Below are 72089 nucleotides of genomic sequence, written 5' to 3' on the forward strand. Positions count from 1 at the left end.
ATTGCTTTTTTGAAATATTTGTATGCTGTCTTCCATTTACCTAATTAGAGATAGGCGACCTCAACTAATTTCCCTGGCAAATCACTTGTCAAAAAGTGTGGAAAATGGTCCTCCAGGCTGCCTCTTTTCTAAATGGAATATAAAAGGATAAAGAGATTCCCTTTTTTGTGTATAGAAAAACCATTAAGGGGTGACTTTAGTAAGCATCTTTGGACAGACCATGTCACCATCCTGATTGCTCCAAGTGTCAGAGCTGCAGAATGAAACCACATACCGGTGATTATGGCCCCATGACCTCAGCACAACCCCGAAGGTTGAGGTCATCCTGTCCCAGTATGCACCTTTTCTTCTATTCTAGGTCTCTATTTAAAAAAAAAAAAGATTTTATTTATTTATTTTACAGGTAGAGTTACAGACAGTGAGAGAGAGAGACAGAGAGAAAGGTCTTTCCTCCATTGGTTCACTCCCCAAATGGCTGCTACGGCCAGCGCTGCACAGATCCGAAGCCAGGAGCAGGGTGCTTCCTCCCAGTCTCCCACGCAGGTGCAGGGGCCCAAGCACCTGGGCCATCCTCCACTGCCTTCCCTGGCCGCAGGAGAGAGCTGGACTGGAAGAGGAGCAACCGGGACTAGAGCTGGCACCCATATGGGATGCCGGCACCACAGGCAGAGAATTAACCTAGTGTGCCATGGCGTCCACCCCTCTAGGTCTCTATTAATACCTTTCACCCTCCCGACTCCCAACATTTTATAAAAGAAATATTCAGGGCCAACACTGTGGCACAGCAGGTTAAAGCCCCGGCCTGAAGTGCCAGCATCCTGTAGGGGTGCTGGTTCTAGTCCGGGATGCTCCATTTCCAATCTAGCTCTCTGCTATGGCCTGGGAAAGCAACAGAAGATGGCCCAAGGCCTTGGGCCCCTGCACCCGCATGGGAAGACGTGGAGGAAGCTCCTGGCTCCTGACTTTGGATAGGCTCATCTCTGGCCATTGCGGCCATCTGGGGAGTGAACCAGCAGATGGAAGACATCTCTCTCTCTCTCTCTCTCTCTCTCTCTCTCTCTCTCTCTGTAACTCTTTAAAATAAATAAAAATAAATATTTTTTAAAAAGAAGCATTCATTTCAAAACATCAAGATCTTGAAAAATGTTGACTTTATGACCTGCGCTATCAGCCAGAACTCTGCGTTACAAGTGACATAAAATCCATCTTAAATAATGTAAAAAACAAAGGCAAATTGTTATGGCTCATGTAACTTGAAGGTCTTTGACTTTGAGAGAGGCTGGAACCTGCAGCACAAACCAAGTCAACAAAGACCAGGTTTCTTCTATCCCTCCACTCAGTCTCCACTCCAAGAGGAGTTACTAGAATTCTCTCATGATAACAACATGGCTACAGCAGTTCTGAATAGTCCATCACATTGCACCATCCAGCTGGATGCAAGTAGTTCCTGAAGAGCTGGGAAGCATCCCTAAAAGCTTTTCTCAAAAGCATTTCAAAATATTATGGTTTTTTTAAAGATTTATTTTATTTATTTGAAAGAGAGTTACAGAGAGAGGTAGAGAAAGAAAGAGAGGTCTTCCATCCAATGGCTCACTCCCCCATTGGCCGCAGCTGAGCTGATCTGAAGCCAGGAGCCAGGAGCCTCCTCCAGGTCTCCCACATGGGTGCAGGGCCCAAGCACTTGGGCCATCTTCCACTGCCTTCCCAGGCCACAGCAGAGAGCTGGATAGGAAGAGGAGCAGCCGGGACTAGAACTGGCAGCCATATGGGAGAGAGAGTGCCCAGTCACTTGGACTGGGGGAGAGCGAGGTTACATAGTTGAGTGGAGAGAATATACCTAGGCAAGCCAGGCAGGCGGCTCAGCAGAGAGCAGAGGGCTGAGCAGGCAGTCCATCTGGACTCCCTAGGTTTCCAAGAGAGTGTTTACCCACCTCCCGCTCTCCTTCAGGACAAAGGATGGAGAGTCCTGGCTGAAGAAGGGTTTGTTGGGTGAAAATTAGCAAACTCCTCCCCAGATTTGCTGGCACATGGGTAGAGTAGGGGGGACTTCCCTTAGGGCGTGTCTGAGAAGGTTTTATTACCCCATGTTGTCAGGTAACCCCTTTGGTCCTGAGGAGAGAGAATTTACCCACTATGCCACAGTGTCAGCCCCTGTTTGACACTTTTTTAAAGGCACCTCAACTTTAACATGTTTTTTAAAGTTAGGATGTAGACTCAGCCACAGAAAGAGAGATGTAGGGCCGGCGCTGTGGCTCACATGGTTAATCCTCTGCCTGTGGTGCCAGCATCCCATATGGGCACCGGGTTCTAGTCCCAGTTGCTCCTCTTCCAGTCCAGCTCTCTCCTGTGGCCTGGGAAGGCAGTGGAGGATGGCTGAGTGCTTGGGCTCCTGCACCTGCATAGGAGACCAGAAAGAAGCACCTAGCTCTTGGCTTCAGATCGGCACAGCGCTGGCAGTGGCGGCCATTTAGGGGTGAACCAACGGAAGGAAGACCTTTCTCTCTGTCTCTCTCTCTCACTGTCTATATCTCTACCTGTCAAATGAAAAAAAAAAGAAAGAGAGATGTAAAATAATACTAATTTAATAGGAGGAAAGATATAATAATTGAGCTCCTGCATGGGAGACTCAGGCTGACCCAGTCTGAGTTCAGCCAGACCCAGTCCTGCACTGTGAGCACTTGGTGGAGTGAACCAGCAACAGACAGGAGATTTCTCTCTCCATCTAGTTGTCTCTCTGATTCTCAAGTAAGTAAAATGTCAAAGGGAATGGTGGGACTACCATAGCATTCCAGAGCCACAGGCCCAAGTTCCTTCTATCTAGTTACTCCACTATTCCTATGGTATTTACTTGGTCTTCTGTCGTTCCCCCATTCGCAGAAGAACGACACTAGACCCTGCGCTGTTCTTTTGTCTGCTCGGCCCTTCCCGGGTTTGCTGCTGGTCCTTCCCGGGTTGGCTGCCGATCCTTCCACCTCCGTGGAAGGGCGGCTCCCCCTGCCACTTTCCCCACTTCCACGGGGGAGCGGCACACCACTGGCCGGCTCTCTCGGGGGCTGCTCAGATGTTATCCAGATGTTCCCCTTAGATGTTCCTGGTGCATGTTGTCTCTCTCCTCCTTTATAGTCCTCTTCCACCAATCCCAACTCTGCTACCCACACGCCGAGCACGCTGCTCTCCTGCAATCAGGAGCAGGATCAGCTCCTGCAGGTTATTGGCCGAACTGGAGGCAGCTGTGTAGAAGTTGTTTACTCCTCTCCCAGAGCCATATTGTGGGAGAGCAGATGCATAGAATAAGTCTTAATTCCAGTAACTTAGTCTAGTCCGAGTTGCTCCCCACAGTCTTCTTAGTCCCAGGTGGCTCAATATCATATCGTATTTTTACCAGTAAGATGGAAAAGAGGAGGGGGCTGTGCTACTTGCTTTACTTTTGGAGTGCAACCAGAAACATCACATCCATGCCGATGCCACTGCCTAGGACTTAACAGTGTGCATAACCCAGCCCAGGCAAGGCTGGGAAATGTATTATTTTTCTGCATAGCCAGGTGCAAGCTAATGACTTCTAACACCAAGAAAGAAGAGATATTGAAAGACCATTAACAGCTACTGACCCCTTTTGTTCCACTCACCCAAATATCCTTGCGTATCTTTATTCCTATATATTTGTTTCCCTTCTGGGGGCAGAAACCACCCTAATTCTATGCAGTTTTTGTATCTAGTTCAAGGTTGACAGCCTCTGGTTAATTCTGTCTTCTTTGTAACGTCCACATTGCTCACGAGCATCATCAGGTGGCCTAGAAACTAAAAGATGAGTTGCCTGCCTCTTACCTTTCTTTTGCAGATTGTGGAAGCAGAATGGGATAGCCACTATTTTCGTTCCTCTATTTGAAAAGAGAAGAATGGGAAACACATCGAGGCCTCTAATTCAAAGAAATCATCAAATGCTGCAGAGCGGCTATTGTGAAGACTCCCTGCCTTAGCAGTGGGATAAGTTCCCAGTTACCTCATCTAATGGGCGCTGGTTCTGCCCCCTGGGGAGTGGGCAAGTGCAGGAAGGGGAGATCCCTCCCTTCAACCCTCCTTCTCCATGGCCCCAGGATTTCTTCTATGGGAAGTTCTTCCTGTGCATTCTACTCCATGACCCACATCTGAAATAGGCTTTTTAGCATCTGCCCTTCTTGTGCAAGGAATCGCACGGCCAAATGTTTCCTATAGACATTCTTTAAATCCAAAGACGGATCCTGCGTGGGAAAGGCATGGAAACTTGTGCTCCCCTTAAAGCCTTTGCCAAAGCCCTGCCAACACTTTGATTTTAGCACACTGAGACCCATTTCAGACTTCTGTCCTTGGAACTATAAAACCACAAATCTGTGGGTTTTTAAACATTTATTTATTCATTTGAAAGGCAGGGGGATATCTTCTTTCTGCTGGTTCACATCACAAATTCCTGCAACAGCCAGGGCTGGGCCAAGCTCAATCAATCCAGGTCTCCCAGTGGGTGGCTAGGACCCAAGCATACGAGACATCACCTGCTGCCGCCCACGGTGCACGTCAGCAGGAACCTGGAATGTAAAGCAAAGCAAAGCTGGGACTCACCCCCAGGCGCTCCAATATGGCATGCAGGTGTCCCAAGTGGCATCTTTTTTTTTTTTTTTAAAGATTTATTTATTTATTTATTCAAAAGAGTTATACAGAGAGAAGAGAGGCAGAGAGAGAGAGAGAGAGAGAGAGAGAGAGAGAGAGGTGTCTTCCATCCGATGGCCGCAACAGCCAGAGCTGTGCCAATCCAAAGCCAGGAGCCAAGAGCTTCTTCCAGGTCCCCCACGCACATGCAGGGGCCCAAGCACTTGGGCCATCTTCTACTGCTTCCCCAAGCCATAGCAGAGAGCTGGATGGGAAGAGGAGCAGCCGGGACTAGAACCGACAGCCATATGGGATGCTGGCGCTTCAGGCCAGGGTTTTAACCTGCTGCGTCACAGTGTCGGCCCCCCAAGTGGCATCTTAACTGCTTCACCAAGTGCCCCCCCCCCCCGTGTTGTTTTAAGCCACTAGGTTTGTGTTACTTTGTCACAGCAGTAATAGCCAACTATTACAATAAGGGCCCTCTCTGGTCTGGGAGGCTGGGATACTACAGGTCACAAAGAAAGAGATAAGCTGGGGAGATGAGAGCTGTATTGGTGACAGCTCTGCCCTGACTGTTTGACCACACCTTCTGTGTCCTATGGAGGCAGCACACTAAAGTCAGCAATAGCAATTCCAACCAGGTGTTTGAGCACGCCCAGATTCTGGACTTTTCACCAAATCAATCTCTCTCTCTCTCTCTCTCTCTCTCTCTCTCTCTCTCTTTCCTCTCCACTTTTATGTCCCTGGTTTTTCAATTCTTGGCACAACTCTCTGGCTTCCTACTATCTGTCCCTGCCCCCGGCCCTCAGCCCACAGAGGTAGCATTCGCTTCTGCAGCTCACTGAGCCTTCTCCACAGAGTTCTGTGCTTGGCCTGCTCCCTGCTTCCTGTGACACTTACAGCTGCACACAGCAGACCTTCTTCATCATGATTCCTGCTATCACAGAACTCCCAAGAGGCTGGCTGGTTCCAACAAAGGGCTAAAGGAAACGGATCTTGAGGGGAGAACGAGGGACTGTATGATCAAGGAGTTTGTAGCAAGTAAATCACATGCAGTCCAGGAAATATCCAAAAAGCCAACAAACAACTATAAAATCTTTAGTAACTAAAAATTGTAATAAGCTCCCCAGGCCGCATAAAGTAGAAATAAATGTCTTTTTTTTTTTAATTTTCATTTATTTGAGAGGCAAAGAGACAGAGAAACATAGAGAAAAAGAAAGAGAACTGTCATCAGCTAGTTCGCTCCCCGAGTGCCCAGAAAGCAAGAACTCAATCCAGATCTCCCCAGGGGTGGCAGGGGCCCAGCAACTTGAATGATCACCTGCTACCTTCCAACATGCTATCAGTAGGAAGAGGAGCTGGGACTCAAACCCAGGCGTTCCAATGTGAGATGTGGGCATCCCAAGTAGCATCTTAACTCCTGTGACAAACTCCCACCCTTTGTCTTTTTAGTGATAAGAAATAAATGTGCTGTGGCACAGCGGCTAAAGCCAATACCTATGGCACCAGCATCCCACAAGGGCTCCTGTTCTAGTCCCAGCTGCTCTACTTCCAATCCAGCTCCTGCTAATGTGTCTGGAGAAGCAGCAGAAGATGGCCCAAGTGCTTGGGCCCCTGCATCTACGTGGGAGACCTGGAAGAAACTCCTGGCCCCTGGCTTCAGATTGGCCCAGCTCTGGCCATGGCATGCATTTGGGGAGTGAACCAGCAGATGGACAATCTCTCTCTTTATCTGCCCCCCACCCCGTAACTCTGCCTTTCAAATAAATAAATGTCTTAAAAAAAAAGAAATGTCTTATCTTAAATCTCCTAACAAGATCAACTGTATTATGAAGAATATAATCAGCATACTAGATTTAACATCATTAAACAAATTTTACATACCCAAGGCAAATATGTTAATCATTTAAATACTAATTACTAATTATATATTCAATTAATGCTTTACTGGAAACTTCCTTGTATGAATACTTAGAATAACTTTGAAAATCCAGGAGACCCCAGATTCACTAAAAAGCTATTCTGGGGGCTGGCTCTGTGGCATAGTGGGTAAAGCTGCTGCCTACAGTGCTGGCATCCCATATGGGTGCCACTTCAAGACCCAGCTGCTCCACTTCTGATCCAGCTCTCTTCTGTGGCCTGGGAAAGCAGCAGAAGATGGCCCAAGTCCTTGAGCCCCTGTACCCACGTGGGTGACCCAGAAGAAGCTCTTGGCTCCTGGCTTCGGATTGGCGTAGCTCCAGCCATTGCGGCCAACTGGGGAGTGAACCAGCAGATAGAAGACCTCTCTCTCTGTCTCTACCTCTCTCTGTGTAACTCTGATTTTCAAATAAATAAATAAATCTTTAAAAAGAAGTTATTCTGAAAAATGGTTATTGTCATAAATCTAGAAGTGAAAAATTATTGAACAATAGAGCAACAGCTAAGTAAAGTATGAATAAAGTTTATTTGATCATTCAAATTTAGCTTCAGTTTTCTTAATAACAGATCTTAATAACATGAGAAATTGCTTATTTTATAGTCAGTGAAAAAAGTAAAATGGAAAATGACACACAATATTATTTCAACTTTGTGAAGATGTGCATTGAGAAATATTAGGATAAATCACAGAGTAGATATATATATGCACTGAAGTGTAATAAATAATGTTTATTAATATTAAAAGACACATAGCTTTGGCTGGAAAAGGAATGTATGTTATGATGACATTTTTAAATATATATATATATATATTTATACACGTGCATTAAAGAAGGATAGAGACAAATGTTAGTAGAGTTATCTCTAGGTATAAAGCTAATTTTTATTTTTCCCTTTTTGCTTTCCATACTGTCTAAAGTTCTCATAATTGTTATATATGAGCATTTTCAATGGAATATTTAAAATATATAGTTTTCTTCAGTTGGGGGAAAAGCAAAAGAAAATACCTGGATACCCCACATGTTAACAGTTTTTCTCTGTGCAGTCATGTCTTGTGTATTACTTTATATATTCCAACTTCTTTACTTGAAAGGCAGAATTACAGACAGAGAGAGAGGCAGAGAGAGATAAATCTTCCATCTGCTGGTTCACTTCCCAAAAGGCCCCATGGCCAGAGCTGTGCCTATCCGAATCCAGGAGCCAGGAGCTTCTTCCAGGTCTCCCATGCAGGTGCAGGGGCCCAAGCACTTGGGCCATCTTCCACATTCCCAGGCCATTAGCAGAGCTGGATCAGAAGTGAAGCAGCCAGGACTTGAACCAGCATCCATATGGGATGCTAGCTCTATAGGCAGAAGTTTAACCTACTATACCATAGCGCCAACTCCCTAACATTTCTTTTAAAAAGACACATTTTTACCTTTATTTTTATTAATAGTTATTAAAAATAAATGCATTAATACATATTTTATTAATATTAGTATTTATCATTAATTCCCTTGAATTATTTTTCATGGCTGTGTTTGCTATACGTTTTTGTATCTCTATTTTTAGCCCAGTGTGAGCATGCATTTAGGTAGGTTTCTCAAATATGTTCAAGATCATACTGTTTCTGATCATTTCTGTCTTTTCATTGGTGAGTTCAGTCTGATACAAATTCGTTGTGCCTGATATGTTTAGACCTAAATCACCATCTTATTTTGCATTTCCTACTTATATTTCTGTTTTTCTTTCTGGCTTCATTTCCCAAAATGTTAGCAAAAGTTTCCATCATCCTATCTTTTTTTCCCTTAATGTGAAGGCTACACATTATGCCTCCCTGATTTTGTAGGCTGCCTTTAATTTTTTTTTTGGACAGGCAGAGTGGACAATGAGAGAGACAGAGAGAAAGGTCTTCCTTTTTCCTTTGGTTCACCCCTTAATGGCCGCTGCAGCAATGTGCTGCAGCCGGTGCACTGCACTGACGGGAAGCCAGGGGCTAGGTGCTTCTCCTGGTCTCCCATGCGGGTGCAGGGCCCAAGCACTTGGGCCATCCTCCACTGCACTCCCGGGTCAGAATCCAGCGTCCCGACTTGGACTAGAACCCGGGGTGCCAGCGCTGCAGGCGGAGGATTAGCCTATTGAGCTACCGCACTGGCCATGCCTTTAATTTTTGAATAACATATTTAACTTTTTTTTTTTTCTGACAATGTCTGAAACTATTCACCAGTTCTATCATACTCTAGTTAGTACTGTATTTCTACCTATTCCACTATCTTTAGCATGCTAGCTTTTACCTAAGTGTTTATTGCCTCATGGCTGCAACATGGTAGCCACAACTCCATTAGGTATCACATTTACATCCAAAGCAGGAAAATTGGGGTACAAGGATAAAAGTTATATCTGTCCTATTCATTGAGAAAACAAAAATGTTCTCATATGATACCAGCAGAATTCCAACGATACTGCATTGACCAAAACCAATTACATGGCTACCCAACTGCAAAGGAGGCTGGGAAAGGGAAGGCAGTAATGGTGTTTGCCAATGGATTAAAACTCCATTCCTCCTTTGGGCAAAACTTGAAAATGACTCATAAAGAGGGAAAAAAATGCATCCTTCTAAGATCTAGAGCAAGTCACTTTCCTCCATTGTAAGATTAACGTGTAAGATTAGGTGACCTCGGGCCGGAGCCGCGGCTCACTAGGCTAATCCTCCGCCTAGCGGCGCCGGCACACCGGGTTCTAGTCCCGGTCGGGGCGCCGGATTCTGTCCCGGTTGCCCCTCTTCCGGGCCAGCTCTCTGCTGTGGCCAGGGAGTGCAGTGGAGGATGGCCCAAGTGCTTGGGCCCTGCACCCCATGGGAGACCAGGAGAAGCACCTGGCTCCTGGCTCCTGCCATCGGATCAGCCCGGTGCGCCGGCCGCAGCGCGCTGGCCGCGGCGGCCATTGGAGGGTGAACCAATGGCAAAGGAAGACCTTTCTCTCTGTCTCTCTCTCTCACTGTCCACTCTGCCTGTCAAAAAAAAAAAAAAAAAAAAAAAGAAGATTAGGTGACCTCTGTTGATAATATATGGTGATGCAGGGCCTGGAACATATAAAATACAGCAGAATTAAAAAGTACCTGCAGAATATTTAAACGAAAACCCCACAGGTTTGAGACTGAACGAGTCTCGACTTTTCAACAATTTACGTTTTTCCCTTTTCTTTTCTTTTTTTCAACATCACGTAGTAAACCCCTATATCTTGGTTCCAATTGCTTGGATCTGTTTATTCCAAGGTTTACGTGATGAGACCAGCAATGTTGTACCACCACCCACTTTAGGGTTCAGTTTCCTCTTCTGTGGAAAAAAGGGGACTTGGATTTCACAAGTCATATATTTATATATACATATGTGTATATATATATTTAAAAGAAGTTTGTTGATTCTTTTTAATAATCAATTCAGCAAAAAGTCATTAAATATTCCATATAACTCAGGCATTCTTTCAGATGTTATGGGAATGTAAAAATAAATAAAATGTTTCCTGACTTCAAGGAGTTTATAATATAGTAAATGTGGTATTTATCATTGTCATTATCATCAAATCTTCGTCATCATCCTCCACGTTCTTTTCTTCAGGTCCACTTGCTTCCAGTGCACTGATATTAATATCACTGGAGCCAAGTTCAGAGGTTTGTAACTTCACCCTAGCCATCTCCACGCCTGGTACCATGCAATTGGGAGACAGCATACAGAAAAAGAAATGAACCTGGCAATGTTAAATTAAATTAAAAGATTTATTTATTTATTTGAAAGGCAGAGTTACAGAATGGCAGAGGCAGAAAGAGCGAGGGAGAGGGAGAGGGAGAGGGAGAGAGAGAGAGAGAGAGAGAATCCTCCATCCACTGGTTCATTCCCCAGGTGGCCATAGCAACCAGAGCAGCTGGGTCTTGAACCCGTGTCCATATGGGATGGCAGCACTGCAGGCAGTGGCTTTTACCTGCTACACCACAGCGCCCAATTTCTATAATTTTTTTAAGAAAGTTTTATTTATTTATTTATTTGAAAGGTAGAGCTACAGAGAGGCAGAGGCAGAGAGAGAGAGAGAGAGAGAGAGAGAGAGAGAGGTCTTCCATCCGCTGGTTCACTCCCCAGGTGGCCGCAATGACCAGAGCTGCACTGTCCCTCCAGACCTATTTCCTACCCTTCTCCATTGTGCTCTTGCTGTGTGTGTGTGTGACCTTTGTAGACTGTCGCTACTTATTTCCCTCTGACTTCCAGCTGGGTTCAACTACTGGGAGGCCCTTCCAGGACAGGTAAGGCCAGGAAGAGAGTAGTAACAGATATCTATTCTCGGGGCTCTCTGGGCACTGCATGCCTCTACTGCAGGCTCCAGGGGAGGCCGGTGGCCCTCTCCTAAAGTTACAGATCCCAGGAGTTAATAACGATTGCTTCCTCGACCCCTTCAGGCTTCCCTACAGAGGTTTTGTTGTTGTTGTTTTTTTAACTTTTATTTAGCAAATATAAATTTCCAAAGTACAGCTTATGGATTACAATGGCTTTCTCCCCCCCATAACTTCCCTCCCACCCGCAACCCTCCCCTCTCCCACTCCCTCTCCCCTTCCATTCACATCAAGATTCATTTTCAATTATCTTTATATACAGAAGATCAATTTAGCATATATTAAGTAAAGCTTTCAACAGTTTGTACCCACGCAGAAACACAAAGTGTAACATACTGTTTGAGTACTAGTTATAGCATTAAGTCACAGTGTACAGCACATTTAGGACAGAGATCCTACATGAGGAGTAAGTGCGCAGTGACTCCTGTTGTTGACTTAACAAATTGACACTCTTGTTTATGGCATCAGTAATCACCCTAGGCTCTTGTCATGAGTGGCCAAGGCTATGGAAGCCTTTTGAGTTCGCCGATTCTGATCTTATTTAGACAAGGTCATAGTCAAAGTGGAAGTTCTCTCCTCCCTTCAGAGAAAGGTACCTCCTTCTTTGATGACCTGTTCTTTCCACTGGGATCTCACAGAGATCTTTCATCTAGGTTTTGGTTGTTTGTTTGTTTGTTTGTTTTGTTTTGTTTTGTTTTTGCCAGAGTGTCTTGGCTTTCCATGCCTAAAATACTCTCATGGGCTTTTCAGCTAGATCTGAATGCCTTAAGGGCTGATTTTGTTGGCTTCTCTCAACATTACTCACACTCTCAGAAATGGATACACCATTGAACTCTTCCCCACTTCTCCTTTCCAGTGTGCCATCTGCTTCCTGTCGGGTTCTAACTGAGAGATCTGCCCGGGAATTTCAAATTAGCACATGTGCTTCTAAGGAAGCCTGGCTCCGAGACCTCCTACATTGCTCAGAGTTTGCAAATTGAGTTGGTGCTTGCCAAGCGGCTGTCCACAGGTACCGAGACCGGCACCTATTATTATGTCCTCAGTAATTGTTGGCTTCTTTTTAATCCTCTCATCCCCAACCCAATAATCCACTTGTGGTAGATATTATTTCCCCTATTGTTTTAAAACAGGTCACACTGAGGTTAAGTTACTCTTACCCAAAATGTCACAGTAAGGAAGTTGACAGATCTGGGTCTCAAACCAAGATCTATCACATTGCACCTTATACAACTGCTTCTCCCTACACCACAACAAGAGCTAATTTACATTTGTGTTCCTCAACATTGCTTTCTTTTTTATATTTTTAAAGATTTATTTATTTATTTGGAGTCAGAGTTACACAGAGAGCAAAGGAGAGGCAGAGAGAGAGAGGGAGAGTTTTTCTGTCTGATGGTTGACTCCCCATTTGGCCGCAACAGCTGGAGCTATGCCCATCCGAAGCCAGGAGCCAGAAGCTTCTTCCAGGTCTCCCACGCAGGTGCAGGGACCCAAGCACTTGGGCCATCTTCCACTGCTTTCCCAGCCCATAGCAGAGAGCTGGATCAGAAGTGGAGCAGCCAGGACTCAAACCAGTGCCCGTTGGGACGCTGGCATGGCAGGCAGTGACTTTACCCACTATGCCACAGTGCTAGCCCCCCACATTGCTTTCTATAGTTGACCCACACAGAGTAGTTGCATTGAAAAATATCTATTGAGTAGTGCAACAAATAAATTCTGTTATCAACTATACATTTATGTGATTTCTTTTTCCTTTTTTTTTTTTTTTTTTTTTTTTTTTAAACTTTTATTTAATGCATATAAATTTCCAAAGTACGACTTATGGATTACAATGGCTTTCCCCCCACACCGTCCCTCCCACCCACAACCCTCCCCTTTCCCACTCCCTCTCCCCTTCCATTCACATCAAGATTCATTTTCGATTATCTTAATATACAGAAGATCAGCTTAGTATACATTAAGTATGGATTTCAACAGTTTGCTCCCACACAGAAACATAAAGTGAAAAATAATAGATGATTTTTTAAAATGATGATGAAATCAGAGCAGACCTATTGTCATGTTTAATCCCAGTGAGAGTCAAGTTGGGAATTGATAATTTCTTTTTTTTTTTTTTTTTTTTTTTTTTACAGAGGATCAGTTTAGTATGCATTAAGTAAGGATTTCAACAGTTTGCACCCCCATAGAAACACAAAGTGAAATATATTGTTTGAGTACTCGTTATAGCATTAAATCTCAATGTACAGCACATTAAGGATAGAGATCCTACATGAGGAGTAAGTACACAGTGACTCCTGTTGTTGACTTTACCAATTGACACTCCTGTCTATGGCATCAGTAATCTCCCTATGCTCCAGTCATGAGTTTCCAAGGCTATGGAAGCCCTCTGAGTTCTCCGACTCTTATCTTGTTTAGACAAGCTCATAGTCAAAGTGGAGGTTCTCTCCTCCCTTCAGAGAAAGGTACCTCCTTCTTTGATGGCCTGTTCTTTCCACTGGGATCTCACTCGCAGAGATCTTTTGCCAGAGTGTCTTGGCTTTCCATGCCTGAAATACTCTCATGGGCTTTTCAGCCAGCTCCGAATGCCTTTAGGGCTGATTCTGAGGCCAGAGTGCTATTTAGGACATCTGCCATTCTATGAGTCTGCTGAGATTCTCACTTCCCATGTTGGATCACTCTCCCCTTTATTTACTCCATCAGTTAGCGTTAGCAGGTACTAGACTTGTCTATGTGCTCCCTTTGACTCCCAGTCCCTTCACCATGACCAGCTGTGAACTGAAACTGATCACCTGGAACAGTGAGATGGCATTGGTACATGCCACCTCGATGGGATTGAATTGGAATCCCCTGGTATGCTTCCAACTCCACCACTTGGGGCAAGTCAGCCTGAGCAGGGACATGGTTTTAAAAATTAAATGGAAAATATGTGCCAATCAACTAGCACAGGAACTAGAAGATGGTAGCTACACAATATTGACATCTGAGCTCATCATTTGGATATAATCATCATTGAAGTTATTTCATCTTAATTACCATCTTCATTATTTTTTTCATAAATAGTATTATTTTTAGTTTTTTTTTTTTTTGACAGGCAGAGTTAGACAGTGAGAGAGAGAGAGACAGAAAGGTTTTCCTTCCGCTGGTTCACCCCCCAAATGGCCACCGCAGCCAGATTGTTTTGTCATGCTAATCCATATTGGAGTTTATAACACTTTTCACTTCGATTTCCCAAATTATATGTTCTATGCTATCTCATAGCCTGATTTCTTTAAAATATCAATAAAGCAAATATTGAAATATATTTCAATATATTTCAATATATATATTTCACTTTGTGTTTCTATGGGGGTGCAAACTGTTGAAATCCTTACTTAATGCATACTAAACTGATCCTCTGTAAAAAAAAAAAAAAATTATCAATTCCCAACTTGACTCTCACTGGGATTAAACATGACAATAGGTCTGCTCTGATTTCATCATCATTTTAAAAAATCATCTATTATTTTTCACTTTATGTTTCTGTGTGGGAGCAAACTGTTGAAATGCATACTTAATGTATACTAAGCTGATCTTCTGTATATTAAGATAATCGAAAATGAATCTTGATGTGAATGGAAGGGGAGAGGGAGTGGGAAAGGGGAGGGTTGTGGGTGGGAGGGACGGTATGGGGGGAAAGCCATTGTAATCCATAAGTCGTACTTTGGAAATTTATATGCATTAAATAAAAGTTTAAAAAATAAATAAATAAATAAATAAAGTTAAAAAAAAAAAAAAGAAAGATATAGGGACAGGTGGGAAAGAAGGCATCTGAAAAGCTCCTATATGAAGATTTCAAATGAGTTGAGGAAAGTAAAAATAACATCAGGGCAAAGAAGCTGTTCTAAACAGGAACCACACTGAGGCAAACATCACTGAAACTTGTCTCCTTTGCTTTTCAATATTTGCTTTATTGATATTTTAAAGAAATCAGGCTATGAGATAGCATAGAACATATAATTCTTTTTCCTTTTTTTAAAGATTTATTTTATTTATTTGAAAGAGTTACAGAGAGGGGTAGAGACACAGAGAGAGAGAGAGGTCTTCCATCCACTGGTTCACTCCCCAAATGGCCACAATGGCTGGAGCTGCACTAATCAAAGCCAGGAGCCAGGAGCTTCCTCTGGATCTCCCACGTGGGTGTAGGGGCCCAAGGACTTGGGCCATCTTCTGCTTTCCCAGGCCATAGCAGAGAGCTGGATTGGAAGAGGAGCAGCCGGGACTAGAACCGGCACCCATATGGGATACCGGCACTGCAGGCCAGGGCTTTAACCCACTGCGCCACAGTGCCAGCCCCTATTTATGTGATTTCTATCCATGTTGAAGGAAAAAGGAAAGTGTTTGATTATTAATTTTGAGTCCCATTAGCTCATAGAAGGTAATGGCTGATGTTAAGCGCTCTGTTCACTCATATTAATGTGATTGTATTCTGCTGCTATCCGTCTAACCTTTCACTTGCACTTTGTGTTTCAACTTCACTTATAGTAATTTCCAGAAATAGATCATTAAAAACACAAAGACAAATACATTTTACCAAGCTCCAAATAACACCACTTGTAACAACACACTCCAAAATCATGGTGAGAACTCTTTATTTTCAAACACTTTTTCATACAAGTGCTGAGAAATGGTTTATGGCAAATTACAGTGTGCCCTTTAGATGTTTTTATTTTGTTTTTGTTGTTATTTATTTGTTTGAAAGTCAGAGTTACACAGAGAGAGGAGAGGCGGAGAGAGGAAAAGAGACAGAGAGAGAGAGAGAGAAAGAGAGAGAGAGAGAGAGAGAGAGAGGTCTTCCATCAGATGGTTTACCCCCCAATTGGCCACAACAGTCGGAGTTGCACCAGTCTGAAACCAGGAGCCAGGAGCTTCCTCTGGGTCACCCACGCAGGTGCAGGGGCCCAAGGACTTGGGCCATCTTCTACTGCTTTCCCAGGCCACAGCAGAGAGCTGGATTGGAAGTGGAGCAGCCAGGTCTCGAACTGGCACCCATATGGGATGCCGGCACTTGAGGCCAGGGCGGTAACCTGCTGTGCTACCGCACCCGGCCCCTAAATGTTTTTATTTTTTAATCATGTGTGTGACTCATAATTACAGGTGTCTAAATGCCAAGTTCCATTTTGAGCCCAACTATATGGCTATAATGCATAATAAAATATTAAGCCTATGGTTTTGTATTTTTAGAAACCTATGGTTTTCTACTTTTAGAAATAAAGTTGAAATTTTTTTCTTGATTCTGAAGTCAACCAATAGATGTTGTGACTATGTTGAAAACACAGAAATGTGTAAATGAGTGAGAAAATAGAATGTCCATAGTCACAGCATCCAAAAACAATATCTACATTAGCATGCATTTTTATTTATAATTTTTATTAGAATTTTGCAGTTGAGATGAAACTTTGGGGGGGTTGGGGAACATTATCTGATCACTCTGGTAGTGTCTACATGGGCATGTGATCAGCTTCAATGGTGAATCTTTTTTTAAAAAATATATTTAATTTGTTTACTTGAAAGTCAGAGTTACAGAGAGGCAGAGAAGGAGAGAGAGAGGGGTCTTTTATCTGCTGGTTCACTCCCCAAATGGTTGCAATGGCCAGACCTGAGCAGATCCGAAACCAGGAGCCCGGAGCTTATTCTGGATCTCCCATGAGGGTGCAGGGGCCCCAAGCACCTGGGCCAACTTCCACTGCTTTCCCAGGCCTTAGCAGAGAGCTGGATCAGAAGTGGAGTAGCTGGGACTAAAAACTGGTGCCCATATGGGATGCTGGCACCGCAGGGGGCGGCTTTACCTGCTATGCCACAGTGCGGGCTCCCTCGATGTTGAATCTTAAGGGAGTGTCCAAAGGAACAGAATTTAGTCTGTACCAGGTGGCTGCCGCTGTCACAGGTGCAGCAGCCCAGCAATGAATGACCACTAGCCAGAGAAATAGTGGAGTGACATCAAGTGTCTGGTGGCAGTGACAGTGAGGGTTTCCTACGCCTTTTATTCCCCGTGGCATGATCTGCACTGTAGTTTGCCTCCTTTGGTTTCTGCTGATTTTCCAAACTTGGTTCTCAGGCTGTTCAGTCCATTTCTGAGCTCACTGATGGCTTGACAGTTAAGTTTCCTAAGTTTTTTTCTGTCAATTTGAGTCTTGTTTCTCTTACTTGCAGCTGGATGTATGCTAGATGGTGTACTAGCACAAACTTCTGAATTTACCAATGGGAGCCCATCTTGACAGACAAAAACTGCAGTTTCATATGATTCAAACCTAACCGAATCTGGTACCAGGAAGTGTGGTGCTTGAAATGTGGGATTGACTGGTTGAAGGAAGGACAGCAGAGGGTGTGATGTACCACTTGGCTTGAGCTAAATCTTTTCCATGTAGTCATATCAAATAGTTTGCTTAACCAATTGTCTTTGAAGTCGAGTATACAATTCTATTCATTGGCATATGGAAAAACATTAAACTGTGTATTTTTCATCTTTTTATTTTGAAAATTGAAGAGTTTAAGGGTAGTGTTTGGCATAGCTGTTAAGCCACCACTTGGAATGACCACACTCCATTACAGAGAGCCTGGGTTCGAGTTCCGGCTCTGCCCTCCATTCCAGCTTCCTGCTAATGTGCCTGGGAGGCAGCAAGTGATGGTTCAAGTAGTGGAGTCCCTAACACACACAGGAGAGGCCTGCATTGAGTTCTAGGCTCCTGTCTTTAGCCTGTGTGGGGATTTGGGAAGTGAACCAACTGATGAGAAATTTCGGTGTGTTTCTTGCTGTCTCTCTGCCTTTCAAAACAAATAAATAAAACTATTTTAAAATGCCAGTTAAGCTTAATTTTTTCCATTTAAAATTTTGATTTATTTATTTACTTAATTTATTTAAAAGGCAGAGAGACCAACATGGAGAGACACATAGGGAGCTCCCATTTGCTGTTTCACTCTGAGAATGTCCACATGGGCAGGGCTCAACTAGCCTGAAGCTGGGAGCTGGAAACCTAATTCAGGTCTCTCATGTGGGTGGCAGAGGACCAAATACTTGAGCCATCAACTGCTACCTCCCAGGGTATGAATTAGCAGGAAGCTGGGACTTGAACCCAGGTACTGATATGGAATGCAGATGTCTCAGTGGGTGGCTTGGTCACAGGTCAAATGCCCACCCCCTAATTTTTAATTGATTGGTGTTGGTATCCTTGCTCAGTTCATGTCAGATGGTTTCATGTCAATCTAGGTTTTGTGGGGTCTGATGATTCTTTTGGGAGGCTTTTTTTTTTTGACAGGCAGAGTGGACAGTGAGAGAGAGACAGACAGAGAGAAAGGTCTTCCTTTTGCCATTGGTTTACCCTCCAGTGGCCGCCGCGGCCGGTGCACCGCGCTGATCCAAAGGCCAGGTGCTTCTTGCCGGCACCCCGGGTTCTAGTCCCGGTCGGGGCGCCGGATTCTGTCCCGGTTGCCCCTCTTCCAGGCCAGCTCTCTGCTGTGGCCCGGGAGTGCAGTGGAGGATGGCCCAAGTCCTTGGGCCCTGCACCCGCATGGGAGACCAGGAGAAGCACCTGGCTCCTGCCTTTGGATCAGCGTGGTGCGCCAGCCGCGGCGGCCACTGGAGGGTGAACCAATGGCAAAAGGAAGACCTTTCTCTGTCTCTCTCTCTCACTGTCCACTCTGCCTGTCAAAAAAAAAAAAAAAAAAAGAAAGAAAGAAAAAGAAAAATTATGAATACAAAATAAGGTATGAAAATTTTAGTGCATAATGGACCACAAATATGATGATGGCCCCTTAAGATTATAACTGAGCTGAAAGCTTCCTATCACCTGGTGTTTTATGGTGCCTTTTCTATGTTAGCTTAATAGGCTAATCCTCCACCTGCGGCGCCGGTACCCCTGGTTCTAGTCCCGGTTGGGGCGCTGGATTCTGTCCCAGTTGCTCCTCTTCCAGTCCAGCTCTCTGCTGTGGCCCTGGAGGGCAGTGGAGGATGGCCCAAGTGCTTGGGACCCTGCACCTGCATGGGAGACCAGGAGGAAGCACCTGGTTCCTGGCTTCGGATCGGTGCAGCGCTGGCCATAGCGGCCATTTGGGGAGTGAACAAGCAGAAGGAAGACCTTTCTCTCTGTATCTCTCTCCCTCATTGTCTATAACTCTACCTGTCAAATAAAAAAAGTTAAAAAATTATAATTTTTTAAATGACCATTTTGTTATTTCCAGCAATTTTTTATTTAGTTTTAACTTATTTGAAAAGCAAAAAGACACACATACACACAGATAGAGACAGACAGAGGGTGATCCTCCATCTACCAATTTACTTCACAAATGCTCATAACAGCCAAAGCTGAGCTGGGTAGAAGTCAGGAACCTGAAACAATTCAGGGCTCCCGTGAGCTGCAAGGACACAGGCACTTGAGCCACCCCTGCTGCCTCCCGTGGTGTGCATTAGCAGGAAGCTGGAACCAGAAGTGGACCTGAGCACAGCATTGCAGTACGGGATGCAGGGGTCCCAAGCTGCAATCTCATTGCTGTGCCAAAAGCCTACCCTGCATCGTTAGCTTCCTGAACTTCCCAGTAATCTCTTCTCTGGTATGTGGCACTTCTGAGGGAAGAGAGGAAGGTCTACAATGCAGATGCGTCCCTGATATAGGCACATAACACACCTCACTTGCAGTGTGCTATGATACATGCCAGTTAATGAGAGCCCAGACACACAGACTTAACACAGATCACATTTTCTAGCTTAGACTGAGCTAGCCATTCCCCAAATGCTGCAGTGTCTTAAGAAGATGCCTAAGAAATCATGGTTCATAGCTAATATTAATAATACAAGCACAAACCAAAGACAAGAAAATGACAGAGCCAATATCTGAGCCATGTCCAGGATTAATTTTTGTCAGCCACACAATGAGATGAAGATGATGATATAATCATATTTGACATGAGTTGTCCCCAAGACTAGTAAGATTTCAAAAAGACTATTTCAAATATGACTTACATTCATATTACATGATAATTTGAGGCCACTATTATTGGCCAGATATTATAAAATCTTACTTCATCCTTTAACATTTTATATTTGTATTGTGTTCATGGTGCAAAACTGTTACTATACAGTGCCTTAATAAAATGTTTAGATTTAGAAGCTGGCATTGTGGCACAGAGTTAAGCCGTGGGGAGGCAAAAGGATGGGAAATAATAATGATAATAAAAAGGGTAAGAGAAATAGTGCCTAGCCATAAGATCTAATATTTAACTGGAGTCACAGAAGGAAAGAAGAAAGTGGAGGCAGAAGTAACAGTTGAAGAAGTGAAACTGACAAGTCTCCAGAACTTACAAAACTTGTCAATCAGAATATTCTAGAGGCTTAGTGAATCCCACACCTGATAAATAGAAGACACACACTTTTTTTTTTTTTTTTTTTTTTTTTTTTTTTTTTTTTTGACAGGCAGAGTGGACAGTGAGAAAGAGAGACAGAAAGAAAGGTCTTCCTTTGCCGTTGGTTCACCCTCCAATGGCCGCCGTGGGCAGGCGCGCTGCAGCCGGTGCACCGCGCTGATCCGAAGGCAGGAGCCAGGTGCTTCTCCTGGTCTCCCATGGGGTGCAGGGCCCAAGTACTCAGGCCATCCTCCACTGCACTCCCGGGCCATAACAGAGAGCTGGCCTGGAAGGGGGGCAACCGGGACAGAATCCGGCGCCCCAACTGGGACTAGAACCCGGTGTCTGGCGCTGCAAGGCGGAGGATTAGCCTAGTGAGCCGCACTGCCGGCAAGACACACACTTCTAAACACAAAGTAAAAGAGCAGAAAATCATAGTCTAAGAGAAAACTCGTGAAAGCAGCCCTCAAAGAAGTAGGTCCCCTAAGATCTAACTTTTCTTTAAAAAAAAAAAAAAGATTTATTTATTTGATAGAGTTATAGAGAGAAGGAGAGGCAGAGAGAGAGAGAGAGAGAGAGAGAGAGAGAAAGTCTTCCATCTGCTGGTTCACTCCTCAGATGGCTGCAATGGCTGGAGCTGCACGGATCCGAAGTCAGGAGCCCGGAGCTTCTTCCAGGTCTCTCACGCAGGTGCAGGAGCCCAAGGACTTGGGCCCTCTTCCACCGTTTTCCCAGGCCAAAGCAGGGAGCTGGATCAGAAGTGGAGCAGCCGGAACTTGAACTGGCGCCCATATGGGATGCCGGCGCCACAGGTGGCAGCTTTACCCACTATGCCACAGCGCCAGCCCTAAGATCTGACTTTTCATAAGCAAAAGCAGAAGTCAGAACTTTGGACTAATTTCTAAGTGCACTGAAAGAACGGAAACTATATTGTTCCATCTTCTCTGATTGTACTTGTCCCTCTTTCACTCACCAGATCCTTGTGATTACTTTGGGCACATCAAACAGTTAAGGATTATTGGCCTATGTAAAGATTTTAACGTAATCACACCTGCAAACTCCCTTTTGCCAGGCATATTCACAGGTTCCCAGATCAAAACCTGAACATTTATGGTGGATCATTATCCTGCCTATCTATAGGCATTATTCTGCCTAGCTTCAATCTGAAAAATGCTCTCAACCTTTTAGTGATCCTTTTCTTTGACAGTGTCCCATTAGAAGAGAACAAAATCAGTATTTCCAAGTAGAACAGGATAAGATTCTTTGCATATTATCTCATTTAACCTACCAACAACCTTCAACCCTGATGAGGCAGCTATTATAACTTTGATTTTTTTTCAAAGAACATTTCCTTTTTGAAAAAAAAAAAAAAGACTGATTTTATTTATTTGACAGGCAGAGTTAGAGGGAGCAGGAGAGAGAGATCTTCCATCTGCTGGTTCACTCCTCAGTTTCAACAGCCAGGGCTGGGCCAGGAACTCCACCTGGGTCTCCCACGTGGGTGGCAGGGACCCAGACACGTTGGCCACCTTCTGCTGCTTTTCCAGACACATTAACAGGGAGCTGGACATACAGGGAGCCGGCATTGCAGGCGGCAGCTGAATCTGCTGTACCTCAACGCCAACCCTATGCATTTCAAAAAGTTAGAGATTGGGTTTAGCACTGCGGCACAGAAAGGGTTGTGGCACAGTGGTTCGGTCACCGCCTGCGACGCAGGCCTCCCAGCTGCCCCCACTTCCACCCCAGCTCTCTGCTAAAGGCCTGGGAAAACAGGGAAAGGCCCTAGTGCTTGGGCCCCCGCACTCTTGTGTGAGACCGGGAATCATCTCCTATTAGATGCTGTTGTGGCGATCTGGGGAGTACGCCAGGAGATGCAATCTCTCTGTCTCTCCCTCTCTGGGACTCTATCTTTAAAATAAACAAATACATTTTTTAAAAATGCCTGAGATTGAAGATGAGAGCAGATAATTCAACTGAGGTCTTCTAGCTGGTAAAACGTCTCAGTAGAAATTTGCACCTTAGAGACTTGCACCCATATCCCCAGATGGGTCTCCCCGAATGCAACCAAGCTTTCCCAACTACAGTATGTACAAATGTCCCCTGGCTTATTATATTTATTGTGCAGATGATTTCTGGCCAGTCTGTACCTCAGGAAACATTCTAATCTGATGGGATTTTAAATGAGTGAAAAAGAAAGAAAGGTGGGGAGGTGTTCCAAATTAGAGAGGCATTTTGAATAAATCATTGATGGCAACAGGCTCTCACGGGAACCCCGGTTGAATCGCTTAGGTTCTCCTGGACCTGTTTTCTCACCTGTAAATGAGCTATTTGGACCTAATGACACTCTTCCCAGTTCCCTTCTGGCTGGGTCATTCTATAATTCTAAGAGAGAAGGCTCCGGCCTCCAGCTACCTTGACTTTGCTGGGTGGGCTCCCAGGTGATTGCATTCAAGTGAGAAGCAGCTGAACTACGCCAGCGAAAACCTACTGCAGAGCTAAGCAGGGAAAAAAACGAAGGAGGGAGACGGGAAAGCGGCCAACGACGCCTGGCGAAGGAGACACAAACTGTATGCAAATAGCTCAGACCACCAACGGGTCCGTAGCGTGCACCAGGCAGAGCCGAGTGCTGCCCCGGTAGGATGCAGGAGGACATCGCTCCCCGTCTCTCGGCGCTCCCAGTGCCCGGAGCGTACGCTTCGTATTTGCGCGTGGAATGCGAACTTCCACCACTGCTAGAAGCCCTGAATGTGAGAAACGTAGGAAAAACGGAGGATCGAAAAAAAATTTTTTTGGGGGGGGAACCATTCGAGGGTGCCAGGAGCCACGCGAAAAGGCGGTCTCTGGAAACCAGCGGTATAGGCCGGCAGCGGAGGGACACGAGTTGTCCACGCCGCGCCCCCTCCCCAGCCCAAACCCCACGCACAAAACAAACGGCCGCAGCCGTCGGGAGGAGGCGCAGCTCCTCCTCCCAGTCCGCACAGCGGCCCCGCTGCAGCGCCCTCGCCGCCCGCCGCCCCCGCCTCGGTCCCTCGGGCCTCGGAAGTGACGCAGCGCGCCCCGCCCCCGCCGCCAGATCCGCTGCTGCTGCCGCGGCGGGCGGATCTGCAGGAGGCGGCAGCGGCGGCGGCGGCCGAGGCCGAGGGAAGATGGCGGACGGTGTGGACCACATAGACATTTACGCGGATGTGGGCGAAGAGTTCAACCAGGTACGTGTGGGCCTGGGCCCGCGCCGCCGACGCGGGCGACGCTGCGGCCTGGACGCCGCGCCGGGGGCCCGCCGCGGGCCGCGAGCCGACGCTGCTGCAGACCGTGCGCCCTTGCCGCCTCTCGGCCCCGGCGCCCCCCTCGCCCCCTCGTTCTACCGCGTCGTTTCGCGGGCCGCGGGCGCTGCGAGCCGCCGCGGGGCCTGGAGCGCGGTCGCGGGCCGCCGTGCAGGCGCCGCTGGCCCCTCCCTCGCCGCCGCGGCCTCGGGGCTCCCCATTGTTGGCGGCGGCCGGCGAGCGCTTTCCCGCCGCGCTAGGCCCGGGCGGCGGGGCCCGCGTGTGCGCGGCGGGGAGAACGGGCCGCCGCGCCCCCTCCCCCGCCGCCGGCTGGAAGAGGAAGCCCCGGCGGGGCGCGCGCCTGCCGCCCCTGCCGCCTCTTCCCCGGCCGGGCCGCTCGGGCTCCGATTCCTCCCGTCGCTCCATTTTGTCTCGCTGTCCGCGCACGGCCGCCTCATGGAAGGCCGCGTTCACGACCCTTTGTATTCCGCGCGCCCCGTCTCCGGGACGCTCCCGGCCGCTTTCGGCGTGGCGCCCTCCTCCTCGTGCCCGTCCCACTTGGTGCAGGCGCCGTCGGTGCCAGCACGTTTGCAACAAGTCTTTGGATTTGGGGCGCCCGCCGCTTGCGTGCAAAAGCCCGTGCCCTGTTAATAACAGAGGAGCTTGCAGTGCATCCTAGTCTCAGCCGTTCTGGGCCTTTGTGTTGAAAATAGCCGCGGAGATAAGTGGCTGGGGCCGCGACCAGGAATTGGAGGCGCGCAGTGGGGCTTGGATGAAACAAAAAGATGGTTGCTCACGCCCAGATGAGCGTGATGAAGACGTAGACAAGGTGTAGTTTCAAAATACGGAGTGCGAGGTGGGACCCTGTTTTCGGAGGCTCGTGGTTGATCCCCCACCCCACCCCCGCCCGGGCTCTGCTTAGGGTTTGAAAGGCTGCAGGAAGAGCCGGCCAGGTTTTCCAGTGTCCCATCGGACACGGTTGCCCGCGAGAACCAACTGGCCAAGCATCCTGGGAAAGGAACTCGTTTGTTGCTGGAGTAGTGACGTTTGAGCTCCGAGCCTGCGTTTTCTCTAGTCTCATTTTTTTTTTTTAAATACATGTATAGTGCCCAACTGCAGTGCACCCTAAAAGCTTTTTTTTATGTCTTCCAGGTCCGCATACGAAGTTTTAATATCCCCATGGTTAAAGTGGTTTTTTTTTGTTTTGTTTTGTTTTCTCTTTCCCTCCATTAGCAGTTTTACAAATATGCAGACTCAGAATTACTGTTCTGTGTCTTAGGAATGACTGTGTCTCTGGTTTAAGTATTAGAAAAGATATTTCCAAGTGGCTTTAAGTGTTTCCTATGCTGTTAAAGACTGTATGTGTTTAAATGTAACCCATTGTAGTCAAATGTGAAGTTTGAAAATGTGTTTTTTTTTTTAAACTATGCTTACGGTTTGAATACATGATGCCAATTACAGGTTAGAAAATTTCCTTGGGCTACACAGTGTTTTAAAGTTGGTAGACAAAGACCTCTAGGAAGTGTCTTTTATTTATCCAACGAGTATAACATTGCATCCAAAAGAGGGCCTGTAACTGCAAGCAAAGGAGCAGTTAAGTTCAAGACTATCTTGGTTGAAGAAAATACATTGCTTCACCTTGCTACGCACAGTGAAGGAAGAATTGCATGATTTAGAAACTGAGCTTTCTTCAGTGCCTCTTCATGAAATATTTTTAGGCTTTTTCATACTTAATTTATGAAAGACTTCTCGCTTATCCAGATAACTGGATGGAGTGATACTTTCTTATCCTTGTGCAGTAACTAGTGTTGAGTAAGCAGGAGGTAAGACATAAAATTTTGTGGACCTACTTTATAGATTGGCTTCTGATCTGCCTGTTGTGGTAATTCTGGTGCACAAAATGACCACGGAAGAGTTGTTGGGCATTTCCAATGGGGAAAAAAATCTTCAAAATAATTTTTCGAAATCTTATTAAAATTAAAGGTAACCACAACAGTTTTTGTGATGGGTTTATTTCATCTGTACTCCGTTATGAACCAGTTACCTTGTTTCTACTAATGGCTTGTAGTAAACTATGACATTTGATTGATAGAATGTTGTACAGTACTGATTTAACCAGTCTTTATTTTGGCTCCTATGTTGCTGTAAACATTTATAAAAATCTTTGTTTTTCCATTGTGAACTGCAGTTTTAATGGCATTTGTATACTTTGGGATTATGTGTTGTCTGTATATTTTCCATTTTCTTGTTTTAACTGGTCATAGCTTTTATGAAATTTGTCGTCGTTTTTATGTTGCTAACGTTACTTTCACACAGTGAGACTTTCAGCAATCCTAGAAGAAACTTTATTTTGTTTGGGGATGGGGTGAAAATAAGTTAGTGAAATTGTAGTAGAGTTTCTTTCTTCTCCAGATGAATTTAAGACTAGAGAATGAAGAGGAGAAGGCACAAGGGACCCGGCTATTTTTCATGGGTGCTCTGCAGTTCTTAAATTGAAGGTCTTTGGATGTCACCGTATTGAGAGCATTTACTTCAGTCGAAGGAGAATTTGAATTACTTTCCTTTTTTAAAGAAGATTATTTATTTGAAAGAGTTACAGAGAGGAGGAGAGGCAGAGAGGAGTCTTCCATCCACTGGTTCACTCCCCAGTTGGCCGCAAGGGCCGGAGCTGCGCTGATCCGAAGCCAGGAACCAGGAGCTTCTTCCTGGTCTCCCATGCGGGTGCAGGGGCCTGAGGACTTGGGCCATCTGCTGCTGCTTTCCCAGGCCGTAGCAGAGAGCTGGATAAGAAGTAGAGCAGCTGGGTCTCGAACCAGCGCTCATATGGGAAACTGACACTGCAGGCGATGGCTTCACCCTCTACACCACAGTGCCAGCCTCATGAACTACACTTCTAAACTATACTTCTGTGTTACCTGAATTTGGAGTTGGATAGAAAGCAGTTCTGTGTATCAGTTTAAAGAGGATTTGTACTCAAATGTAGTACTTAGTAGGTTAATTTAAAATCCCTTTTTTCACAATTTACTCAATTTGGGAGGGGGGACTCAATGATAATTTTAAAAATTCAGCTGCTTTCTGAGTATCTGTTATGTACCCATGAGAAGTGCGGAGTTAGCTGGTATCTGCCATTGGGGCACACTGTAGTGGGTAGGGAGGATGAGAGGCACCTGCATGATTAGATCACACTAACAAGTCCTGTGTTGTAGATACTACTCCTTTATGTGTAAAATTGTTGGCAGGGGAGAGGAAAGTCGAGAAAAATTCCGTGAACTTGAGTAGATTGAGTATCCTGTATCTGAAATGCTTGAAACCAGAAGTATTTTAAGATTTTGGGTTCTCAGATTAAAGATGCTCAACCCTCCTGGTGTACATTCAAGTAGTGTGTATTTGTGCGTTTGGGGATTGGAATTTCCTAATGTTGAATTTAGTTTCCAGTCTGCCAGTCTGTACATCACTAATGAGCCGAAGCAGTGTAGGAGTTTGCCCAACTTTAAGTGTTTAGAAGTGGTGGCCAGAGGAAAGTTGATTTAGAAGGTACTGACCTAGACGTCATAATAAGTCAACTTTTATTTAGTGAATGATTTTGCTTTATATTTAACATTATACATTTACTCTGGCCAGTTTGGACAGTTATGAAAAGTAATTTTACTTGACAAGGCCAATGCAGCCTTATTTCTGTTAGTTTTCTATTCAATGTAAACTTATTTTAAGACTGTTAAGATCCAAAATAAAGCACATAGTGGTTCTTTGAGAAATATGGATAGTCATGTTTGGAGCAACTGAAAGTCTTCACTTGATTTTATTTATGAGCTCAGTTAATTTATCTATGTCTGTTGAAAAATGCAAAACCCCTATCCACTTGTCCATTCCCCAGTTGCTCACAAAGTTGGACCTGGCCAGAAACTGGGAGTTGAGTACTCAATCCAGGGATCCCACGTGTGTGGCAGGAACCCAATCATTGGTGCCATCACCCTGCCTTCCAGGGTCCTCACGAGTGGGAAGTTGGAGTTAGTAGCCAGAGCCAGACATTGAATTTGGGTAATCCAGGGTGAGACATGGGCATTTTAACCAGTGTCTTAACTGCTAGGCCAAAGAGTGAACCCATAAAATGAAGTATTTTCTTTTAAAATAAGTGCAGTCAGCCTTCTGTATTCAAGGATTCTGCATCCACAGATTGAACGACTGGATTAAAAATACTCTTAAATTTGTGTCTGTACTGAACATGTACAAACTTTTTTTCCTCGTCATGCTTCTTTAAATATTACAGTATAGCAGCCATTTACATTGCACCTAGAGTATATGAGAGCATGTGTACAGGTCACATACAAATACTGTGCCCTTTTCTATAAGGGAAGTGCCAATAGATAAGAGGATCTCTGGAACCAGATACTGAGGGGTGGTTGTATGTATTAGATTATCTGCTGTTGGATTTTATGTACTAGTATGTTACTCCCTTGGTGTAGAATAAGTTTTATAGCTGCAAAATAAAAATTTTCCCGTTTATATTCTCAATTACATCCCAGTTAAAAAGCAAATAGGAGGGACATTGGTGCAGTGTTGTGATATAGCAGGTTAAGCTGCCACCTGTAATGCCATCATCCTATATGAGCACCGGTTTGAGTTCCAGCTGCCCCACTTCACGTCCAGCTAGCTCCCTGCTGATGTGCCTGGGAGAGCAGCAGAAGATGGCCCAAGTGTGGCATCCTGCCACCCATTTGGGTGACCCTGTTGGAGTTCCTGTCTTCTGGCTTTGGCCTGGCCCATCTCTAGCCATTGCAGCCATTTGGGGAGTGAACCAGCAGGTGGAAAATCTCTTTGTTCTCTCTCTGTACCTGTCTCTTTCAAATACATAAACAAATCTTTTATTTTTTGATTTAATTATGTATTTGAAAGAGTTAGAGGAAGAGGCATAGAGAGCGAGAGAGGTCTTCCATCTGCTGGTTCACTCTACAGATGGCCGCAGTGGCTGGAGCTGCTACCATCCAAAGCCAGGAGCTTCCTCCGGGTCTCCCATGTGGGTGCAGGGTCCCAAGGACTTGGGCCATCTTCTGCTTTCCCAGGCCATAGCAGAGAGCTGGATCAGGAGTGGAGCAGTCAGGTCTGGAACCAGCGCCATTATGGGATGCTGGCACTGCGGGTGGCAGCTTTACCTGCTATGCCACAGCGCCAGCCCCAGTAAATAAATGTTTAAAAAGAAACATACAGGGATTTTTAATAAAGTGGCCTTTACCTTGTGTTATTAGTGATATTATACCATGCATGCATGCATCATATTGCTATAATTTTAGGACTACAAAAGCAGTGTTGCTGGGGCCCACATTGTGGTATAGCAGGTGAGGCAGCCACCTGGAACGCCAGCATCCCATATGGGAGCCAATTCATGTCCTGGCTGTTGACTTCTAATCCAGCTCCCTGTAAATGTGCCTGGGAAAGCAGCAGAAGATGGCCCAAGTTCTTGGGCCCCTTGCTACCCACAGAGGAGGTCCAGAGGAAGTTTATGGCTCTTGGCTTCGGACCAGCACAGTTCTGGCCATTGTGGCTATTTGGGGAGTGAACCAGTGGATGGAAGATGTCTGTCTCTGTCTCTCTCTCAACTCTGTCTTTCAAATAATCATTAATTTTTTTAAAAAAAACATGGTTGGGCCTGTCAGGGAGAACGAAGAAAACTTTGATTGCTATAACAAGGTAATTCTAATAATAGCTTGCAGTATATCTGTGATATTAAAATTTTATGGGGATGGGTGTTTGGGGAAAATATCTGAAATAGCTCTTTGGAGGAAAAGAGTGCTAATTATAAGAAGACTGAAAAACATTTCCTTAAGAGCCCTCATAGGATTTTGGTCATTTTTACTATCTAACTTATTTTTAGATGCTTTCCTTAATTTGACAAAAGCTATTTTTATGTCATGTAAAACATAATCTTGTATTGCAAAATCTTGAGTGGATACCTTACCTTTACAATGGCTGTAGTGATTTAGAATGGGAGGCATTGAAAAAGACAAGTGAATTTTTTCAACAAACTGTAAGAGCTATTGCTAACTGGAAGTTAGGTATAATGCTCTACTTTATTAGGAAATAAGCTAGCAAAAAGTAGGTAAGATTGGGCTGCATCGGGCGTCTAAAATAATTAAAGGGGTGATGTTGATATTTTCTTGTTTCTGAATGTTTTTAAGAGTAGTAATTGAAAAGCCCCTTTACGTAGTAGGCTTTGATGCTATTGACTGTTTTTTCTCTTTGACAAAGTATGGACTGTTATTTTTAGTGTATTCTGTAGGTTTTCAGAGCTTTCTGTGATACACATTTTGCATAATATCAGAATATGCATGTTTTCTCAATATCAGTGAAGTAGCAAAAAAGTAAGGATGTGTTCTGTATTTTTTTAATGTAGAGGATAAGCATGATAATGAACCTGAAAAAGGAAGATTACTGATACTACCAAAGAGTGTGTGCTTTGAGTTGCATTTTTAGTAATGGTGACAAATGTATTCAGATTCATTAATATTTTCCACCAAGTCCAAATGTATTCCATTGGGGCTAGTATAGGAGTACAGGCTCTGGCCTTGGAACAGAGTGAAGCTAACTAGTCCACATGGAAATCAAACTCCAGGACCATGGTCTCAATTAACATCGTACTTCAACAAATTGGAAGCAGTACAACATCTGAACAGATTGGCCGATTCTAAATATTAGTAGAATCATGTCAATATGGAAAATTGGTTGAACCTAGGAATTCCCGGACTTAAAAAATAGTAAGTGATTGTTATGCACCAGGTTAGTGTAGCTGCAATTAATGCTTGTAAATTATTGTCTGGTTGTGTAAACATTGCACAGATTTAAAACTAATGAAACAAATATCAAGCAATGCCTTAATCCGGTTTATATAAGTAAAAGTTTAAATACTTTTCATCATGCTATTAATAACCCTTGAATTCTTTTTTGCTCTCCCTCAGACCGTATTTTGTGATTCTAATCTCTGCTGAGGAGGATGGAAACACAACTCCCTTTGAATAGTAATAATAATTCTCCTTGAAGTACAGATCTGGATTGCAAGAGAGTTTAAAAGTGCCCACTACTCTTTGTGGAAAGCCTTTTTGTTTTTTAAGTGTATGGAGCCCGTGCTGCAGCTACAGCATCTGAAGCTTCAGCTACACTGAAACTTCATAACAGAACTTATCTTGCTTTATCTGAATTTTTACTGTCACTGCAATTTGAGCATGTTACTTTGTTTAATAGAAACTCGTGTCTTAGAGATTATTTTGGTGTTTCTGTATAAACAAAATAAAACTATAGCATTATTCAGTGTGGTCTTAGTTTCTGCCCATTGCTAAAGATGGTTTTATTCTCTGATTATACCTTGAGGTCTTGGGCCCCTTAATGACATAAATCTTACAGACATTCTACCTCATAACAAATAAAATGGTTATACAAAGATTCTATTACATAAAGTAAATTTGGTAAATCATTTGTGTATAAGATGACATGAAAATTACTTTATATACTGTTACCCTTAGACTTTGTGTATGAATGGTATTTGCCCTTAACAGCTCTCTTCTGAATAACAAAACAGTATCCATGCCCCTTGGGGCCGTAGTAATTCCTTGTTGATCTGTTTGCCATCATATATAACAAATGCTTTCTGTGGTCATTTTCTATCCTTGTACTGGCCCCTAAAACAAGTAGCAGCTTGTTATGTGCCATTTATTTAACAGTTCCTTAATTGTGTCATTGGGAGAGTATATTAATTATCTGACCTCTTGTAATTGTCTTTTTTCTTTAATATCTCAATTATTTTACCTCTATGAACAAAATAGTTCACACTGATTTAAGTGCTTAGTCTTGAAGAGGGAAGAAGATGAAACTGGAGTTTTTTCCTCTGTTGTAAGCTAATGACCCAGAAAGGATTACCAGAGTCAGTTAATTGGTGTTGAGTGTATTCTGCTAATACCTACATTTTATTTTTTTTTGTACTTATTTACAAGTTGAGCCCCGTTTTCCATTTTTTTCTTTTTCTCAGGTATCTATTTTATTTTCCTCCTGTTGCTTATCATTTAGGTATATAAGTGATATCCACTAGCATTGCTTTAATTCTGCTGGTGACACTCAAAGATGGCACAGTTTTACTAAATCCTTATTCTTTTCACTCTTTTGCTAATTTACTTGACTAGATATCTAGAAAGTCAGGTAAGCATCAGCTCTTTGTTGACTGAGAATAATAGAATAATTGCAAGATACTAATTTGCATACATTTACCTGTTTCATTTATTGTTTTTTCCTTGTTCGTTTATTAACATTTTGAGTCATTTACATACCTGCATTACTTTATCTCTTTCCTATGGCCAGCTCACTGTCCTTTTCTGTAAAACATAGCTTTCTCAAGGTTGGGAAACAAGATCTGAATACTATAGAAAATTATAGTTGTATTTTTTTCTGATCAAATATTAAGGACCCATAATGGCTCTGGGATTTTTTGGTGTGTGATATTTTTATATCACATTTTCTTTAAAAGCTCATCTATTTATATTCATTTATTTTTACTTGAGTATTTTACTTCTATTAGATTTTTTAAACAGTTAAATGAATTTATATTCAAATTTGTTTAATGGTAATATGACTCTTGTATAATTTAGAGCATTGTTTCTGTACCTCAGGAAGCAGAATATGGTGGACATGATCAGATAGATTTGTATGATGATGTCATCTCTCCATCTGCAAATAATGGCGATGCCCCAGAAGATCGAGATTACATGGATACTCTCCCGCCAACTGTTGGTGATGATGTGGGAAAAGGAGCAGCACCAAATGTTGTCTATACGTATACTGGAAAGAGAATTGCATTGTATATTGGAAACTTAACATGGGTAAGTAAAGTTAATACAAGAATTAAATTATTAGTAATTTATTTTCCAACTATTTTAGTAGTAATGTTTTTGTCCAATTTTTTTAAAAAAGATTTATTTATTTTAAAAGAGTTAGGGGAAGAGACTGGAATCTTCCGTCCACTGGTTCACTCTCCAAATGGCTACAATAGCCAGGGCTGGGTCAGATGGAACCCAGGAGCTTCAACTTCATCTCCTTCATGGGTGGCCCATAGCATTTGTGCCATCTTCTGATTTCCCAGGTCCATTAGCAGGGAGCTGGATCATAAGTGGAGTAGCTGAAACTCAAATCAGCATCCACATGGGATACTGTGAAGACTTAACCTTGCAAAGCACTGACCCCATTTGTCCAGATTTTTAAGCTAAAAATTTGAAATTATCATATTTGTTTTTCGGTATGTTTGTGCAATGAGGGGAATAGCAAGTACGTTTAAGACATTAATTCCAGTTCTTCTAGTTTCAAATTTTGTGGTCATTCAATTTAATAGACATATCAGTTAAGTAGTTAAATTATTTATTTAAGAGGTGAGAGGAAGACAGAGAACGGTCTCCCATCTGCTGGTTCACTCCCCAAATGGCCGCAATAGCAGTGTCTGAGCTGATCTGGAGCCAGAAACTTCCCCTGGGTTTCCCACACGGGTGCAGGGACCCAAGGTCTTGGGCCATCTTCTCTACTGCTTTCCCAGGCCATAGCAGACAGCAGGATCAGAAGAGGAACAGCCAGGACTTGAACTGGTGCCCATATGGGATGCCAGCACCACAGGTGGAAGATTAACCTGTGCGCCATAGTGCCAGCCCCGAGTTAAATTATTTTTGTTCTCAATTATCTTTTTGATGTTATTGCTCCTCTCAACTACAGATATCCCAGTTTATTATGAAAAATGCTGCATAAGGATCTCAAACAAGGAATCAGAAACATCAGAGAGATGACAGTATTATTCTTGTTTTTAAGATTGCAAATATTTTCTAATTCATATTACAGTTTCAGTTCTCTTAATTTTGAAATCTGATTTATAGAAACACTGCCATGTATATTGTGTTTTCATTAGCTGCATGTCCAGGATAGACAAGGGCACTTTAAAAAGTTTGTGGAAAATGGAATTAACAGTATGGTTGGTAGCAAGTGGTTAAGATGCCTTCATCCTGCTAATACTGACCATGGGAAGCAGCAGTGATGGCTCAAGTTAATTAGCTTCCTGTCACCCATGTAGGAGTCCTAGGTTGGTTCCTGGCTTCTGCTGCAGCCATTGTGGACATTTGGGGAGTGAACCAGCTAACAGGCACTCTGTCATTGTTTCTCTCCTCAGTTTTTAAAAATTTAAAGGTAGGGGCCGGCGCTGTGGGTTAATTCTCTGACTGCAGTGCCAGCATCCCATAGGGGCGCTGGTTTGAGTCCAGGCTGCTGCTCTTCCAGTCCAGCTCTCTGCAGTGGCCTGGGAAAGCAGTAGAAGATGGCCCAAGTGCTTGGGCCCGTGCATCTGAGTGGGAGACCTGGAAAAAGCTCCTGGCTCCAGGCTTCAGATCAGCTCAGCTCCTGCTGTTGCAGCCATTTGGGGAGTGAATCAGTGGATGGAAGACCTTTCTCTCTGTCTCTCCCTCTCACTGTCTGCAACCTCTCAAATAAATAAATAAAATTTTTAAAAAAGAAATAACTTAAAGGTAGGTATTTTGGTACAAAATAGTTTTGGGATCCATGCATACATGGAGTCTTCAAGTTCATAAGAAATGTTGTGAAAAACAATGCATGGATTTAAAATCTTTTTGTACCACCAACTTACCTTTAAATTCCATTTTCTAAAATCTTTTTGTGTGTACCCTCCTATTTTTACTAGTATAGAATCTTAAACTTATGCACTGAAATACTCATAGAATGTTTACAGCTCTACTTAGTTTTTCATATACTTTAAAAAACCACACTTCAGAAAGGCAAATAAACTTTATACCTTGACATTTTATTAATAACTTTTTAAAAAGGTTTACGTATTTATTTGAAAGAGAGAGAGAGAATGCACTCGTCCTATCTGCTGGTTCACTCCCCAAATGTCTGCAATGGCCTGGCTGGGCCAGGCAGGAGCCAGGAGCTTCATCTGGGTCTCCCACATGGGCGCAGGGACCCAAGCACTTTGGCCGTCTTCTGCTGCTTTCCCAGGCACATTAGCAGGGAGCTGGATCAGAAGTGGAGCAGGCAGGTTTTGAACTAGCACCCATATGGGATTCTGGTGTCACTGGTGGTGGTCCCAATAACATTTTAAATTATTTTATTTACATTTCTTTTAAAATTAAGTGTGAGTAACTTCCCAGCCATCAGTCTCTGCCGTCTTCACAATATTGGAAACAGTAGCAGTGTAGATAACAGTGTGGTTATTGAGTAAAAATTTGAATCTTGGTTTCACCCTCTGTTAGTTTTGTGTAAAGGGCAAGCTCTTTAACCTCTCTGTTGCATCATTAACATGGGAATTATCATAGAATTTATGGGATTGCTTTAAGAGAACAAATCTGTCTTATCTCTGAGGGCATGTATCTTTTAATTTCCAAAAAGTGTTACCAGAGAATGATTCTTGTGGTTTTGTGCTATTTAACATTGGAAATTGACTGGCGGTAGCTGTACTTTATCAGCATTGAATATCCATTTTCTCTCTCTTTTTCCCCCCCCCAAGTTTACCTTTAAAAACTAAATTCAAAGAATAAAAATCTTAATGTCTTAATGGTTGATGGGTAAAATGTCTTGCAGTGGACAACAGATGAAGACTTGACTGAAGCAGTCCATTCTTTGGGAGTAAATGATATTTTGGAGATAAAATTTTTTGAGAATCGGGCAAATGGCCAGTCAAAGGGGTAAGATCTTGCTTTCTTTATTTCCTAATATAAGTAGCTAGTGATTACAGTTTATAAGTTAACTTTCCTTAAAGTTAATGCTGATTACACATGTGTGGAACAAATGATTGTCTACATTGGAAGGAGGATCGTGGGCCAAGAGTCATACTCAAAACCAATGGAGTTGATTATGTGGACAGTTTAGGCCTATATTCCTTTCTAATTATCCTGAGTTTTCTCCATCTACGGTTGAAATGAAATGACAGTTTTAAGAAGCATTACTCCCTGTGGTTAAGAGATGGGGGAAGATGGGCAGCTGGAGAATACTGTGAGTAACATGAATGTTTTGCCTTTTTTTTGTTTAAACTACTAAACTATGCAAGTGAAGTAGGATCATTATGTAAAAAATAACAAACTACAAGATATCCAAAGTAAGAAATGCAATGCCATAATCTCATTATCCATAGATAGTCTTAGCATTTTACTGAATTTACTTTTAGGTTTTTACTTAAAAAATAGTATGACAATACACGTTTCATAGCAAATATTTGTCAGTAAATAGATATCTTTTCTAATAATGTCTAATTCTTTTCCATTGTATCTTGTATGTTACTGTAATTTACTTTGCCTTTTTGGTTATCTTGATTGTTTCTACTTTTGCCTGTTAATAAATACTGTAGCAGGCATTATTTTATAAACATTTTCAGGTGTAGATTTTAGTTTTTTTTTTTTTTTTTTTTTTTTTTTTGATAAATTGCCAGATGCAGAATGATAAGGAATGTTTGTTTTATATTGTTTATCATATGAGTTTATATTAAACTAAGAATATTTTCAAAATATACACAGAATCAAACCAGTTCTCACCAACTTCACTTCTACAACTTGGTACAAACCACTGTTACTTCTCAGTTGAACTTTTGCAAGAGCTTCCTTGCTGGTGTCCTTGCTTTACCCAAATTCGTTCCATTCTTCTAAATTGCATGGGTGATGTCTGACCTGCAGGCCATAGAAGGCCTACAAAACCGATTGGTCTGGCTCTGCTGAGGCAACCGCAGGCAGGATTCAAAATTCAATAATTCTATAATATGCTAATTTTTTAAGGTTATAATTTTATATGGCCCACAAATGATATTATTAATGTCCAAATGACCCTTGACAGAAAAATGGTTCCCTGCCCCTGCTTTAAGTTTAGGGCTGGCACTGTGACATAGTAGGCTAAACATTTCACCTGTGGTGCTGGGATCCGATATGGGTGCTGGTTGTAGTTCCGGCCGCTCCTCTTCTGATCCAGCTCTCTGCTATGGCCTGGGAAAGCAGTAGAAGATGGCACAAGTGCTTGGGCCCTTGCACCCACGTGGGAGACTTGGAAGAAGCTCCTGGCTCCTGGCTTCGGATCAGCACAGCTCCGGCCATTGCGGTCGTTTGGGGAGTGAACCAGCGGATGGAAGACTTGTCTCTCTGTCTCTCCCTCCCTCTCTCTCTCTCTGTAATTGTCTCTCAAATAAAATCCTTTAAAATAAAAGTTTAAAAAAAAGTGACCTCGGTACTTGTCTTGCTCAGAATCTTTGAGTGACTTCCTTTCCCAGTCATTACCATGTCATCGCCAAGATGATGTATGATCTGTGTTTTTCTGCCCCTCTCTAACCTTATTCCTTATCACTCCTTTTTCAGCCACATTAGTCTCTTTAAGACTTTCTCTGTGCAGAACAGTACCTTCTTCTATTTGCTTTTAGTTTTTGTTTATATGTATTTCACTTCTGGGCTTATCTTTTCCCAGCAGATTGTAAGCTTCACAGGGGCGGAGATACTGTTTTGTGCACTGTTATGTCCGCAGCCTAGGATGGTACTTGGCATGTAGGAAGTGGTACTGAATAATTATTCAATAAATTAAGTAGTTTCTTAAGTGTTATGACTCAAGAAAACTCTAGATCATGTAGCAAAATCTGTTGAGTAGAATAAAGGATCTAGTTAAAGGGCTACATTAGGGAGAAAAAAATTACCCCCCATTAATCTATGCTATCTGGTAATTGTACAAATTGATAATCTTTCAGTTTTTTTAAATGCATGTATCTCCGAGATACAGTTTTCATATACTAAAATTTCACTCTTTTAAAGTGTACCATTCAGTGATTTCTAAAATATATTTATAAAGCTAACCACCATTGCCCCTAATTGCAGATCATCTCGTCTTAGAAATTCCACACCCAAATGCAGTCATAATATGTTATCCTGTGTGTCTGGCTGCTTTTACTTAGTATGTTTTCAAGGTTTATCCGTGTTGCAGCATATGTCAGCATTTCTTTCTATGGATGAGTACTTTTCCATCATTGTGGATATAGCACTTTATCTATTTGAGAGGCAGAGAGAGAGAGAGAGAGCAAGCTTCTTTCTGCTAGTTTACTCCCCCAGATGCCTGCAGCAGCCGGGGGACTGAGGCTTGGAGCCAGAAGCTTATTCCAGGTTTCCTGGAACACAACAGGTGGCAGGAACACAACTACTTGAGCCATCACCACTGCCCCTCAAGGTCTGCATTAGCAGAAAACTGGAATCAGGATTAGGAGCTTGGAGGTGAGCCTAGGCAGATGGAGCAGTTTTAAAAAAAAACAAAAACAACTCTGCTTGTTTATGGACATTTGGGCCGTTTGACTTTTGGTGATTAAGTAAAATGCCACTGTGAATATTTGTGTTCCAACTTTGACCATGTATTTTTATTCTGTTGAGTATATAGAATAGAATTACTGGATTGTATGATGAACTATAGCATCTTTCCATTGTGGCAAAAAAGTGGAAACACTCCAGATGCCTATGAATTGATGGATGGGTTTTTTAATCTTGTAGCTCTGCAATGAAATTTTACTCTGTCAGAAGAAGAAATGCAGTGGTAACAACATGGATAGTACGTGAATACATGCTAAGTGAAAGAAACTGGTCATAAAGGACCACGTAGTGTGTAATTCTGTTCACGTGCAGTGTATGGAACAGGCAAATCCCGAGAGAAAGACTGGGGGAGCTCCCATCCATTTGTTCATTCCACAAATGCACAGTGGCCCTCTTCTGGGGCTGAGACTGGAAACTGAATTCAGGTCTCCCATTTGCATGGTGGGAACTCGGTCACTTAGGTCATCATCACTGCCTTCCAGGATCTGTGTACATGAGCAGGAAGCTGGAGTCAGGAACTAGAGATGGGTCTCAAACCCAAGTACTCTGATAAGGAATGTGGGCATCTTGACCACTAGGCTAAACACTTGTCCCAAATTAGACATTCTGACTGACTTTTATAATAATTTATGAAAATATTTTATAGAAAATGAAGTGAATTTTATAGCTTTAAGAAATATTTTCAGGAGCTGGTATTGTGGTACAGTGGGTTAAGCATCCACTTCAGATGCAGGCATTTGTAATAAGCACCAGTTTGAGTCCCAGCTGCTCTGATTCCCACCCAGCCCCATGCTAATGCACCTGGGAAAACAGCAGAAGATGGCCTGAGTACCTGGGCCCCTGCCACCCATGTGGGAGTGCTGGATGGAATTCTAGGCTCTTGGCTTGAGTCCGGCCCAGCTCTAGCCATTGCAATCATTTAGGGGAGTGAAACAGTGGATGGAAACTATTTCTCTCCTCTCTGTCTGTCTCTCTCTCTGTCTCTGTCTCCGTCTCCATCTCCCCTCTTCCCCCTCCCTCTCTCACACTCCCTCCATAACTCTCTTTATCTGTAACTCTGCATTTCTAATAAATATTAAAAAATTTTTTCAGTTTTTTTTTTAAATTAGGTAAAAGTAAATTCAGACCATTTCCTTTTCAATAAATGTAATGTGTAATATTGGGCTGATGTTGTGGCTCAACAGGTTAAGCCACTGCTAGTGACAGCTGCATCTGTTATGAGTGTCAGTTTGAGTCCCAGCTACTCTGCTTCCAATCCAGCTTCTTGCCAGTGTGTCTGGAAAGGCAGTGGAAGATGGCCCAAGTACTTGGGCCCCCACAGCACATGTACAAGACCAGGATGGGGTTCGTGGTTCCCAACTTCAGCCTGGCCCAGCCTTGCTTTAGGGATCATTTGGGGAGTAAACCAGCAGATGAAAGCTCTGTCTCTCTCTATATGCCTTTCCTCCTTATCTGTTGCTCTACTTTTCAAATAAATCCTTTTTAAAGATAGCTGTAATATTAATCCCTCCTCACTTTCTGCCCTCACCCCTTTAAACATCTTTTAGGTTTGCCCTCGTTGGTGTTGGATCTGAAGCATCTTCAAAAAAGTTAATGGATTTGTTGCCTAAAAGAGAACTTCATGGTCAGAATCCTGTTGTAACTCCATGCAATAAACAGTTCCTGAGTCAATTTGAAATGCAGTCCAGGAAAAGTAAGCAATTCCCCCCAGAGGCTTTTATTCAAATATGTTCATTTTAACCAGTTAGTAGCATGTATTAGATGTTATTAGGGAAATCATTGTAATAGTTCATTGGGGAATCACCCCAGAAAAGGTCCTGTTTTAATTTAACCACTGATTATGATTGTGGGCCCATGTACAGAGAACCAGCTCCCGTTCCATTTTCCTCCTGATGTCACAGACCTGCTACTATGCAACAGTGTTCATGTTCAATAGTGCTGCCATTCTTGTCCTGTCATTCTCATCTCAGAGAAAAGATCTAGATTCTAATTCTTAGATTGGAAGAAAGCTATATGGATGTGTGTTATGGTGTGGGAGACCACTGATAACCAGAAAATATTTGTTGATTTTCTGCTTGGCACCAAGACCTTTCACCACTTGGTAAAGTGAGTGTAGAGAAGACTTGCATTGCACACACCAAATATTATCATTGAAAGCAATAAGATGGATGACCCTGCAATTCACAGAGATTCAAGTGGTTGTTTTTCTTTTAGTGTTTTAGCACTTAAGACATAACTGAAGAATATGTTACAAATTTTAAATGATCTCTTTGCTACTGAAATTAAGATTTCTGTTGAAGAATTTCAGTCTTGGCTGCTGCAGAGTACTGGTATTTTGAAAGTGATTCATTTAATCATTGGAAATATATTTAAACTGGTATTTTGAGACTTAAATAGATGTGATTGTTTTCCTAACCAATACTTTTTATGTAGCTTGCACAGGCCCAAGGCATCTGAAAGTTAATATATAGCGTAAATGGACTTTGAGGTAGAATTGTTTCTAGTAGCAGTGGTTACATTTCAAAAAGCTGTTCTAATAAGTGCTATTTATGAGTATTTGGATATTTGCAGCTACACAATCAGGACAAATGTCTGGGGAAGGTAAAGCTGGTCCTCCAGGAGGCAGTTCACGTGCAGCATTTCCACAAGGTGGTAGAGGACGGGGCCGTTTTCCAGGGGCTGTTCCCGGTGGGGACAGATTTCCTGGGCCAGCAGGACCAGGAGGGCCACCCCCTCCTTTTCCAGGTAAAATTTTACTTAAATTACCATGGATAAAACATGTCTACCTAATACCTCTTTTCCTTTTCTCTCTTTTTCAAGTAATGCATTATTAATGTGACTTACTCTCCTTGTTATGCTATTTTTGGAATCCAGGAAATTTGATCAAGCATCTTGTTAAAGGAACTCGGCCTTTGTTCCTGGAAACTAGGATTCCATGGCATATGGGGCACAGCATAGAGGAAATACCCATTTTTGGCCTAAAAGGTCTTTATTTTTCTCCAAACTTGCTTGACTTATATATAGAATATTTACATCAGTCTTATTTTCTTACCTCTTAAAAATCCTTTCAAGACCATTTTTCCTCGTTTCACTTTCTAGCTTGGCATCAGAGTAGAATATAAGGTGGGTGATTTCACTGTAAGAAGTGTGTGTACACTGAAAGATGGAAAATATTTCTAAGCACTGTAATCTTTTTTAGTAAAGTTTTTGTTTCAATAATTTTTGCTAAGCATAAATTGAGCTAGTTAAATTTGTAAGGATATCCTTCACCTTTGTAGTTGTTAGCGTAGCATTTACCTTATGGGTTTTGTATAAAGAGAATTTTGGTCTGTGAGTTATGCTTTAAAAGTATAATAATCTTGGCATATAAATGTTAAAAGTATCTTTGTTATTAAAATATTTTCTCTCTCTCTCTCTCTCTCTCTCGTTTATTCTATAGCTGGACAGACTCCGCCACGTCCACCCTTGGGTCCTCCAGGCCCACCTGGCCCACCAGGTCCTCCACCTCCTGGTCAGGTTCTGCCACCTCCTCTAGCTGGGCCTCCTAATCGAGGAGATCGCCCTCCACCACCAGTTCTCTTTCCTGGACAACCTTTTGGGCAGCCTCCACTGGGTCCACTTCCTCCTGGCCCTCCACCTCCAGTTCCAGGCTACGGCCCCCCTCCTGGTCCACCACCTCCACAACAGGGACCACCTCCACCACCAGGCCCTTTTCCACCTCGCCCACCTGGTCCACTTGGGCCACCCCTTACACTCGCTCCTCCTCCGCATCTTCCGGGACCACCACCAGGTGCCCCGCCGCCAGCTCCACATGTGAACCCGGCTTTCTTTCCTCCGCCAACTAACAGTGGCATGCCTACATCCGATAGCCGAGGTCCACCACCTACAGACCCATATGGCCGACCGCCACCATATGATAGGGGTGACTATGGCCCTCCAGGAAGGTACGTTAATTTGCAGCAATCAGAGTGTTTCATTGGTAAAAGATGGTTGTTTTGTAGGAAAATAACATGGAAATGTAGCTAACATCAAAAACAGCTAGTGTAAAGTGCTTTACACTGTTAAGTCTAACTTAGAAAATCTGTTGGGTTTGACTTAAAGTTTCTTTCTGTTTTAAAGGGAAATGGATACTGCAAGAACACCATTGAGTGAAGCTGAATTTGAAGAAATCATGAATAGGAACAGGGCAATCTCAAGCAGTGCTATTTCAAGAGCTGTGTCTGATGCCAGTGCTGGTTTGTATATTTTTTCCTATATTCATAATTTTTACTTATGTGAAATGATCTAAACTTAAAAGCAGTCCGAAAGATATGTCATTTACGTTTAATAGTTCTTTTTGTATTCTCAAATTGTTATAAAGTATTGGAGAAAGCAGTACTCACAGTATAGCAGAAAGACCCCACAATTGTAAGTTATCAAGTGTTGATTTAAGTATTGGCCTTGACATTTAATGGTTTCAGAGACCTTCAGACAGCTTATTCAGTCTCCTGTTTACAAAATGATAAACTGTTTGACACAGCTTCGGTGATACCAGATTTTGTTAATTTGATCAATTTTAGCTTTTGCAAGTTTTGAAACCAAAAAGACACTGTTTTCTGTGATTGTTTTGAGGTGCACTACTTGAGTAAAATACTTTGCCACTCTTATCCCTACGTGGCTTGGCAGTGTTTCCCAACAAAAGTTACTGTTTTTAAGGTTTATTTATTCATTTGGTTGAAAACCAGAATACTCAAGTGCCTGCAACAGCCAGTGTTGGACTAGGCTGAAGCCAGGGGGCCAGAACTCCACTGGGTTCTCCTATGTGGGTAGCAGGGATCCAAGCAACTATTACGTTCCCAAGCACATTAGTAGGAAGCTGGATTAACAGTGGAGCCTCTGAGACATTAACTTGCATTCTAATGTGGATGTGGGTACTCCTAGTAGTGGCTTAACTTGCTGAGCCACACCAGCCCTCCCCAAAATTTGCTTGACTTCAATGCCTTTCTTTTCCTCTACAGGTGATTATGGGAGTGCTATTGAGACTTTGGTAACTGCAATTTCTTTAATTAAACAATCCAAAGTATCTGCCGATGATCGTTGCAAAGTTCTTATTAGTTCTTTGCAAGATTGCCTTCATGGAATTGAGTCCAAGTCCTATGGTTCTGGATCAAGGTAAAACTTTCCTGTCTCCTGTCTGTTGAAACCTGCTAGTTTACAAAAGGAAAAAATACTGTGTTTGGGACTTTAAAACAAAAGTTTGATGTACTTACTGTTTACTTAGCAGCTGGAATGATTTTTTTAAACTCTTAAGTCAGATGTTAGGTGTTTGCTTAAAACCCGTCAAAGGCTTCCACTTAGGCTTACTTCTTGTACTTCTCCCCATACTCACTCTAGCCATATTGATCTGTCTTTTCCTCTGGGCACATGAAGCATTTGACCATCTTACTGATTTTGTACTTGGTATTCCTTCTCCTGGGAACCCTTTTCCCTGGCTCTTCACATTCCCTGGCTCCTTATCCTTCTCCTTGTCTCAGTCTAACTTCTTAAGAGGGTCTTCTCCCAGGTTAGTCTGTCATATCCTTCTCTTACTTGCCGTAACCTATTCTTATTTGTTACTTGTATTTCATCTCATTAGAACATACTGAATGATAGCAGGGATTTGATCTAACCTACCTGCTACAGTTCTGTATTTCTAATGCTTAAACTTTGCCTGGTACAGTGTGGTGCTGAGTGAGTGAGTGAGTGAATGAATGAATGAATGTAGTTCCTTGCTTTCAGAATTCCTGCCAACTGCCCTGGAAAGGTGTCTTTTTAATCCTCACATAATCTCCCTTTAGTATGTTATCTGGTAGTAGAGTCATCTTTATTATTAAGGGAAAGGAGTTTGTCTTTGGCAGTTCCAACTTTATAATTACTGCCTTTTGACTTAGCTTATCTTTTTATCTGAACCAGTTGGTCAGAACTAACAGCATATTAAATACCATCATCTTACACTTTTTAGTCCAAGTAAGAACTTCTTTGATAAAGGAGCTTATTAGCCCCTAGCAATGTTTGATAAAGTCTGTCTGGTACAGAAATACAAGATTAAAATATTCTTACTTAAACTAATGGACAATTATTATTTCCTTATTGTGAATTTAGCAGAATTTCTAAAAGTCTTATAGGCAGTAAACTTTGAATAAATTTTTTTTTTGTTAAACTGCTTGTGAAACATTTCTACTTGATAAATACAGTGTGGATGCTGTACTAATCTTTGCTCTCCCTTCTCCCCTAAAAACTGTTAGTGTATATTAGAAAGTTTCCTAGTGGAGTACATGTGCTGCTGGTGAATCATACTTTGTTAGAAAGGTAAAATTGATAATTATGTGCAGTTGTCCCTCAGTATCCATGGTTCCCAGGACTCCTACAGATATCAGAATCTGTTGTTACTCAAAGTCCTTCATGTAAATGGCCCAGGGTTATTTGCATATGACCTGCCAGCATTTTCCCATATGCTTTAAATCATCTATAGCTTACTCATAATACCTAGTACAATGTAATTACTATGTCAACAGTTGTTATTTGTATTGTAAAGGAATAATAATAGGAAAAAAGTTGTTTTATATGTGTTCAGTATAATCACAATTTTTCTCTGAATATTTCCAATCTTCTGTGGCTTGAATCCAGAGATACAGAATCTGCTGATAGGGAGGACTGTGTAGGTTTAGCTCACCTATGTTGATAGGCACCTTTTTTTTTTTTTTTTTTTTTTTTTTTTAAGTATTTTGGTTGCATTGTATGAATGATTTTTGTGAATTTTGTGTCTTTAAAAACTGTTCTAGATATTCTTGAACTTTGAACGCAAGTGCTTTGAAATTTGCCCTTTTGTTTCTATTCTTTCAGTAAATACTGTTTTAGGCTCCTTCTTTAAATGTTGTGATATGTTTCTGATTTCCATATTTTTCGCAAATATTTTAAAAAATGAAATTTCTGGTACATCTCTGAGTTGGAAAATCATTGGCAGTTTGTAGTAAGCTTGGATTTATAAACAATTTTCAAACACCAGAATACAGGGGATATGTTCTAGGAACCTCATTGGGTGTCTGAAACCATGAATATAGTACTGAACCCTAAAATTTAATGCCTTTTCCATCTGAACTAAGCACATATTACATATTATTATAACTTTTGCAGCTTGAAGTACAACAGCAAGACTGGTACAGATTTCCCTTCATGATTTCATAGACGCAGGATTTGCTCTTACAGATCCTAGCAACCTGAGCATATGATTATTTTTTCCTTTCCTTATTAAGTTGAGAACTTTCATCTTTTCACTTGAAGGGCATACTTTCACATAAAGTTAAATATTCCAAATTGACAGCATCAATAACTACTTTTGTACTTTGAGGCCCTTATGTAAAACAAGGGTTACCTGAATGCAGGCACTATGATCCCTTGAAAGTCAATCTGATAAGCAAGAGAGCCGCTCATTGGCTAAGGGTTGGTTTGTATGTATGACAAATATATTGAACAAAGTATGGTTTATATCCAATCTGGACACAAAGGAATAAGTTAAGCTACTCATAACCAGCATGTAATTTAAAACTTAAGAATTATCTATTTTGGGGATTTTTCCATTTAATATTTTTCAGACCACTGTTGACCACAGGTAGCTGAAACCACAGAAAGTGAAACCCATGTTTTAGAGGGGATGTACCTTTTTTAAACTCTCCAATTATGGAGAGCATTAATTCAGTAATTTCTTTTAGAAGACGTGAACGATCAAGAGAGAGGGACCATAGCAGATCACGAGAAAAGAGTCGGCGTCATAAATCCCGTAGTAGAGATCGTCATGATGATTACTATAGAGAGAGAAGCAGAGAACGAGAAAGACACCGGGATCGGGACCGAGATCGGGACCGAGAACGTGACCGAGAGCGAGAGTATCGTCATCGTTAGAAGGTGGGTATTCCTTGTTCCTGTTATATTTAGTGTGTGTTATTAGCAGCAGTTATAACTCCAAGGCTGTTCATACAGTATATATCTACATTTTAAGTGATCCAACTACTTGTTCTGAATTTAATCTTCTGAAAACATCTGAGACAAATAATAGGTAAGTGATGACAGGTAAAAATTTTGACTTTTTATCCTGGAAATTGTATTGCTGAGTTGTTACTTTCAGGCTTCAGATTGTTATGATCTTAACAAAGCAAGAAAAATAATCAAGAGGACTCATTGTGTACTTCTAAAACCTAAAATTTGGAATTCTCATCACATAATTTGCATGTGACTTTAGAGTATTTAAAATACAAAGTACAGGAAGTTATTTCAGATACAAATATTATGTGCTTGGACTCCTAAAAATTAAAGTTTTTATCCTTGAATTAATTTCATTTGTCCCTAAAACAAGAAAATCTGCCATTGTAATAGTTTAACACAGGAGAATGTTACCTCAGCATTGAAAGTATTTTTCTATAAAAACAAAACAGTATTTTAGGAAAATTACTGTTGCCCTGGCATCTGATTTTTGGGTTTTTTTTTTTTTTAATAAAAGAGAAGAAGCAGTATAAAATTTGCAAAGAAGAAATAAGTTTCTTGATTAAAATGGGTTCAACTTAAAATTTTAAATTATGTGAAAGACATACATCCTAGATTAGAATAACCTTGAAATAATTTTATTTGATGTTTCATTCATAAATCATAATCATTGTCTTTTTTTCTGTATTTTAAAACTATTTCTTGTGTGCATTTTTCATGAAGTGGGAAGAGTTGTCTGTTTATGGTTCATTTTCACATGTAATTTTATTTTTATATTTGTGAACAGCATTTATTCACGTGAAGAGTTTGGGGAAAGCACTATAAGGCTATGCATGTAACACAAAGGTTACTCTGTAAACAAAAATTTTTTTTATTTGTTGCTGGTATAGCCAAATTAAATTAGGCTAAAACAAAACCCTCCCTTTATGTGGTTATTTTTCATAATACTGGAAAACTTACTGAAAATTCAGTCCTGGTAATTGCTAGCGTTTAAATTGTAATGGGCAAAATCAAAGACTTTATCAAGACTTTATCAAGTGTATGTAACTGTGACAGAATAGTAGTTTCTCTAACCGTAACAGATGTATTAGCAAATGAAATCCTCTTTGAATAAAACTAAGAAAATAATCATGAAAATGATATTTTTTGGAACACTGATAATCTTTTCTACTGTTTAAAATGTTAGGAGCAAGACCAGTTTTCGTACTTTTCCTTGCATTTTGAGTATGTAGCTTGAAAACTTAAATTTCATTACAGTTCTCCATATATTGTATTATAAAATTTAATACAATTCTTAAAAACATTCCTTTAATATGAGATAGGACATCTTTCAGTTTTAAAAGTAAGTTTACTGAAACTGATGCTATGTATGAATGTTAAGAATTGGATGTTGTATCATGTAAATCTAAACACTTAATTTTAAAGATGTAATTTGCCTGCCACCCCTCTGAGTTGAATATATCTGACCCCATCTTACGAAAAAATTTTCAGTGTCCATCTGTTTAAGGAGATGTGGCCAGGTTGTTTCTTCAGATGTTTAACTGTCATTTCATTTGTAGATGGGTGCAAGTTATACAGGGTATATAAATTTCTCAGAAACTGTATCAGCAAGCTTCTAGTTAGTTACTGAAGATATAATGAAATGAATACTTTTTCAGTTATCTCCAAAATTATGTGTGCCCATGAAGGTACCTTTAAACCAATATAAACCCAAAGTTAATTGATGACAATCTTATTTATTTCTGATTTTAGTAAGCTAGTGTAGTCAAACAAGTAAACTTCTGAAAAGCCCATTGTTAATTTTAAATACATGATTTAATAACATCCCAATAATGGTACACTTACGTATGTCATGACTTGAGTTTCATTACATTCAGACATCAACTATGAATTCCTAATGTGCAAACTATTGTTGGCATTTTTCTTAATCACTGATGTACCATACCAAAAATCCCATATTTTGTTTGTACATTAATCAGAATTGAGTTGTAATATTGTTATGTGCCTTCATCCAAGCAAAATTTTATAAAGCATTCCAGCAAAAAAAAAAAAATTGTTATCCTGGATTATTGTGTCTTTGCTATACCAAACAGTATTTATTGTGGAAGTAGACATGATTAAAGAGATGGGATTGGGATTAAGGATACTAAAGTGAAAACCTTGTTTAAACAAAACAAAAAAATCTGCAAATTGCATTACCAATATATCAGGTCCTGTTGACCACTTTAGAAGTTTTTTGAGTCCTTTTGAGCTTTCATGCAAACCTTAAATGGACTAAATGGATTAAGAGTGACTTCAAAGCCAAAGGGAATGTCAGGAGTAAGTCTGTATACAAATAAAATAATAATGTAATCTATTAATAAAGTTATGATGAATGGCTTAAAGGGCAAGTTCTTAACTGAAAACTTGATGATGTCAGCAAGTTGTCAATGTCTGTCCACTTTCCTTTTTTTGTTTCAACTGTTGGTAATGTTGATTGCATTCTCATATTTAAGATGTATTAGTTTTTCTAAGAGCATTCAGTATCTAAGTTCAAATAGGTTACACCCAATGAGAAAATATCAGTATTGTAAATTTCAGTATGTAAATACATTGTGCTTCATATTCTGTAACTTCTGCCTCTATTCTCAGACCACTCTGAGCAAAATAAAAGTGCTTTAAGATTGTATGCTTCTCACAAAAACAATTTTACTTTCATAGTTGAGTTATTTTCTTTGAGGTTGTGTTCCTCTTAGTATTTGGAATAGCCCTAATCAGATTTCTACTTACAGTTCAGTTTTTCTTTGTGTACTAAAGAGTAATGAAGCCAAATTATTTTTTAAAGAACTTTTTATTTAGCCTTTTCCTCTCCCTAATTTGTAAGATTTTACATATTCTGAAACCATTCTCTTTTGATAATATTTTTAAACATGTATGGGGGCTGGATTAAATACCTATTCTTTCCTTGACTGTATGATTACTTATACGGTAAATATTTTTGTCATTGCAAAAGATTTGGGATGCTTTGAGTTGTTAATCAACTGATTAGCTTTGTATTTATTTTGGTACAGAACAAAGCCAGAAGAGTAAAATTCTTTCTTCAGTGTTGTTTCATCTCCTTAAGAGAGTTAGTTGTTGCATTGAGGCTTGTGTGAAAATTAAATTCTTTCAATAACTTGTGGGATGATACTGATTGTAAAATGATAAGGTCATCTAAGCTCTGAGTAATATTTCTGTTACCCTCTGTTTCTCCATGTGTCCTAACTGCTATATCTGAATGTGCTAGCTCTTGTTTCTTTGGCTTCTAATTTACCTTGTTTTTAGTATTTATAAAACGTGTCTGCACAGCTGTCTTAATTAAAGTGATAAGAGAGTAGGAAGTGATCCCTGGATGGATATGTAGTGTTTTGCTCACTGTGGTTTAAGAATATGAGTATAGTTTTGTTTATAAATAATTATCTCTGTTTAAAAAAAAAAGCCAGTGAATCACCTTGCTCTCTTCACCTCATCTCAGTGTGAAATTTACTACCATTGTTTTAGTTTGTAAATGAGATTGTTTTGAGTAAATAATGTTGAACGTTTAGTTAACATTGCTTACTGAAAGCCTAATAGTCAATAAGGGGGAAGGTGTCATTTATGTTCTCCCAGTTTATGAATTCTCTTTCTTTGGTGCCATCTTTAAGTCTCACGGTGAATTCTGAATAACAAACAGCACATTTGAAATGTTCATTTTGTGAATCTTTTTGGGGCAAAGCTGATTTTTCTTTTGACTATGATGAAGTTCATTTCTGCTATTTTAGTAGACTGCCTAGAGCAACAGTCATGTTATAGAGTAGTAAAATACCCCTATTAGAATGAGGTAAGTACTTTTGTTTGGAGATAGGTAAAAATTAGAATGCTTTGGTAGTAGGCAACTTTTTGTAAACATCTACAATAAACAGTTTTTATATAGTATGTTCTGGCCAACAAAAGGAATTTTGATTTGAAAAAGAGTTAACATGTTTTTAGACACTTATTTCACTTGCCCACATCATCTCCATTCCTCTCATTAAGGAGAACTTTTCAGATAAAAGTGAATTTCATTTAAATGAGTTAATAAAATTTTATGATAATCCTCTTTTAATCCAGGTTACTAATATGATAAACCTATAAAAGAGCCCTATATATATATATATATATATATATATATATATATATATAATGTTTTACTTAAAAATGATTTTACTATGAGTTTAAAATATGGATATTAACAAATTTGTTTAGATAAATTTCTAACAGAAACAATCATAATGTTACAAATAATTGCTTGATCTTACAGTATCTCAAAGTGGAAGCCCTTCTCTGTGTTGACATTTTACTTGCAGATCATTGTGGTTTACAGACTTGGCTAAAAAGCTGAGGATTCCATTTGTTTCCTAGTTGTATTAACAACTGTTTATGTAGGTCTTCCTTTTATAACTGATGGCTGAGCCAAGTAACTGTGTGGTTTTGACAATATAGATTTGACCAATTGCTATTCTGAAAATATGGGCATTGAATGTATTTGTCACTTTGAAACTTCTTTTTGATATATTTGTTTTTGTAGATGTCTTCTTAGATATTTGAGACTAGTATGGATTGGATTATTGGAAATGGGTTGTATTGCCTTCAAATTTGCTTCTGTTTGAGATTGTACATTTGTATTTTCAAGTGGATAAATGTAAAGTGTCTAGAATTAGAAATAAAAATTGCCAGACCATCCCACAGGTTTTATGTCTATATGATAAAAATGATGAGATTTAGTAATAATTAAGACATACCTATAAAGTATAGGCAAGATAAGTGCATTAGTCCTGGGTAAAGATGTATATTGTAATTTCACAAACAAAATTCTCTATAAAAAGTAGCGAAGTTCTCCATGGGAGTGATAATAATAAAAAGATTGAAATATATGCTGCATGTGTTTTGAAAGGGTTGAATATTACAGTCTTGTTCACTGTATTTTCCCCATTTAACCCATTGTGTCCCATTGTCCTATACATAGGACATCTATACCACTTAATGATCAACAAACATACCACTTATGATAACCTTGCACCTGTGTCAGTTTTTGAAATATTTGTAGAATTGAAAACTTGGGACATAATGGGTTAACAGTCCCTCTCATGTCCATCCCTTCCAACACTACACAGTATACAGGGAGAAGGCATTCTGTTATGAAATTTATGAATTTCCCAGTAATCCTTTTTTCAGATTAGAAAATATGCCTTCTCTCTTTTAATAGTTTACTAGTTTTTTTAAGTTTGTTGCAAAAAATGAAACATTTGAAATCTGCCATTTTAGGAGTTTTTACTATTAAATAATTACACTAAATAGCATTACCACCATAAAGTAAGATGAAGGTACAATACAAGGAAACATTAATAATGGTTTAAGTATCTGTTTGAAAAATATGGGCATATTTTTAGAGAGTTTCAGAATTAACCTTTGTTTTTTCCTTTTGCAGTTGTAAAACTTAAGTTTTTACTGCTAGATAGTGAATACATATGTGTGCTGATGCTCACAACATAGTTGGAATAAAAGGACATGAAGGATAAAATTTATAGTTGAGAGAAATTACTCAATTGTGAAGCAAAACTATTTTTAAATTATTTTTATGGCAGAATATGATGAAAAATTGTGCCCTTAAATCACTATTGAAATGGTGTCTTGGAATTTATATTTTAAGTATCTGATGTTTCAGTAACTTACATCCAAGTTAACTGAATGTTTCTTTTGTGAACCTCTGCCTGAAGTTTGGATATATATGTATTCTTGAAATTTTAGTTCATGAACTTTATATTCTGTTTCTTTTATTTTCGTTATGTGATTTTTCGATGAAATTTTTCAATGTAGATTCTCGTTTAGCTTGTTTTGGTTCTTTAATATAATAGTAGATGGTTTTATATAGATGGAAGAGAATGAAAGGAGAGGAAATGTTTAAAATTTGTATTCTGTCTAATGATTTGTATGTGGATGTCATATTTATTTAAATGTCCATCTTGAGCTATATATATATATATTTTTTGTAACATGGAGCACCATTTGATTTACAACAATTGCAGAAATACCTGTATGCTGTCAAATAGATTAATCTGTAAAATAATATATTGAATTTTATATTCAGTTCAGCATTTGTTAAATGAGTTAGTGTAGAATTGGTACATGGATGAATGAAAGTATTTACATTAAAATCAGGCGTTTTTCCATTTATTTTTGTAGTATGCATATTTTAGAAAATGATTTAATGATGTTTCCATCATCACAGAAACAGTAGCTGCTGTATTTTCATTTATATATCAGTCACTAAATTTCAAAGGCAATAATATCTAAGAAGAATGAAATCATTGTATCAGTTTAAATCATTAGATAAATTGGGAGCCTTTCTCCACCACAAAGGCAGCTACTGTTTCAGTGAGTTCTTACTTTGTGTTAGTACGTAACAGTGAAGTAGATGCACGACTTGTGTATGTATAGTTAAGCCAGCGTTTTTCTGTGTATTTTGGGGAATAGCAAAATCTACATCACAAATTTTGACACATTACAGCTGAAGGAAGAGGAACACCTTCCAAGACAAAACAGCCTTCATGGGGGAAAATGACGCTTGTCCAGCAGTTTGCTTCTTGTGATTGAACTGAACGTGTAAGGATTCATGGATAAAATGAACAGGAATAGATCTGAATAAAGCAAATCTGCATAAATGGTAACCAGTAGCTCTACTTTTATTTTTTATGTTGCTTAACTGTTTTATTTGAAGGAAACCTGTGTGATTTAAAAAGTTATAGCTTTTGCAACTTTATTACTGGTTATATACATTTGGCCATTATAATGTGCAAGCAATTGGAAAAAGTCAAGTATTTGCTTGTTTTTATAGTAGTTTGTTCTTGTTAAAAATGTTCATATGATAATGTCTGTAAACAGCACCACTTTGATTACAATAGATGTAGTGTTGTAATAAACTGTTTAATGGGGCTGATGTGTAAAGCTGTTCAAGTTATTTGATGTTTACACCTCAGGGAAAGTCTTGTGTTCAGCAATATCTAAAGATAATGTTACTATGACAACATTTTTACTGTCCTTTAAAAAAGCATTGCAATAGCGTTTTGGATATGCATCAATCTAATCTTGCGTTCAGTGAATTAAACATACTAATTAAGTGTCTCTTGCCCTTGGTTTTGATATTAGAGTAGGTGATCCCATGGAAATTTAATATTTCTATATTCTGCTTTTCTAGCTGTTTTTACCTAGTTAGCTTGTGATTTTGCTGAATGGTATGTAAACTTGTAAAAACTGAAATTTGACAGATGTAGCAATCCAGTCAATGTGTTAGGAATCAAGAAAATTTGAGATTTTAACATTTTAGTAAAAAAATACCATACATATTTGCTATAGAAATGCAGCTTAATTACAACACAGATGTACTGAAACACTTCATTGTGAACTGCTAGCATTGAAGAGAGATTTTGACAGTTCTGATTTGATGCTGCAGTTATTTGCTGTGTTTTTTATTGATGGTGCTTATGGTTTAGCTTTGAAACCATGGGCAGTGTAAATACAGCCATGCAGCGGATAAATCTGAGTAGAGACCCTCAGTTTTATTTTCCAGTTTGTGTAGATTTCTGAAGATTGTGATACTTATTAACATTGGGCTGTATTCTCCAGTGAGAGTCATGGAAGGTTATAGGCATACCCTGTCTCCATAGTTCAAGGAAGTCTGTGTATATTCATGTAACCTGTTGATTCATGCTAGAGTTATTTAATCAGAGATGTTCTTTCAAACCTGCTTTACATGTAGGAGCACCTGGCTGGTGTGTGTTCTTAATTGCAGAATTTAGCAGAGGCAGAATGTTGACTTGATCAGATATTTTTATAGGAAGGTAATTCTGAATCACTACTTCAGAAATTTGAGTAAAATCCTTCAGCCAGTTAATATGTTTTTAAATATACTTTTAAGATCTGATTTTATCTTTTTGAGAGATCTTTTGGTGATACACATTGTTTTTTAAAGTGTAACCAAATTTTAGAATAATGCTTAAAGTATTAGGTGTACCCTAGATGGTAAACAGTGTGCAGCTATAGAAACCTTCAGAGATTTGCACTGCCATTCTTCAGTCTCTTCTTGTCTGCTGTCCAGTTGCTTCTCACAAAATTAGCTGTTTCAAGTTCTCCATATTACTGCCAGTTTTATTTTAAAACATTTTGTGCTTGGAGTATTTGTGCATGGAATCATTGGTGTTTACAGAACTGTTTGCTCTCAGAAATGATACTTTGTTTTAATCTTGTTGAAATGCAGTTGCCTTTAAACGGTATTTGAGTTGTATCAAAATCTGTTTTCTGTTTTTGTGAATAGGTGTTGTAAGTTTTTGTTATTTCTTAGCTTTTTTATATTTTAATTACAATGTGAAGAAGTATGGGCATAAGTGTATAACAAGAGAAATTAGTTAATAGTAAGATTAAAAGGTAAGTAAAATGTCCATGAGGAAAAGTTTCTCTGAAAAACTTTAAAGTGGAATCGCAAAACTCTTAACTGCACTTGAACTTGGAACAAAACTGGAAATTTTGTACTAATTGCATCCTTTGCCTTTTTTTTATATTAGTGAAACGTGTTAATTTCTCCTTCTGTATCACTCCCCTGCTGGCAGGTCACATTCCATGCTTTTTATTGCAGACAGTGTCAGTGTACTAGAATTACTGCTGCTCGGCTGTTATTTTTAAGTGTTGTCAGAAGGACTTCACTTTTTGGTTTGACCAAGTAATTTGGCAGAGTCCTTCTGTACCTGATAATACATGAATGTGTAGCAGTAAAGGTAAACATTACAAGCCTTTTTTATTCCTCATACCCCTCTTGTTGTTTATGGGCTGATAATATTTTTTTAATTTGTAAGAAAAATCCAAAGAGATAAATCCTTGCATTGACACCAAAAAGAAAAAAGAAAACAGTGTCTCAGACACCTTTTCATTTTTTTCCTTAACTGTAGTTGAGAAGAAAACATTTCAATTGTGTTTTGAACCATAGCATTTATTGGTGCTATGCAGTCACATTCCTTTCAGCCAGTAGTAAAGTGATGGGTGAGTGTTAACAGCACCTGAATGGTACTGCTTCCAAAAGCAGCACTGTGAACTGAAGGTGCTGATTTGGTTCAAGGAATATGTTGTGGGAAGGCTATTCCTGTGTAAATTTGCAAATTTATTTTGTCAAGTTTCATAAGCAAGATTTAGAATAAGTTCTGGCTGTTGATCATAATTTAGCCCATTTAATGGCCCCTTTACTCAAAAGGCTCTTAAGCAGTTAACTGCAATTTAGAGTTTGCAAATAACTTGTAGCTTAAGGTGTTAATTTCATTTAATTCTCCTGTGGAGAATATTGCTTTATTTTTTACTAGTTAAAGGTCAGTTCTTAAAACAAACATGGAGGTTTTAATGAATGTTGTATAATATTTTGTAGTGAAACGGGAAAATAGTTGAAAGGGTAAAGACTTTATCTTTCCCTTATATATATAAATGTGCCAATCACCTAAATACATGCTGTTTTTATATGATGAGATGCTACTACAAAATTTTTCTGTTGGAGTGCTCTCTACATTTTGGTTTTCATATCTGAATGATCATTGCGTTTTCTGTATCTTAAAAAATGGCTCCAGTTTTGTGTTTGAAGCTTCAGCTTAAGTTATCTTAAGAGGAAGTTTATGTTCTAATTCTTTACTGAGAATACAGTATTGAGATTCTCACTGTTTTGTAGATAACTGCTTTTTAAATTTTTATTCATTAAGTTCATTTACATCCCACAGCCCTCTGTAAATGTTTCCCCCAGATGTATGTACCTAAATGCACGCTTATCCATTGTACATATTAGACATTTTTGTGCTAAAATATATTAAGTGGGATTTTTGTAGCAAAGCATTCTATTTTTCTGTTCTTACAGTGTGTGTGTGTGTTTTTTTTTTAACATTAACCTTCAGTTTAAACACTGGTGTATTTTTTTTAAGCAACTTGACTCTTAGAAGCCTTAGACTAATTTTTAAAATAAATATTCAACCAAAAATTATAAATATATTAAGATGTGGCCTTACATATGGCATTCCTTGTGTTTGTAATGTGATATTTTTAATCTAGAGAAATCAAGATTGAAGGTTAAAGTTTTGTAGGTTTAACCATAAAATGTGTTAAAAAGTGTCTAGGCTTCTGGGAAAAAGTTCTTATACTCTTCTTTCTTGACATTAGAAAGAAGCAATATGAGTATGAATATTCAAAATATTCAGGCACTTGTATCTTCAGATTGATTCAGGCTTGTTTTAACTAATGTTTCTTTAAAATTTCAGGTTTTTGGCATTCACTCTCTTGAGTGTGCAGTTACTGTGTTTTTTTTTTTCTTTATGGGTTCTGTAAACCTTGGTTACATACAGATGTGATTGTTTTTGAAGACTTCCTGTTATATAAATTAACATCTCTTGTTATGGGAGTCTTAAAATATTAGGTAGAATTTAATTGAAGTCACACAAATCTTGAAATGATATTTGTGGATAGTAAATACTACAAGAGTTTTTCATGTGGGAGTATCCTAAAACTTCACCATGGGTGTAAATGTTTTACATTAATTTCATAACTGGTTGGACCCTACATTTAGTGAAAGCATTTCATTTTGAAGGTGTGTTCTTTTTGTCCCACGGTTACTGCATAACACTTCTCAGCATTTTGTAAGTTATTTTCAAATATTATGGCAAACTCACGTTTATTTTTTTACTTTGAAAATTGTAGTACTCAGGTGGTATTTAATGGGAAAGGATCCTTTGGGTAAATCATAATGTATTCTAAGGAATGCATCTATAAAGCATTGTTGACTTAGCCTTAAAAAAAGGTCTATTTATTCTTCTTCCTCTCCATCCCATGGTATATTATAGCTAACTAGTTTACAGCCCTGTGCAGCCTTACAAAGTTGTTTTACAATTTTTAATGGAAAGCCCTTAACAGACAAACAAAATGTATATTACCAGTATCCATGAATTACTGAATCAGTTTGTAAATAATTTGTCTAATATCAGAAGGCCAAAGAAAGTCTTAAAATTTTAGCTATTGACTCGTGACTTCACAATAAGATTTCTGTGCAAAAGGTAAGGTATTTGATCAAATAGACATCTTTTTGATGTCCATAAGAACTAGACTTCCATATTAGCTTCTATTAAAAAGCTTTTTCCATTTTATTAAAATGTTTGTAATTACATTTTTGTTTTTAATGTTTACTTTGTCTTTTCTTTCTTTAGCATTTAGGTGACTGTTCAGCAGTTTGCTAGGTGACCATTGTTGGCCCTAAACTGCACTAGTAACAAGCATGGTATTTATCTTGTATTGAAAATAAATAAAAGAGTTTTGATAATACTTTGTAGTTTGTCTTTTTTGTTTCACTTCTATGTTAACTATTGTGAATGATTTTGAATAATTAATTTCTATGGCAATATGCCATACAACAGAAATTGGACTGTTGTCTGAATTTTGTCTTTGAGCCATCCTGCTAGGTAGTGATAATTGTCTTTTCTTTTTATTTCAAGATACAGAGAGATAGAAGAGAGGGAAGACAGACCTTCCATCTGCTGGTTCACTCCCCACATGCCCACAATAGCTGTGACTGGGTCAGACCAAAATCAGGAGCTCCCATTTGAGTTTTCCATGTACCAAGTACCAAGTACTTGAGCCATTATCTGCTGTCTTCTCAGGCACATTAGCGGAAATTGGGTTGAAAGCCGAGTGGCTGGGATTCAAACCCACACCCTGATCAGACTGTGGGTATCCCATGCAGCAGCTTAACCTTTTGTACCACAACACCTGCCTCTATAGGATACTTTTGAAATAGTAACAAATTAGTTTCAACAAATATTTTTGTGCATGTATTACATCATGCCCCAGATTTCTTGCAAGCTTTAAACTTTGTTGAAAGTGACAATTGTAAATGATTGAATTTATGAGAAGTAGGAAGCTTCCATGACTGGAATTGCTTTCCAACTTTTTTTTTTTTTTTTAAGATTTATTTATTTATTTGAAAGTCCGAGTTAAACTAAGAGAAAGAGAGGCAGAGAGAGAGAAAGATCTTCCATTCGCTGGTTCACTCCCTAATTGGCCGCAACAGCTGGAGCTGTGCCGATTTGGAGTTATTTCCAGGTCTTCCCATTTGGATGCAGGGGACCAAGGACTTGGACCATCTTCTACTGCTTTCCCAGGCCACAGCAGAGAGCTGGATCAGAAGAGGAGCAGCCAGGACTCAAACTGGTGCCCATATGGGATGGCAGCACCGCAGGCCATAGCTTTACCTGCTGTGCCACAGTGCTGGCCCTGCCCCTCCCTTTCCATACTTTAACCAAAATGGTAGTTGAGGTTTTGTTAATGTCCATATTACTCTTGTGTTATGTGTCTATATTTTGAATATTGCATTCAGTGACCCACATGTGTCTAATTAATTGTCTTTGGCTGTAGGGACAGGACATTTAACTGTCAGAAAAGATGATTAGGGACACATTTTTTTTCCTAAATGGCACACCAGCCGCGGAGGAGTCTGTGAAAACTCCGTGGAGGAAGGAGATGCTTTTTACAGAGGGAAGTTTTTCCAGTCTTCTAAGTATAATTTCCATTGCTGTTTTAGGTCTTTGTCTCCCTTTTCTGTTTCATTAGTATTTTCATATGGCTATCAGCTATTGTCAGTTCCAGGTAAAAGATACACATTCTGTACCTCAAAACCCACCGCATTTATTTGTAGGAAAGCATCAGAAAATACAATTTGCTTACTGAAATCAGTAAGTCGAGACAGTAGCTTTGGGTACAAAGAGACACCTCTTCCCCAGGAAAGAAGAAAAGGATTGGTACAAATACATGGGATGTCGTGGACTCTAGGTAGGTGGTGGAAATGCTGATACAGTCATACTTAATTTTCTTTGGGATAGAAATTAAGATTAGTAAAGTTGCAAGAAGTAATGATGTTGACCTGTCAGATTGCAGAAGCGTGATGAGACTGTCCAAGGTTAGGCTCCACTTCTGTAACAGGATGACAGGATGATTAGTGACACAGTCGGTGTCCCAGAGAGGGTAAATTAAGCAATGGGAAAGGGAAGGTGGTGATTATCTTCATCACTTCAGTGTAGTGGTGATTGGCCCAGCTGGAGAATACGGTCACCTGCGCCTCATTTTGGATTGAAGGTGGAGGTTATTACAGGTTTGTGGTGTGTGCGTGTTTTTTTTGTTTGTTTGTTTTTAAGATTTATTTATTTAAAAGAGAGGAGAGGCAGAGAGAAAGGTCTTCCATCTGCTGGTTCACTCCCCAATTGGCCACAATGGCTGGAGCTGAACTGAGCTGATCAAAAGCCAGGAGCTGCTTTTGAGTCTCCCATGTGGGTGCAGGGGCCCAAGGACTTGGGCCATTTTCTGCTTTCCCACGCCATAGCAGAGAGCTGGATGGGAAGTGGAGCAGCCAGCCAGGTCTTAAACCGGTGCCTATATGGGATGCTGGCACTGCAGGCGGCGGCTTAACCTGCTATGCCACAGCGCCGGCCCCGACCCCGACCAACGTTTTAAAGTTGCTTTTTTGTTGTTTAAAGATTGTATTTGAAAGTTATGGGCCCGTGCCACGGCTCACTAGGCTAATCCTCCACCTTGCGGCGCCAACACAACGGGTTCTAGTCCCAGTTGGGTGCCAGATTCTGTCCCGGTTGCCCCTCTTGCAGGCCAGCTCTGCTGTGGCCAGGGAGTGCAGTGGAGGATGGCCCGAGTCCTTGGGCCCTGCACCCCATGGGAGACCAGGATAAGTACCTGGCTCCTGGCATCGGATCAGCGTGGTGCGCCGGCCGCAGCGCAGCGGCCGTTGGAGGGTGAACCAACGGCAAAGGAAGACCTTTCCCTTTTCTCTCACTCTCACTCTCACTCTCACTGTCCACTCTGCCTGTCAAAAAAGTTATGCAAAGAGGTAGAGTCTTCCATCTGCTGGTTCACTCCCCAGATTGCTGCAACGGCTGGAGCTGAGACAATCCAAAGTCAAGAGCCAGGAGCTCCTTCCAGGTCTCCCTTGTGGGTGCAAGGGATAAAGGACTTGGGCCATCTTTTACAGCTCTCCCAGACCCTAACAGAGAGCTGGATCAGATGTGGAGCAGGTGGGACGCAAACTGGAGCCCATATTGGATGCCGGCACTTCAGACCGGAGCTTTAACCCTCTGCAGCACGCTGCCAGCCCCTTAAAGTTGCTTTTGTGTTTTTTACCCCTCTAGTTTCTTTGTCACCCCATAAAGTAGATTGGATAACATATTTTTAAAGATTTGTTTGTTTGAAAATCAGACTTTACACACACAGGGAAAGGCAGAGATCTTCATCTGCTGGTTCACTCCCCAGATGGCTGTAACCAGCAGAGCTAGGCTAGGCCAAAGCCAGGAGCTTCATTCAGATCTCCCACGTGGGTGGCAGGGAACAAGGACTTGGGCCATCCTCTGTTGCTTTCACAGGCACATTAGCAGTGGAGCAGGCAAACGCTGGCCCTATAACATTCTGCTCTCCCATAGGAGGCTCTGAGAGGTGGTGGTCAGCAGAGTGGTGAGTAGAAGTTAGAATGATTTTATAATTGTAAATTTTCAGTTGTTTGCTGAATATGTCAAGCTAAACTTCCCCCCTTCCCACTGCTTGCTCCCTTAAGTGCTTTTTAAAGCTTAGTGATGTATGACCAGTAAGCATTTAGGAATGTATCTCTTTAAAATGTTCCCTTCCACAGATGTTGAACACCTACCATTCAGGATACTTTTGTGTAAGACAGGCCATAGCAGCATAGTGGTGTCCTGTTGTTTTTAAAAACTGATACAGGATTGGGCTTTGTGGCACAGGAGGTTATGCTACTGCTTTGTATGCCTGCATCCCATATCAGAGTGCTGGGGGTTGAGTCCTGCCTCTACTTCCAACCCAGCTGCTTGCTAAGAGGCAGCAGATGATGGTTCAAGTACTTGGATCCCTACCACACATGTGGGAGAGTTCCTAGCTCCTAGCTTTGGCCTGGCCTGGCTGCAGTGTCTGGAAGACCTCTGTCACTTTGCCTTTCAAAATTAGGAAAGATGCTTAAGAAAAGCCCTATACATACTTGAACAGAGTCTATTTACATGGTTTCCTAGTTTTCCCCTTTGCTATTAGGCAGATTAGAGATTGGCCCTATCTTGTTAAGGTATACCAACTTGGGCTCAGTGTATCAGTGTATTGCACATCTAATTTATCCCAGGAACACTCGGTTAATTTAAAAGTGATTTGTAGAATTGTGAAGAACACCGAAGGTAACAGTTAAGTGAATTTAGTGATGGCTAGCTTTTCCCAGCTAATGGTTGGTCTTAGTTTAACTGTTGAACTGTTTCACATTCTCAAATATATTAATGTGTGTGTGTGCCCGCTGAGAGACTACCTATAAACTGATAGAGCAGTATGTGTTCTGTTGTCTTTCATAAGTGAGAGTATGAATGGACACTGAAAGGCAGTGTCTTTTTTCCCTATTCAGAATACCTGGTGGTGGTTAAGAAATTCTTAACACACGTATCAAGGACAGAATATGCCCTCGCTAGACTTGGCCAAGACCAGTTGATCAGTTTGCAGAGTTAAATCAAGTGAAAGTTCATGTGAACAGGTATTTACACCCTTCTTAGTCTGTTTTGTTCTTTCTTTCCCATGACTTTGAGTTTGGTGCCCTCCTAGGGAGTTTAGTTTCCCAATACTCCAGTCTCAGGGCTGTAAGTAATATCTATATGCTGTCAGTTTCCAAGTCTGTATCCCTGTTTAGACCAGTTGTCCCCCAAACTGGAGAGTTTACTCTACCGGACATCTGCTGAATGTCTGATAGGCCTCTCAGAATGCCAAGGCTGAACTCTAAACTGTTCACCCTGCCTCCTCCCCAGCTCCTTCCTCAGTCAGCAGTCTTTTCCAGCAGCTAACCTTGTTTCAGTTGCCAGGCCCAAACTCAGATCATTCTTGTCGCCACACTCCACATCCAGCACATTGAAAAGTGTTTTGTCTCTACCATCACAGAATACCTAGGTCTGCTTAGTACAGTTTCCACTGCCTCTGCCCTTGGACTATACACAGTCTCAGCTGTCAAGGTTTTATCTGTTCAGAATCCTACAGTGGCTCTCCGTTTCTGTCAGTGAAACCGTGGTTCTTAGGAATTTGCCCACAGATGCCTCCTAGTAACTTCCCTGGTGCCCACTTCATTCCAGCTACTCCGCTCCCTTGCCTTTCAGACCGGCCTTATGTGCCTTGCCCTTGGCTCTGAGCCTTTTCGGTGACATTTCCCCTGCCCGAGATGCTGTGGACACCTGTGTATGTGTCTCAGATTTATCCCCAATATTATGCAGAACCTACTCCCTCCTTGTAGTCTGCTCTGCTGTGTATTTTTCTCAGTTATTTATTGCCTAACAATACTGTTATCCAAATATAAAGCCTCATGAAAGCAAAAGTCGTTTTATTTTGTTAAGTCCCGGGAGTCTACATCAGCGTCTGGCACACAGACTTTACATGATGCTTGAGTGAATGTCCTTTAAGTGTTTACCACGTAATCTTGTTAGCTTAAACATAGTCTAAGAACTACAAGTTTTCATTGTGAAACCTCATGAAACTTGCAGGTTGGGTTTTTTTGTTTTTGTTTTTTTTTTGTTTTTGTTTTTGTTTTTGTTTTTTTTTTTGTTTTTTTTTTTTGACAGGCATAGTGGACAGTGAGAGAGAGAGACAGAGATAAAGGTCTTCCTTTGCCAAGTTGGTTCACCCCCCAATGGCCGCTGCAGCCAGCGCACCGCGCTGATCCGAAGCCAGGAACCAGGTGCTTCTCTTGGTCTCCCATGCGGGTGCAGGGCCCAAGGACCTGGGCTATCCTCCACTGCACTCCCGGGCCACAGCAGAGAGCTGGCCTGGAAGAGGAGCAACCGGGACTGGAACCCGGGGTGCCGGCACCGCAGGCGGAGGATTAGCCTATTGAGCCGCAGCGCCGGCCCCCGATTGGGCCATTTTTAAGTGCACAGTTGAAGAGCATTAAGTACATTGCCAGTATTGTACAGCCCTTGCCACTGTCCATTGCTTTAAGCTTGTCAACCTCTCAAACAAACTGCTCGGTAAACAAGAGCTCCCTATGCCCACCCTGGCCCTGCCTCTGACAAGCACTGTTGCACTTCTGTCTCAGCTGGCTTTTTCTAGGGTCGTCATATAAATGGAGTCTAGAACAGTTGTCCGTTTGAGACCAGCTTATATCAAGGTTCATCCTTACCACAGCACATATCAGAATTTCATTTTCTTTATAGCTAATACTTCGTTTACATTGAACCAAATCTTGAACTTTAGGGACAGATAATGTTTGAATGTTAGTGTGCTGCCATCTAGTGATAGGTTTATGTAAAAAGTAAGAGGTTACTCTCTTTAAAATTGAACATGGGATCTTTATTAAAATGTATTCATTACTTTATTAAAGATTTATTTATCAGGCAAAGAGAAGAGAGGTCTTCCATATACTGGTTCACTCACTCCCCAAATGACTGCAGCTATGCCATTCCAGAACCAGGAGCTTCTCCCAGGTCTTCCATGATGGTGCAGAGGCCCAAGGACTTGGACCACATTCCTTGGCTTTTCCAGGCCATAGCAAAGAGCTAGATCAGAAGTGGAGCATCTGGGACTCAAACCAGTGCCCATGTGGGATGCCGGCACTGCAGCCAGTGGCCTTACCCTCTAAGCCACAGCGCTGGCCCCAAAAGGGTAAATCTTGTTGTTGTGTTTGTTTGTTTGTTTGTTTTGGACAGGCAGAGTGGACAGTCAGAGAGACAGAGAAAGGTCTTCCTTTACCAAGTAGGTTCACGCCCCAGTGGCTGCTGCAGCCGGCAAACCGCGCTGATCCAAAGCCAGGAACCAGGTGCTTCTCCTGGTCCCCCATGCGGGTGCAGGGCCCAAGCACTTGGGCCATCCTCCACTGCACTCCCCGGCCACAGCAGAGAGCTGGAGTGGAAGAGGAGCAACCGGGACTAGAACCTGGTGTACCAGCACCGCAGGTGGAGGATTAGCCTATTGAGCCGCAGTGCCTGCCAGTAAATCTTATTTTGATAATAATGTTTTCTAGTTGAGGGAACAGGTGAATGTATGCATTCAGGCCCTAAGCAATACAGTCAATAAAAGGATATCCAAGAATAGAAACCAAGACTGATGTGAAAGATTATCTTTTTTAATCCAGAGTTCCTGTAGGTCACCACGATACAATCAACACAGAATGAACATCATAACACGTTGATTATTCTGGAGCAGTTACCTTATCAAAATGCTTTTTATTTTGATTATTGCATGAGAAATGTTTGTGAATTTGTTCAGAGCATGTAAGGAGTAAATTATTTTAATATTTGTTTATTTGAGAGGCAGAGTTACATAAAGCTTCCATTCACCGACTCACCCCCCCGCATGGTTGCAACAGCTGGGGCTGGGCAGGCTGGAGCCAGGAGCTTCATCTGGGTCTCCCAGTTGGGTAATAGGGCCTCAAGCGCTTTGGCTGCCATCTGCTGCTTTTCCAGGCCATTGACAGAGAGCTGAATGGAAGTGGAGGAGCCAGGACTTGACCTGGTACCCACGTGGAATGCCAGTGTACAGGCAGCAGCTTAACCCACTATGCCACAATGGAGTTCATATTATCCTAAATACTGAATAGAATTCTCATGATAGTTGCGCAGTGGACTTAATTTTGCTCAGCTCTTCAGTACTGTGTTTTGGTTTTGCTTTTAACCGCAGGTGGAAGCCTAAAATTGTGAGTGGAGGAGAAACAGAACAGGTTCACTTCCCAAGTGGCCACAATGGCCAGGGCTGGGCCGGGCCAGGTAGGAGCCAGGAGCTTTTTCCGGGTCTCCCACGTGAGTGCAGGGCTCCAAGCACTTGGGCCTTATGCTGCTTTCCCAGACAAATTGGCAGGGAGCTAGATTGGAAGTGGAGCAGCTGGGTCTTGAACCAGCACCCATATGGATGCCAGTATCACAGGCCTAAGTGTGATGGGCTATGGCACAACTGGTCAGCCCTCAAAAATAGATTTTAATTGCCGTGCACTATAGAAAAATACTAGTATATTAGAATCTACCTTATATTACACATAAATTTTAGTTCTAGGTGGATTAAATATGGGCTTAAAGTGAGACAGGACTAGCTGAAGAAGCAAATATAGGAAGTACATTTGTGACTTTGGATTGAAGAAGAATTTCTTGACATAAAAGTACAAGTAACAACAGGAAAGATGGGTAAATTTTCATGTATTAAGAACTGCTCTTGGGGCCGGCGCCGCGGCTCACTAGGCTAATCCTCCGCCTAGCGGCGCCGGCACACCGGGTTCTAGTCCCGGTCGGGGCGCCGGATTCTGTCCCGGTTGCCCCTCTTCCAGGCCAGCTCTCTGCTGTGGCCAGGGAGTGCAGTGGAGGATGGCCCAAGTGCTTGGGCCCTGCACCCCATGGGAGACCAGGAAAAGCACCTGGCTCCTGGCTCCTGCCATCGCGCTGGCCGCGGCGGCCATTGGAGGGTGAACCAACGGCAAAGGAAGACCTTTCTCTCTGTCTCTCTCTCTCTCACTGTCCACTCTGCCTGTCAAAAAAAAAATAATAATAAAATAAAATAAAAATATAAAAAATAAAGAACTGCTCTTGGCTGGCACCGCGGCTCATAGGCTAATCCTCTCCCTGTGGCGCTGGCACTCCTGGCTTCGGATCAGCGCGGTGTGCCGGCTGCAGCGGCCATTGGAGGGTGAACCAACTTGGTAAAGGAAGACCTTTCTCTCTGTCTGTCTCTCTCACTGTCTAACTCTGCCTGTCCAAAAAAAAAAAAAAAGATACTTGAAATACACATAACTGACAAAGGACTAATAGCAAGAATAGATAATAAACTACAGATCTAGAAGAATAAGAAGCCAAATAGGAAAGTGAGCAAAGGATGTGAACTCATTTCACAGAAGAAAACAATGTATCAGTAAGTAAAACTCTGCTTCCTTACTAATCTGGGAGGTGCGTATTAAAATCATAGGTGCCATTTTACACCTACCAAATTGGCAAAGAAAAATGTTTAATGAAGTTAGTTCTAAGTATTGGCTAGTGTTTGGCACAATGGGAAATACTAGAAGGGGAGTCAGTCAGTACAAGCATTTTGGAAATGGTTTAGGATCACTTGGTAAAGTGAATGTGCATATATCCACTAGAGAAACTTTGCACTAGGAGATATTTACAAGAATGTAGCCACATTATTTCCAATAGCAAAAACAAATGGATAGCTACAAATGAAATAGGTGAATTGTAGAAAATATTTTCAGGATGGTACAGTTCTGAACGTTGTAAGAATTCTGACTGTGCACATGAACATAAATGAATCTTGAGATCCGTGTTGTGCAGAGGGTTAAGCCGCTGCTTGCCCCACTTCTGATGAAGCTTGCTGCTGATGTGCTTGGGAAGCTGTAGGAAGGTGGCCCAAGTACAGGGGCCCTGCCACCCACGTGGGAGACCAGAATGGAGTTTCTGGCTCCTTTCACCTGGCCTGACTAGGAAAGCAATGTAAGGAAATCATTTTAAAAATTCAGCATGGCAATTCTAGGAGTAGGAAGGTAGAGAAATAAAGCTGAGGCGGTTCCATAGGGGCTTCTGAAGTTCCATCATTGGTTTAGAATCATTAGAACTTACGGTTTTTCTTTGGACTGCAAATATTTAATATACTTATGTATGTTTTACAATAATCATACACTATAAAATTAACACATTATTGTATAAGGCTAGAACTTGTAAGCTACTGTCATACCCAGAAAATGACACTAACAAATACCTAAAATTTTATTTAGGTATTTCTTCAGAAATGTAAATAGTACTTCCAAAAGTTCATGGAAAGTGAAATTAAAAGATGTTTTGGTGCAAAAATTATGAAAACTATGTGTAGTTTTTTTGTTTGTTTGTTTTTTGACAAGCAGAGTTAGAGAGAAAGGTCTTCCTTCCATTGGTTCACCCTCCAAAAGGCCGACATGGCCAGCGCGCTGCGCCAATCCAAAGCCAGAAGCCAGGTGCTTCCTTCTGGTCTCCCATGGGGTGCAGGGCCCAGGCACTTGGGTCATCCCCCACTTCCTTCCCAGGCCACAGCAGAGAGCTGGACTGGAAGAGGAGCAACCTGGACAGAATCCGGTGCCCCGATCGGGACTAGAACCCGGGGTGCCAGCGCCGCAGGTGGAGGATTAGCCAAGTGAGTTGTGGCGCCGTCCTGCATAGTTTTTTTTTAATATAACATTCTTAACCATTTCTTTTATTTTTTTAAGAATTATTTATTTGAAAGACAGATCCATCTTCTATCCACTGACTCAGTCCCAAAATGGTTGCAATGGCCAGGGCTGGACCAGGCTGAAGCCATGAGCCAGCAGCTTCTTCCAGGTCTCCCATGTGGATGCAGGGGATCAGTACTTGGCCATTTTCCGTGGCTTTTATAAGTGCATTAGCAGGGAGCTGGATCGGAAGTGGAGTAGCCAGGATTTGAACTGGTGCCAACGTGGGATGCCAGCTCTGCAGGCGGAGGGTTAACCTTGTATCCCACAGTGCCGGTGTTGTAGTGTTTTTTTTTTTTTTTTTCATAATATACTTTCTGTGAACTTTTTGGAGACCCTTTGCTTTTGTAAAAAAAAGATTTATTTAGTTTATTATTTGAAAGGCAGAGTTACAGAGAGGCAGGGGCAGAGACAGAGAGGTCTTCTATCCATTAGTTCGCTCCCCAAATGGCCCCAGCAGCTGGAGCTGTGCTGATCAGGAGCCAGGAGCTTCTTCCAGGTCTCCCACATGGATGCAGGGTCCCAAGGACTTGGGCCATCTTCTGCTCTCCTAGGCCATAGCAGAGAGCTGCGTCGGAAGTGGAGCAGCTGGGACTCAAACCGGCACCCATATGGGATGCCAGCACCACAGATGGCAGCTTTACCCGCTGCACCCCAGCACCGGCCCCATGAGACCCTTTACTCTGCTTTAAAACAGTTTCCTAGTTCTGTCTGAAATGTTTAGTTCACTTGAATTTGTAGATAACATAGTCCAGTGATTGCCTGGACTTAACAAGTAGGTGATGTTGTAAACAGTCTCCTGCTGAATCAGAGAATGTCAGCCTGGAAGACAGGAACATGTGTAGCTTGAGAAATCATTAGAATTACCACCGCTGCTGTATGTTTTGTTTGATACAATGTCAGGGGGGAGCACAAGGCTTATATTTCTCAGAAGTGAGTTTATGACATGACTTTGTTGGGATAAACATAAAGGTAGTGTTCACACTGCACTAGGTGGAAGAAACCAAATGTCTAGTGGTCAGCATCCCAGGTACTAGGCTAAGGATTGGGAGGAGTGGTTCCCAGTGATGATAGGTGTAGGACGGTAGTGGCAAGGTGAGGATCTGAAACATTGAATTGCATGCGATGCTACACAGAGGTACCTGTGTTCTTTGCCTTGGGATGCAGAGATCAATACAGATAATACATCCAAGTGTAGACAACACCCATCCACTCTCAGGAAGCAGACTATTGAAATGTTATGCCTGCTTGAACCACTTGGATGAACCCGAGCATCAGCTTGACAGCTTTGCACTTCGGGGTAACCTACCTATGTCAAACCATCCCTGCCTCCTTTTTGCATATACTATCTGAAGTGCTAACGGCTGTCAGTTCTTACAGTGATGACCTCAGCTGGAGTCTGCTTCCTGAAGGAATTGGCTGAGACAGAGGTTACTAGAATTGGTCTTCCTGCAACAGGAAGAAACAGTGTTGGGAGCAGATCTCATTAGATGACAGCCAATCAGGATTAGAAAATAGTATCTTCTAAAACTTGGAAGTCCTTGATTCGCATTGAGTCCTATGTCCTCATCTTTCAGAATCACTGTTGCCCATTCTATTTAATTTTGCCAGGAGAGATCCTTGTAAGGGATAGCTTGAAGACAGTTCTGAAGATACCCGGGCAGCCACATGGATAAGGAAGAAAACCATTCTTGCAGATGGAATACTGACAGTAAATTCTCCAAGGATAATTGAGACAGCAAAAGACTGGCCGAATGAGGGAAAAAGAGAATGATCAGAAACGGGTTCCAGAAGGTATCTGGGGATATGAAATTGTAGGACTGTATGGAAAATCGTTAAGATCTTCACTTTTAATAGTTTGGCAGGACACTTGGAAGGGTATGCATAGCTAGGTGGCATAGTTCTACATGTTCTCACTGGTCGCTATTTGAAGAGTAGGCTTTTAGGGAGCAATTCTTAAAGACAAATTGGAATGATTTTGCATTAACATAGAAATAGTGGCTTAGAGTGGTAACAGTAGAAACACGGATTTTGAGCATTTTTTCATTTTCATTTTACTTAAAAGGCAGACAGGTCTTCCATCTGTGGGCTCGCTCTAAATATGTGCAACTGGCAGGTCTAGACCAGCGTGAAGCCAGTAGCTGAGAACTCTCCCATGTGGGTGACGGCAAGCCAACTGGTCGAGTTGTCTTTGACCACTGCTACCTGTCTGGTTGTGTATTAGCAGGAAGCTGTTGCGGAACTGCAGCAGGATTCAAAAGCAGGCACTTTAAATGGAGTGCTGGCTTCCCAAGCAGCATCTTAACCACTGTGCCAAATGCCCACCCAGATTTTCAGTGTATCCTCAAGGCAAAGCCAACTTCATTTATTGGCAGATTGGTGAATAAGAGAAAGAGAAGAAAGGATATCTGAGAAAGTGCATTGTCTTCATTTTGTGTGGGGATAGGAATTGAAAACTTCATGTAAAGTAAGCTGAGTTTGAGAAAATATTAAACCACCAAATGGAGATATTAAATAGTCATTTGACTATATGTAGCTGAAATCCAGGGTCAGAGTCAGGGCTGGAGATAACACTGGTAGGAACATACATGCTGTTTAAAGCGGAGGACCAGAGGAGATGACCAGACTAAATCATGGGGTGCTCCTAAATTTTATGTTTATATAAATTATGTATGTATTTTTAGAGATTTATTTATTTATTTATTTGAAAGGCAGAGAGAAAGAGAGGTCTTCGCTCTGCTGGTTCACTCCCAAATGGCTGCAACGGCCAGAGCTGCGCCGATCTGAAACCAGGAGCCAGGAGCTTCTTCCGGGTCTCCCATGCGGGTGCCGCTTCCCCAACACGTGGGACACCCTCCACTGCTATCCCATAATAATAACCCAGCCATAGCAGAGAGCTGGATTGGAAGTGGAGCAGGCGGGACTCAAACCTGTGCCCATATGGGATACTGGCACTGCAGGTGACGACTTCACCTGCCACACCACAGCGCTGGCCCCAATAAGTTAATTATATATTTTTTGACAGGCAGAGTGGAGAGAGAGAGAGAAAGGTCTTCCTTTTTCCATTGGTTCACCCTCCAATGGCCACTGCGGCTGGCGTGCTGCAGCCGGCGCACCGCACCAATCTGAAGCCAGGAGCCAGGTGCTTCTCCTGGTCTCCCATGCGGGTGCAGGGCCCAAGGACCTGGGCCAGCCTCCACTGCACTCCCGGGCCACAGCAGAGAGCTGGCCTGGAAGAGGGGCAACCGGGACTGGAACTCGGGGTGCTGGCGCCGCTAGGCGGAGGATTAGCCTAGTGAGTCGTAGAACCGGCCAAGTTAATCATATTTTAAAATGTGTAATTATCTTTAAAATAATGATTGGGTAATAAATCCTGAGAAGAGGCTGCTTTTGGAATGAGAGCTAGGAGGAAAGAGGAGGGATGTCCCAGTAGCCCAGCTTCCCAAGAGGGATTGGAAAATATGCTAAGGGAAGCTGCGATGAAGACTGAACTGATCATTTGACAGCTGGTTCTTCAGAGACTTGACTTGGGCAGTATTAGTGTGGTGATGAGAAGAAAGTGATTCAGGTGAATTCAGAAGGGACTGAGCGGGGAGGAAATAGCCTTTCAAAGGAGTATTGTTGTAATCTGTCAGCAGGCCAACAGAACGGTCTTAACCTCTGAGAAATCCTGAAGCCAGTCTTGTACCGCAGGTGAGTCTGAGCCACCTCACTGAAGTCAGGCAGGAACATTCAGAACACTCTGTCAGAGCCTCCTGCTGCCACCACACCCTCCATGCGTGGCATCGTTGGGAGGAAGGCTCCCAACTTTGGTCTTCTCCCTGGGAAGAGAAAGAAGTAGAACACGTGTCCTGCCCTTGGGACCGGTTTGTGTCCTGCTTCAAACCAAACACTGACAGGAACAGGGTGTGAAGTAGTTAAGACAATTCCAGCGCACTGAAGCCTGTGGTACCGCAGATGGACACGAGGGGGAGCTCTAGCACAGCAATTACTACAGCACCAGCGAGGCTACCATATCACAAACACCAGGGGGAGCTCCGGAGTACACACTGGCATATCTGTTCACATGGGATGGTAGAGAACGTGCATTCCATGAAAAAGCCCCAGAGGCCTCCAGGGTCTCTAGCCAAGCAGATTGGGGAAATCTTTCTCTCTATAACACCAGGCCATAAAATTGGAGACGTGCTGGAATCCTAACAAAAAATAAGACCTGCAAAACAACTGGACACATGGCACATTTAAAGGGACAAATCTCCAGAAACCACCCCGAATGAAATGGAGTTATATGAGTTGCCAAAGAATTCAAAAGTACAACTATGGAGGTAACAATTGCATTGCATTAGGTATTAGAAATAGGGGCACAAAAGGTGATCAGTATCATTAACCGTTAGAAAAACACATTAAAACTCACCCGAGAGAGCCAGTGCTGTGGTGTAGCAGGCTAAGCCTCCAGCTGCTCCTCTTCCAATCCAGCTCTCTGCTATGGCCTGGGAAAGCAGTGGAAGATGGCCCAAGTGCTTGGGCTCCTGCACCTGTGTGGGAGACCTGAAAGAAGCTCCTGGCTCCTGGCTTCAGACCGGCACAGCTCCAGCCGTTGTGGCCACTTGGGAAGTGAATCAGTGGATGGAAGACCTCTCTCACTCTCTTTAAATTTAAATAAATCTTTTTTAAAAGAAGTAATCTAGAGATGATTTAAAATACATAGAAGTTTGTGCATAGATTATATGTAAATACTGTTTCATAAAAAGAATTTAAGCATCTGGATTTTGGTATCTGCAGGGGGCTTGGAACCAATCCTCCATGGATATGGACAATTATATAGACATATTGATAAGCAGAGTCCTATAACGGAAGTGGGCCTGAAAAGAACTTTTAAATCTTAGGTGGAATTTTTTTTCCCCTTTTTTAAAAAAATTATTTGAAATGCACAGTTA

General features: G+C 41.5%; 1 protein-coding gene across 8 annotated transcripts; it reads left to right on the top strand.

Moving 5' to 3' along the window:
• Positions 1-23289: 23289 nt before the first annotated feature.
• On the top strand, positions 23290-52841 carry CPSF6 (cleavage and polyadenylation specific factor 6). Of its 8 annotated transcripts, none has more exons than XM_008256768.5 (11): positions 23290-23475; positions 32178-32387; positions 35137-35240; positions 39425-39570; positions 40449-40622; positions 40752-40862; positions 41317-41821; positions 41997-42112; positions 42875-43028; positions 45605-45797; positions 45892-47009. In XM_008256768.5, the coding sequence occupies exons 1-10, from the start codon at positions 23416-23418 to the stop codon at positions 45792-45794; spliced, it is 1770 nt and encodes a 589-aa protein (XP_008254990.1). In that variant the 5' UTR covers positions 23290-23415; the 3' UTR covers positions 45795-45797; positions 45892-47009. The 8 variants fall into 8 exon arrangements, with proteins under 8 accessions (XP_008254990.1, XP_008254989.1, XP_069908701.1 ...); XM_008256767.5 differs by lacking the exon at positions 45892-47009 and adding an exon at positions 52417-52841 and having other exon boundaries at positions 23291-23475; XM_070052600.2 differs by having other exon boundaries at positions 23291-23475; positions 45608-45797; positions 45892-48256.
• The last annotated feature ends 19248 nt before the right edge of the window (positions 52842-72089 follow it).

Source organism: Oryctolagus cuniculus, chromosome 11 (assembly GCF_051225735.1).
Source record: "Oryctolagus cuniculus isolate XC-2025 breed Fujian yellow rabbit chromosome 11, ASM5122573v1, whole genome shotgun sequence".
Taxonomy (NCBI): Eukaryota; Metazoa; Chordata; class Mammalia; order Lagomorpha; family Leporidae; genus Oryctolagus; species Oryctolagus cuniculus.

Coding starts and splice junctions, on each gene's coding strand:
- CPSF6 (XM_008256768.5), top strand. CDS start 23,416: ATGGCGGACGGTGTGGACCACATAGACATTTACGCGGATGTGGGCGAA. Junction 23,476..32,177: donor TGGGCGAAGAGTTCAACCAG/GTACGTGTGGGC, acceptor TCTGTACCTCAG/GAAGCAGAATATGGTGGACA. Junction 43,029..45,604: donor TCCTATGGTTCTGGATCAAG/GTAAAACTTTCC, acceptor AATTTCTTTTAG/AAGACGTGAACGATCAAGAG.